This window comes from Lucilia sericata, unplaced genomic scaffold (assembly GCF_015586225.1).
Source record: "Lucilia sericata isolate MDLA Ls3-8-SP2 unplaced genomic scaffold, ASM1558622v1 Contig000384F_arrow, whole genome shotgun sequence".
Classification (NCBI taxonomy): domain Eukaryota; kingdom Metazoa; phylum Arthropoda; class Insecta; order Diptera; family Calliphoridae; genus Lucilia; species Lucilia sericata.
In genome coordinates this window covers 15,885-87,973 of record NW_023994403.1, presented here as the reverse complement: position 1 = coordinate 87,973, position 72,089 = coordinate 15,885, and the positions used below count along the sequence as shown (strand labels likewise).

Below are 72,089 nucleotides of genomic sequence, written 5' to 3'. Positions count from 1 at the left end.
GGTCAAACCAACAGACAGACAGATGGACGGACGGACAGACACTTAGAAATACAAAAAAAAAATAAATAAAATGACATCAATCTATTTAATTTTTTTAAGTGTTTATATGGCAAAACTAAAACACGTTATTATAAGCATGATGATGATTATTTTTTTAATTTTTTATGGAAATTTATTATCTCATTTGAGAATTAAATTTATATAAAAAATCTTAGAAAAAAATTGTTTTAGAAAATTTTAAAGCAGAAGAATTAAATTTTTGAGATGCTTGATATAGTAGAAGGTTATATCGACCAAATTATATTCCGGCTACAAGAATTTTTCAAAAATATTTAAAAATATAAATTATAGTTTGTGCAAAATTATAAATAATTTTCTTTTTACATCCCTTAATTTCGACATGGTTGACAAAACATATTTATGTAATTTGTATATCCTTTTTTCATATTTAATATAATAATTCCTTTTGATTAATATTCTTCGTAATTTATTATCATTATAATCAAGAGATACACACATGATATACTTTTAAATTTCAAGGTTTTTTCATCAAAACACAATTTAAGCAAAATAAGCTTTTTTCATTCATAAAACTCTGCTCAAATTAGGATGTGTGTGTGCAAGCAGGAGTAAATAAATAATAGTGTGTCATGAAAGCCAAAAAAGCTTTTTTGTTCATCGTCCTGCAAACTAACACATGTGCAGAAAGTTTTCAGAACGAATACTTAAATTAAGTACCAGAGAAAAAAGTTATAAAATATGTAAAATAGACTAGACTATAGACTAGACTATAGACTAGACTATAGACTAGACTATAGACTAGACTATAGACTAGACTATAGACTAGACTATAGGCTAGACTAGTTAGACTAGACTATAGGCTAGACTATCGACTGGACTATAGTCTTATTATAGACTAGACTATAGGCTAGATTATAGACTAGACTATAGACTAGACTATAGACTAGACTATAGACTAGACTATAGACTAGACTATAGACTAGACTATAGACTAGACTATAGACAGACTATAGACTAGACTATAGACTAGACTATAGACTAGACTATAGACTAGACTATAGACTAGACTATAGACTAGACTATAGACTAGACTATAGACAGACTATAGACTAGGACTATAGACTAGACTATAGACTAGACTATAGACTAGACTATAGACTAGACTATAGACTAGATATAGGACTAGACTATAGACTAGACTATAGACTAGACTATAGACTAGAACTATAGACTAGACTATAGACTAGACTAAGACTAGACTATAGACTAGACTATAGACTAGACTATAGACTAGACTATAGACTAGACTATAGACTAGCACTATAGACTAGACTATAGACTAGACTATAGACTAGACTATAGACTAGACTATAGACTAGACCTATAGACTAGACTATAGACTAGACTATAGACTAGACTATAGACTAGACTATAGACTAGACTATACGAGAACTAGATCTATAGACTAGACTATAGACTAGACTATAGACTAGATCTATAGACTAGACTAAGACTAGACTATAGGACTAGACTATAGACTAGACATAGACTAGACTATAGGACTAGACTATAGACTAGACTATAGACTAGACTATAGACTAGACTATAGACTAGACTATAGACTAGACTATAGACTAGACTATAGACTAGACTATAGACTAGACTATAGACTAGACTATAGACTAGACTATAGACTAGACTATAACTAGACTATAGACTAGACTATAGACTAGACTAGACTATGATACTAGACTATGATACTAGACTATAGACTAGACTAGACTATAATACTAGACTAGACTATAAAACATTTTTGTTAAGTTTTCTTTCTATAGAAAATTTTTGATACCATTTTTAATTTTCTTTGCATAGAAAACTTTCGACAAAATTTTCTTTCCATAGAAATATTATTCATAAAACTTTTACAGTATTTTTGAGTTTCACCGAACTTTTTGCATAAAAATCAATATAATAACACCCGAGTTTTCATAAAATTTTTGTTAGCACCCACAAAAAAATCTACGAATTTGCATTTTCTTTGAATCTGAAGTAATTGAACTTTGTTAAGGACACTTCGATTGGCGTTAAACATAAACAAACCAATTTATTCAGTGTAAAATTTAACAGACACATGTTTTATATCAACATTTCTAAATGACTAATATAATGCAAATAAATAATTCAAATAGTAATTGTTTATTTATCCAATTGATTGTTAAATTTATAGATTTTTAAGAGGAAAAAACTATTACGATTTTTTTTTTTTTTTTTTGGTAGTTTTATATATGATTTGAGAAGTAGTCCAAACTATATACATACATAAAACTAAATAATCTGTAGAAATAAATTTTAAGCATTTTCAAATAATTTAAACTGAATATGTGTGTGTGAGTTTAAGAGATATTTTATTTATTTACTCACGTGTTGAAATTAATTTAAATGGATTTTATTTACCCATTCAAACAAACATACTTTGAATATAAATGAAAATGAACAAGCAAGAGTGTTATATTCGGCTATGCCGAATCTTATATACCCACCATCAAACCTCGTTTGACTCGAATGATACTTACTTATGTCGAATTTCATCTATATACTCGTATATTTAGGCCAGTTATAAGCGATAAAGTAATTTTCTGAAGGGGACCTTATATAGGGGGTAGAGTCAATTATGGGTCGATCCTCATAAAATTTGGTAGACAGAATTTGGTTCGTATTAAATTTATTTGTGTCGAATTTCATCGCTACACTCGTATTTTTAAACCATTAATGAGCGTTGCAGTCATTTTCTGAAGGGGACCTTATATGGGGGGTAGGGTCAATCATGGACCGATCCTCATAAAATTTTTTAGATAGATTTTGACTCGTATGAAACTTACTTATGTAGAATTTCATCTATATACCAGTATTTTTAAGCCAGTAATGAGCGTTAAAATCAATAAAGGGTCAATTATAGACCGATCCTCATAAAATTTTGCATAGTGATTTTGGATCATAAGAAACCTACTTATGTCGAATTTTATCAATATATTCTTTTTTTTAAACAAGTTATGGCTGTTAAAGCTGCTTTTCGAGGGGCCACTTGTATGGGGGCTATCCGAAAACGTGGACCGATATTGCCCATTTTCAATACCAAACAAACCTTACCTATAAGAAATATTTATGTGAAATTTCAACCATCTAGCTCTTTCCATTCGGACTCTATCGTGCTTTCAACAGACAGACAGACAGACAGACGGACGGACGGACATGGCTAGATCGTCTTAGAATTTAATGAGGACCCAGAGTATATATACTTTTGTGGGTCTATGACCAATATTTCGATGTGTTACAAACGGAATGACAAAATCAATATACCCCCCATCTTTTTTGATGGTGGGTATAAAAAAAAACTTTTGCGAAAATGTTTGACTTTATTTATAGACACTTTATTTTATTTATTCGCTTGCATTGTTCATTGTGCTCTGTTCGACATTGCTAAATTGTCATAGGTTTGTTTTAGCCAAATGTTATAATTGTTTAAAACATTTTCGGTAAATTTGTTGTTTTTGTTGCTACTGCTGACGCTGATTTTGATGATGTTGCTGAGTTTGTTGTTATTTATAGTCTAGTTTATTATTATTTTATTTGTTTATCTTGAAGATAGCATATGAATTAGTACGAGACCACATTGATCATGATGTCGCTCATTCCGGTTGTTTATGTTGTCGTCACAAATTTGGCTTTTATTCAAATATTTCCATATATTTATGTAGGTATATTTTGTGTTTATTATTTTTTTATATTTCATTATTGTTCTAACAGTTTGTTTTTTATAATGACTAATAAAAGTTTTTGTCTTTTTAATTTGTGATCAAGAAATTGTTATGAAATGAATTTTTTTGCATATTATTTAAAAATATTAGTTTTTAAAGATAAACTTATAAATATATTTAATTGGTGTTAAAACTAATAAAATTTCAATATAAAAGGAAATAAATTTGGAACAAATATGTTGCCTCTTTTCATTACTATTATGAAATGTGATCTAAGTTTATTTATACTGATTTGGTTATTTTAAATAAGATTTCTCTCTTTAAATTAAGAAATCTAAATATATTTTATTTTAAGCATCAAATGGTATAGATTGCATTTTCAATAAATAAAACTATAATTACAAATTGGCACACAATTTCTGTTGATTTTTAAGGCCATTTATATGTATATCGCAAATATAGACGAAAAAGTAAAAAGTATAAACCTCCATGCTTGACAACTAGTTACTTGCATCAGCTTTGAATTTATTTCTAAGATTTTAGAATGGTGCACAGTGGCTAAGAAGCTTTATTTTGTTTAATCCTATGATGGTCATAGACGTCAGATTAAATTTTTTTAGGTGGACATTAAGCTTTCATATAATATGACTAAAAACTAGTTTTTTATCAAATTTTATTACACGATATCTGAGGCCAGATTGTTTTTATAACCTACATCACTGGGGTGGGCGAAATAATGGACTGTGCCAAATTTCATCAAACTATCTTCAAAACTGCGACCTGTAGCGTGCGCACAGGCTTTAAATGAACACACACAGACAGACGGACAGACGTATATAGCGAAATCGACTCTGAAATTTACTCTGAGTCAAAACAAGAGTATGTGCCAAATTTCATCAAATTATCTTAATTACGACCAGCAGCGCCTACACAAGCTTTACATGGACACACAGACAGACGGACAGACAGACAGACAAACAGACGGACGGGCAGTCAGATGGACAGACGGATAAAGCTAAATCGACTCAGAAAGTGATTCTGAGTCAAAACAATAGTATGTGCCAAATTTCATCAAATTATCTTAATTGCGACCTGCACCGTGCACACAAGTTTTACATGGATACACAGACGGACAGACAGACAGACAGACAGACAGACAGACAGACAGACAGACAGACAGACAGACAGGCAGACAGACAGACCGACAGACGGACCGGCAGTTAGATGGACAGACAGATATAGCTAAATCAACTCAGATTCTGATCCGATTGGTATACTTTAAGGTAGGGCCTCATCATCGCTATCAACGCTTGAAAATCCTAATCTCAGTACAATATATGTACACAGAGGGAAAAAGAAATATACGCCACATTGATACCAAACTATTTATAATATTTCAATACCATCCGTTGTCAAAGTATATACATACGTACGACAACACTATGTAATGTTGACAACATTGCAACAATTCGTTATCGAAATCTAAATTTTATACACATCCATTGTCTTAATGTTAACAAACGTGTAAGTTCACTATTGACAAACAATCTGTTGCGTATAGTGAGCTTACCACATATATTTTGACAACGGATGTTATTGAAAAATTATAAACTCTTTGGTGTCAATTTGGTACCAGGCGTGTATATTTCTTTTTCCCTCTGTGCATTTACAAAACTTTCAATCGCCGGTAGGAAACTAAAGGCCGCTTTCCAGCAAAAAATGTTTGCTACTTTCGTGCGCATGGAAAATTATCTTTTGTAATTAGAATCATGTTTCATATGATCTAGAATCAATTGCGCTCTGCAGCGATCGAAGCAAATAGTTGTTGTACGGGACCAGATTTGGACTATAAGTCAGCAAAGGCAAAAATTCTCAATCATCAAATCATAAAGAGTTTTCAACTGTATTATAGAGGTAATGAGAATTTTTGCACAACGACATTCAATAATTATTTCAATAGCTTTGCGCCAATAATTCAACATGATTGAAGCATAAAAGTGGGCAGTTGTGTAAGCCATTTGTAGAGAATCCCCCATTATTAATTTAGTTGTTTTAAAAATTAGGATATTACGTCATTTCTTTATAATTGTTATAGCTTTCGGCAAATTTCAACTGATTAATATGTTAAATTTTAATATTATTGCCATTAATCCATTCTGTTCTTAGGAATGTCTGATATAATAAACCAGTTTATTAAAAGTTACTAAAATAATTTGTTTTCTTTTTTTTATTTATATGCTTATGACGTATTTGTTTGATACCTTAATCACGACTCTTTTTATCAGACACACTTCAAGTTTATGAAGTTAAAGATTTAACTATTTTCTATATACATACATATGTATATCTATATACATACATATGTACATATAAAAGCTTTTTTATGAAACGAAATCTCATTATAAATACAAATCAAAATGTAATCTTTTAGCCACCCTTCCTTGATCTTGCAAATATAACAGCTGAACGATTAAGAAGATGCGATAACTTATCTGACTTAACTTTATAGGTTAAAAAACTATGCTTAAGATACAAAATAATATGAAATGAAAAACAAAAATCTATGGAAAAATAGTTTAATTTCATTACACATACATATGTACATACATATATATGGAGAAGTCACTTTTTTTATAAGATTAGAAATCCAGACGTTATAAGACACACTCTATTTCATACCAGACGGCATTACTTTAAATTGTTTCTATTTATGTGTAATAGACCAGACGGCATTACTTTTGCACTATCTGTGTAATTGAAGTTGTTGTCCATCAAATACTATTTGAATAATATTCTTGTGATAAGAAAACGCACTGTTTATAAGTACACAGTACCTCATAATAACTTAACCTTGAACCGATACTTAAACATTAATATATTTGAAAAAAAAAAGAAAAAATTTTAAATCAACAAATAATCTAGCAACATGTCATTTTAAAAATTAAAATTCTTTGGAAACGTGAGATGTTTTCTTAAAAGCCAGAAATAATAAGTTGATAATTTTATAGAAAAAAAAAACTGTCATGTTTATAATTTAATAGATTTTTAAATTAAAACATATTATATAATTTAAATATGCTTTAGTTTTCATTTCCAACTAATAGCTTCAATTTATATTATTTATACATTATTTATTTAATGCTTGACTACAACTGTCATTAAAATAGTCAGTATCAGGTAGAATGATACTTTTATGTACTTTACTGGTACTTATTGTACTTTTTTTAAATATAAATATATTAATACATATTTTATAATATTATCATATTAACGTGATTTTATTAAAATTATTGTTTGTATTATCATTAGCATGTGTCAAAACAATTAAAAAATTTTATAATAATTTCATTTTTATTCAGTGCTTTATACAATTTTGAAATGAGAACAAATATTTTTTAGTTTGTAGTATCTTGATGAATCGTTAATTTTATTTAATTGACAGTTCAGTTTCAGTTTTTTTTTGATAATTTATATATTATAATTTATATATTTTTTTAATTAATAACAATTAATATAATCAATAAATTTATGGCGTAAATAACTATGAGGACGAGGGTGGTTGAGGTTGTTATACGCTTTTCAACAACCCAAAAATAATCCCATACGCACCAATAAACTAGGACTAAACTAGAACCGAACTAGAACTAGAACTGAACTAGAACTGAACTAGAACTAGAACTGAACTAGAACTAGAACTAGAACTGAACTAGAACTGAACTAGAACTGAACTAGAACTGAACTAGAACTGAACTAGAACTGAACTAGAACTGAACTAGAACTGAACTAGAACTGATCTAGAACTGAACTAGAACTGAACTAGAACTGAACTAGAACTGAACTAGAACTGAACTAGAACTGAACTAGAACTGAACTAGAACTGAACTAGAACTGAACTAGAACTGAACTAGAACTGAACTAGAACTGAACTAGAACTGAACTAGAACTGAACTAGAACTGAACTAGAACTGAACCAGAACTAGAACTGAACTAGAACTGAACCAGAACTAGAACTGAACCAGAACTAGAACTGAACCAGAACTAGAACTGAACTAGAACTGAACTAGAACTGAACTAGAACTGAACTAGAACTGACTAGAACTGAACTAGAACTGAACTAGAACTGAACTAGAACTGAACTAGAACTGAACTAGAACTGAACTAGAACTGAACTAGAACTGAACTAGAACTGAACTAGAACTGAACTAGAACTGAACTAGAACTGAACTAGAACTGAACTAGAACTGAACTAGAACTGAACTAGAACTGAACTAGAACTGAACTAGAACTGAACTAGAACTGAACTAGAACTGAACTAGAACTGAACTAGAACTGAACTAGAACTGAACTAGAACTACTAGAACTGAACTAGAACTGAACTAGAACTGAACTAGAACTGAACTAGAACTGAACTAGAACTGAACTAGAACTGAACTAGAACTGAACTAGAACTGAACTAGAACTGAACTAGAACTGAACTAGAACTGAACTAGAACTGAACTAGAACTGAACTAGAACTGAACTAGAACTGAACTAGAACTGAACTAGAACTGAACTAGAACTGAACTAGAACTGAACTAGAAGAACTAGAACTGAACTAGAACTGAACTAGAACTGAACTAGAACTGAACTAGAACTGAACTAGAACTGAACTAGAACTGAACTAGAACTGAACTGAACTAGAACTGAACTAGAACTGAACTAGAACTGAACTAGAACTGAACTAGAACTGAACTAGAACTGAACTAGAACTGAACTAGAACTGAACTAGAACTGAACTAGAACTGAACTAGAACTGAACTAGAACTGAACTAGAACTGAACTAGAACTGAACTAGAACTGAACTAGAACTGAACTAGAACTGAACTAGAACTGAACTAGAACTGAACTAGAACTGAACTAGAACTGAACTAGAACTGAACTAGAACTGAACTAGAACTGAACTAGAACTGAACTAGAACTGAACTAGAACTGAACTAGAACTGAACTAGAACTGAACTAGAACTGAACTAGAACTGAACTAGAACTAGAACTGAACTAGAACTGAACTAGAACTGAACTAGAACTGAACTAGAACTGAACTAGAACTGAACTGACTGACTGAACTAGAACTGAACTAGAACTGAACTAGAACGAACTAGAACTGAACTCGAACTGAACTAGAACTGAACTAGAACTGAACTAGAACTGAACTAGAAACTGAACTAGAACTGAACTAGAACTGAACTAGAACTGAACTAGAACTGAACTAGAACTGAACTAGAACCTGAACTAGAACTGAACTAACTAGAACTGAACTAGAACTGAACTAGAACCTGAACTAGAACTGAACTAGAACTGAACTAGAAACTGAACTAGAACTGAACTAGAACTGAACTAGAACTGAACTAGAACTGAACTAGAACTGAACTAGAACTGAACTAGAACTGAACTAGAACTGAACTAGAACTGAACTAGAACTGAACTAGAACGGAACTAGAACTAACCGTCTACTGAAACTAGAACTGAACTATAACTGAACTAGAACTGAACTAGAACTGAACTAGAACTGAACTAGAACTGAACTAGAACTGAACTAGAACTGAACTAGAAATGAACTAGAACTGAACTAGAACTGAACTAGAACTGAACTAGAACTGAACTAGAAACTGAACTAGAACTGAACTAGAACTGAACTAGAACTGAACTAGAACTGAACTAGAACTGAACTAGAACTGAACTAGAAACTGAACTAGAACTGAACTAGAACTGAACTAGAACTGAACTAGAACTGAACTAGAACTGAACTAGAACTGAACTAGAACTGAACTATGAACCGAACTAGAACCGAACTAGAACCTGAACTAGAACTGAACTAGAACTGAACTAGACTGAACTAGAACTGAACTAGAACTGAACTAGAACTGAACTAGAACTGAACTAGAACTGAACTAGAACTGAACTAGAACTGAACTAGAACTGAACTAGAACTGAACTAGAAACTGAACTAGAACATGAACTAGAACTGAACTAGAACTGAACTAGAACTGAACTAGAACTGAACTAGAACTGAACTAGAACTGAACTAGAACTGAACTAGAACTGAACTAGAACTGAACTAGAACTGAACTAGAACTGAACTAGAACTGAACTAGAACTGAACTAAAAATCCAAATTCAAATTATCGAAGTTCAAAAATTTTAAAAAAATTTATATTCACGTTACTTTTCCTTTACAATTTGCAAATAATTTTCCCATATATCTTAATCTGTATCACTTTATCTAATTAAAATTGTTTATTCCTTATCATCTACTTTTAGAATGGTCGACTTTAAAGTCCAACAACGACGTTATCGCAGTAAAGAGAAAACCATTGTATCGACAATTTATGGACCCGTTAAGGGTGTTAAACGTAAATCTATATACGGTGATGTTTTCTTCTCATTTGAGAAAATTCCCTTTGCTAAACCACCCATTGGTGAATTAAGATACAAAGCACCACAACCCCCAGAGCCATGGACAGAAGTAAGAAGTTGTACTTCGGCTGGACCGAAACCATTGCAAAAGCATTTCGTTTTTCAAATGACCGATGGCTCAGAGGACTGTTTGTATTTGAATGTTTATACAAAAAATGTAAGTTAGAAGCTGTTTTATTTTTGCTCGATTATATCCAATTGAAATATTGCATTTCCTTATTTAGTTGGATCCCATTAAACCTTTACCTGTTATGGTCTGGATTTATGGAGGCGGTTTTCAGTTTGGTGAAGCTTCACGTGACCTTTATAGCCCCGACTATTTATTAAGAGAAGATGTAGTGGTCATTTCTATTACCTATAGAGTGGGTCCCTTCGGTTTCTTGTGTTTACAAGATCCCAGTTTTGATGTACCCGGCAATGCTGGTCTTAAGGATCAAGTTATGGCTTTACGTTGGATAAAAGCGAACTGTGCTAGATTTGGTGGTGATCCTAATAATATTACATTATTCGGAGACAGTGCTGGTGGCGCTTCTGTCCACTATATGATGCTGACCGAACAATGTAGAGATCTTTTCCACAAGGCCATCTGTATGTCGGGATGTGCTTTATCACCCTGGGCTGTAACTCCACAACGCAATTGGCCTTATCGTTTGGCTGTAGCTGCCGGTTATACAGGGGATAATAATGAAAAGGAAATATTTGAATTTCTTAAGAGTGCCAAAGGAGCTGATATAATTAAGGCCAATGAGGATTTATGTACAGATGCTGAGAAGAGGGAACGTATTGGATTTTCATTTGGCCCTGTTATAGAACCCTATGTAACCGAACATTGTGTAGTACCAACTAAGCCCATAGAAATGATGCGTACAGCTTGGAGTAATAATATACCCATGATTGTGGGTGGAGTTTCGAATGAGGGTTTATTATTATATACTGGTAAGTTGAGATAGACGTTTCAGAGTTAAAACGTTCGATCTTTTATTATGGATTTTTTTATTTTAGAAACTAAAAATAATCCCAAATTATTAAATGAATTGGGTGACTGTCGCTATGTGGTGCCCTTGGAATTGAATATGGATCGTAATAGTGAATTGTGTAAGGAATATGGTAATCAATTGAAGACCACATACTATGGTGATAAAGAACCCAGTCTAGAGACTTTACATGAATATTTGTTGGTAAGTAGAAAGTAAATAAAAAGCTTGAAAAAGCACTTATTGTGGATCTTTCTTTAAGGTATAAAAAGCTTAAGTGTTTAACGTTTAACTTTTCTTTTAAAAGTTTAAAGCTAAAATGTTTACGTTTTAACTTTCGTTTTCTTTGGAAAGCTTAAAAAATAAAAGCTTTTTTTCAAAAGCTAAGGAAATAAAATATTTAATTGTTAAAGCTTAAAAGGAATGTAGAGCAGAAAGTTTGTTAAATAGAACTGTTTAAACAGCTTTGATTTCAAGCTTCTGGAGCTTTTCTTTCAAATTTACAAACTTACTTAACAAAATCTTCATTTCTTTTATTTCCAGATGGTCTCCCATGAATATTTCTGGTTTCCCATCTATCGTACAGTATTGTCCCGCATGGAGCATGCCTCCGCAGCACCCACCTACTTATACCGTTTCGATTTCGACTCAAAGCATTTCAATCACTTGCGCATTTTAAGTTGTGGCAAAAAAGTACGTGGCACCTGTCACGGAGATGACCTTTCCTATTTATTCTACAATTCAGTGGCTCGTAAACTAAAGAAACATACCAAAGAATACAAATGCATTGAACGTCTAGTGGGCATGTGGACACATTTTGCGACCTGCGGTCAACCCAATTATGATCCGGAACATAGTGATTTGTGGCAACCGGTCTCGGCTGCTGCTTTGGAGAAAAGACAAATAAAGTGCCTTAATATTACGGATGAATTGAAAGTTATTGATGTGCCCGAAATGAAAAAGCTATTGGTATGGGAAAGCTTTTTTACACGCAACGAATTGCTATGATTTAGTTAAAATTTCAATACTATAAGATAAATGATTAATTGTTAAAACATACATATATATTTTTGTACTTTCTTTTTTAAGAAAAAAGAAAGCTACTTTTTTGGTACACAAAAGCGCAGCCTATAAGAAAATGGTAGCTTTTAAACTTAAGCTAAATAACGAAACTTAAGTATAATATCTTGCCATAGTGATTGTTTGTCTTGGAAAAAAAGTTTTGATTACAAAAAGCTTTAATGAGTATTTTACTTGATGGGCCTAGAATTTTGCATATGTATAGTTTGGAAAAAAGTTTTGTTATGTATAGTTTGCATTGCAGAAAGCTATGAGAAGTGTTTAGAAAAGCTTATTTTAAGTTATTTAGGAATTTTAATATCTAATGTATAAATTCAACTAAGACTTTGGAAATTTTTGTAAACATTTTTATTGAAAACTAAGAGCTTTTTAATAATTGAAACCAAATAGACTTCTAGGAAGCTTTTTTTATATATTTTTAAGAAAAATAGTAATTTTAAATCAAATTTATAATAACATAAAAAAATTTTAATTAGCACAAAAAGCTCAGTTAAAAATTTTAAAACACTGGAAAGTTTTTATAATTTAATATGAAATAAATATTTGCATTAATTTAAATTAAGTTTATAAACTTTACCAAAAAGCTTTAGAACTTAAAACAATTCTTTAGGCAGCTTTTTGTTAGCTTAAAAATATATAAAGCTTTTTTTAAAATAGACAAACAAATTTTAATTATACTTAAGAACGATACTAGTTGGTTTGGCCAAGTTTTGTTTGGAATGTGTGAAGACGAATTATTGTGATTTAGTAATGAGTTATAAAGGACAGATATAGAAAGCTTTTTAGATATTAGAGTATTTCAATAAAACTTAAATACTAAGCTTAATAAAATTTAAATGAAATTCAAATTAAACATTGAAGACGCAACTTGAGTACCTTGGAAAATTAAAAATTTTTAAATAAAAACTTAATGGTTTTTATTAAAACAACTATGAAAAAAGCCCATAATAAAAACAAAACTACTAGTAAACATAAGATTTGCTGCTTTTTTTTAACATACATCTTCCTAAACTTAAACTACTACTCCATTTCTCTACTAAACCTATATCTCCTTCCTACTGCTAGGTAAAACAAAATAAACTTTATTAATTTAGGTTAAAAAATACAGCCCAAGACTTTATCAAAAACTACATATAGTTATATTTGTTTGAGTAAATTATTATGTTTAAGCGTAAACATCTAAAAAAAATTTATTCTATTAACATACTTATACATATTTGTTAAACTATTTCCATTGTTAATTTATTTATTAAGTAGCCTTAACAAAAATTGAGTTAAACTAAACAAATTACAAAAAAGTAAATAAAAAGCTAAAAACAAAACCCTCCGTAAATTTAAAGTATTAAATAAAAAATTATAGACAAGCAAACTATTGAAACCATGAACTCCGTTTAAATCAACTATTTTGCATAAATATTGTTAAATTTTCAATTGTCACAAAACTGCAGCACACATTAGTAAAACTTAAAACTGCACTAGAAAAAAAGTAACAATTAAATTATAGATGTATTTTTATAAAAAAAAACAAAAAGTTCAAATAATTGAATTAGTTATAAAATAAATATTAATAACTGTTCTAAATCTTATCAGGTATAACAAAATAAGATGAATTATTGTCAAACTGAAATAACAAACGAAAAATAAAATAAATTTTCATTAATAAAATATAATTCAAAATAATATTTTGAAATAAAATTAATCTAAATGAATTGTAATGAGTTTTATTAAAATATACATTATTATTCAAACTATTTGAATCTATATTGAAAAAGTGAGTAGTATTATACGACTATGCCTAAACTCAATAAAGTGTATTCAGAAGGAAGGTTAAACTGAAGACTAGACTATAGACTAGACTATAGACTAGACTATAGACTAGGCTATAGACTAGACTATAGACTAGACTATAGACTAGGCTATAGACTAGACTATAGACTAGACTATAGACTAGACTATAGACTAGACTATAGACTAGACTATAGACTAGACTATAGACTAGACTATAGACTAGACTATAGACTAGACTAATTGAATTAGTTATAAAATAAATATTAATAACTGTTCTAAATCTTATCAGGTATAACAAAATAAGATGAATTATTGTCAAACTGAAATAACAAACGAAAAATAAAATAAATTTTCATTAATAAAATATAATTCAAAATAATATTTTGAAATAAAATTAATCTAAATGAATTGTAATGAGTTTTATTAAAATATACATTATTATTCAAACTATTTGAATCTATATTGAAAAAGTGAGTAGTATTATACGACTATGCCTAAACTCAATAAAGTGTATTCAGAAGGCAGGCTTAAACTGAAGACTAGACTATAGACTAGACTATAGACTAGACTATAGACTAGACTATAGACTAGACTATAGACTAGGCTATAGACTAGACTATAGACTAGACTATAGACTAGACTATAGACTAGACTATAGACTAGACTATAGACTAGACTATAGACTAGACTATAGACTAGACTATAGACTAGACTATAGACTAGACTATAGACTAGACTATAGACTAGACTAGACTATACTATAGACTAGACTATAGACTAGACTATAGACTAGACTATAGACTAGACTATAGACTAGACTATAGACTAGACTATAGACTTGACTATAGACTAGACTATAGACTTGACTATAGACTAGACTATAGACTAGACTATAGACTAGACTATAGACTAGACTATAGACTAGACTATAGACTAGACTATAGACTAGACTATAGACTAGACAATAGACTAGACTATAGACTAGACTATAGACTAGACTATAGACTAGACTATAGACTAGACTATAGACTAGACCATAGACTAGACTATAGACTAGACTATAGACTAGACTATAGACTAGACTATAGACTAGACTATAGACTAGACTATAGACTAGACTATAGACTAGACTATAGACTAGACTATAGACTAGACTATAGACTAGACTATAGACTTGACTATAGACTAGACTAGACTATAGACTAGACTATAGACTAGACTATAGACTATAGACTAGACTAGACTAGACGACTATAGACTAGACTAGACTAGACTATAGACTAGACTATAGACTAGACTATAGACTAGACTATAGACTAGACTATAGACTAGACTATAGACTAGACTAGAAGACTATAGACTAGACTATAGACTAGACTATAGACTAGACTATAGACTAGACTATAGACTAGACTATAGACTAGACTATAGACTAGACTATAGACTAGACTATAGACTAGACTATAGACTAGACTATAGACTAGACTATAGACTAGACTATAGACTAGACTATAGACTAGACTATAGACTAGACTATAGACTAGACTATAGACTAGACTATAGACTAGACTATAGACTAGACTATAGACTAGACTATAGACTAGACTATAGACTAGACTATAGACTAGACTATAGACTAGACTATAGACTAGACTATAGACTAGACTATAGACTAGACTAGACTAGACTATAGACTAGACTATAGACTAGACTATAGACTAGACTATAGACTAGACTATAGACTAGACTATAGACTAGACTATAGACTAGACTATAGACTAGACTATAGACTAGACTATAGGCTAGACTATAGACTAGACATACTATAGACTAGATACTTATTTGTGTCAAATTTCGGTATACTCGTATTTTTACGCCAATAATAAGCGATAAAGTCATTTTCTGAAGGGAGACCTTATATGGGCGCGTAGGGTTAATTATGGCGAACAACATAAAATTTGGTAGAGAGATTTTGGCTCGTATAAAACTTACTTCTGTGAAATTTCATCGCTATACTCTTCTTTTTAAGCCAGTAATGAGCCTTAAAGTCATTTTATGGAGGGGACCTTATATAGGGAGTAGGGTCAATTATGGACCGATCCACATAAAATTTGTTGGGGAGATTTTCACTCGTATGAAACTTACTTGTGTCAAATTTCATCGTTATTTTTACGCCAATAATGAGCGTTAAAGTCATTTTCTGAAGGGGACCTTATATGGTGGGCAGGGTCAATTATGGACCGATCCACATATATTTCGGTGGAGAGATATTGGCTTGCATGAAACCTATGTGTGTCAAATTTCATCGCTATATTCGTATGTTTAAGCCAGTAATCAGAATTATAGTAATTTTCAAAAGGGGATCTTATATGGGGGGTAGGGACAATTGTGGTCCTATGTCCGACATAATTCAGAATTTTATTTCGGAGGTCAAAAAACTGACTTATTTTGCTTCATAAACAACGAATTTGTGAATGTTTGAAGCTTTTTACACAATTTTCCGGGGGGTACATTTGCATGGGGGCTATGTGAAATCGTTACCGATTTTGTCTATTTTCAATACCAAACATTTCTGATCAATAAAAAATATTTTGGGAAAATTTCATCTCAATATCTCTTTTTTTGTGGACGCTATCGTGCCAACAACAGACAGACGGACGGACATAGCTATATCGTCTTAGAATCTTACGAGATCCCAGAGTATATATACTTTATGGGGTCTGTGACAATATTTCGATGTGTTACACACGGAATGACAAAATCAATATACCCTCCATCCATTTGATGGTGGGTATAAAAATAATCCTCATTTTAAGATACTCTCTGGTGTAGGGCATCACATGGTCGACCGTGTCCGACTAAACATTCTTACTTGTTTGATAGTGGGTATGTTTAGAAAACTATTTAGTAAAAATTTTTAATCAATCATTACGATAACAGATACATTATTTATTTCTATATTTCAAGGTAATTTTATAATGATTTTGCAAAAGTAATAATTCCAAAAAATATTTAGTAAACAAACAAAGGTCTAACCGACTATAATATACTTTACAACACTTTTAGCTTAAATTTAATTTCTGCTATTCAATTAGTATATATCTGAAAGATTCTACTATTTTATAATAAAGTTCTGGTACTTATGTATATATCATGATCGAAACAAAACACATTGCAATTGCCTATAATTTTAAACATTTATGTCTGGTGTAGGGTATAATTAGCTATAAAACAATTAAATAAATAGTAAAATATCTTACTAACCGTATAAATACATCATTCATATTTGTGTTTTCCACATAATTAGGAAAAATAGATATATAGTTATCATGAATGAATTTGGAGATAACAAATTCACACACGCTTATTTTTAATAAATATTGTTTTCAATCAAATTCAAGTGATAAAATATTTTTTTCTAAAGTTTTATTAAAAAATATTTCAATGTGCTTATAATTCATAAACAACACTATTTTTTTATGATCAAATTTAATAATTTAAAATAATAAATATCACATTTGTTCATTTTCCAGAAATAAAACTAGATTTTTTTTTTTAAATCAATATTATTAGTGTGATAATAGCTAAAATCTATAAATTAATAGTAGCATTTGTAAGCGTTATAAAAACTGGTATTTCTTTATATAACTTTTAATCTGAAATAACTTCGATAACCAATTATTACATATTAAACCAGAAAAGTAAATAAATAACATACATAGTAGTTAATGACATCAGTCATATTCATGTTCAAGGTAACATACAATGTAATTTTAATTTATGTGTAGAAAATTCTAGTTTTATTAATTAGTAAATTTTTGATTATGTTATCGTAAATGTAAACAATATGTTGAAAGCTCTAGATAGGTTCTAGTATTTTATTTGAAGAACACCTATACCTCGATTTGCTTGATATTGTTTTTAAAAGATTTTTTCTCATGTTAAACGAGAGATGGAAATTATTTTGTTTAAGACGATTGTTTTTATTACTTGGAGACTATCTGTTGGGATGTACACTTAGAAATGAAGATATAATCTTCTTAGCTTTGTGACAAATGAAGTAATTACATATAAATTTTATGTTAAAAACCACTTTGGACGAGTTTGGTGCTATGCCCACCTTAAAGTACACAAATCAATTTCTGAGTCGTTTACTCTATGTTCATCTGTCCGTCCGTCCGCCTGTCTGTCTGTCCGTCCGCCTGTCTGTCTGTCCGTCTGCGTGTCCATGTTAGCATTATGTTTTACATAAGCAAGTTTTCTAAGTACCGAAATCTTTCTACTAATTTTTACGAAGATCCATATTGACCCTATATAATTGACCCTATAATTGACCCCCATAAAAAAATGACTTATAACATCTTTACTTGAAATTCGACATACATATGTAAACTACATCTGTAGGAACAAAAATCTGTCTAAAAAATTTTATGAAGATCGCTCCCATATATTAATATTGGTATAAAAACTTATTTTTTGTGTCAAAATGTAATTTTTGTGTAAAAATAAAATTTTTGTCTAAAAAAATAAATTTGAATGTAAAAATATAATTCTGTTTAAAAATGCAATTTTTGTGTAAATATTTAATTTTTGTGTAAAAATTTAATTTTTGTGTAAATATTTAATTTTTGTATAAAAAAATTAATTTGTATGTAAAAATATAATTCTGTTTTAAAATGCAACTTTTGTGTAAATATTTAAGTTTGTGTAAAAATGTAAATATTTAATTTTTGTATAAAAATGTATTTTTTTGTGTAAAAAATTAATTTTTGTGTAAAAATTTAATTTTTGTGTAAATATTTAATTTTTGTGTAAAAATGTATTTTTTGTGTAAAAATGTAATTTTTGTGTAAATATTTAATTTTTGTGTAAAAATGTGTAACATTTTCGATTATTTCGAATTATAATATTTTTTAAATAAAGACACTGTAGAAGCGGCACTTAATGTTAAAGTTAAACAAAATTTTTAAAATAACATACATCTGTTAACAAAAGCTATTAAAAGAGCTTTTAGTTTAAATTCGATCGTTGTATGCAAAAGCTTATAATCGATACGTAAAATGTGTTGCCATGGGGTCAAAAATAATGTTAATTTTAGTGTTTTGGGGGAAAAATGTTATCCCCATAGTACCACTTATTTTCCGATGCTATAAAGTATATACTCTAAATTCTTATAGATAACTGAGTCGATTTAGTCTGTCAGTCTGTCTATCTGTCTGTCTGTCGGTCTGTCTGCCTGTCTGTGTATCTACCTATCTGTCTGTCTGTTTTTCTGTCTGTCTATTTGTCTGTTGAAATCTATTTTCAGAAGACCCCGGTTCCAAGTCTTCAATAATTCTGACAGACATGCTTTCGAGAAGTTTCTTATTAAATTTACGGGCTAATATAAACTTCTTACTTGTATTTATATGTATGTACTTTGAACAGACAGACATTTTTATTTGATTCCACTGGATCAACTAAAAAACAAGTGATAGTGTAATATTCGGCTGTGCCGAATATAACACGGCATACGCACACCCATCAAACCGTATGCCGTAAAAGGAATGCTCCCCTGTTAGGGTTAATTATGGGCCGATGCACATAAAATTTGGTGGACTAATCAGACTATCTTATGTGAAATTTCAACGCTATACTCGTATTTTTAAACCAGCAATGAGCAATAACATAATTTTCTCAAGGGTACCTTATATGGGGGGTAGGATTAATTATGGACCGATCCATATAAAATTTGGTAGAGAGAAACTTATGTGTATCGAATTTCATCGCTCTGTTCACCAGAAATGGTCATTACAGTAATTTTCTGAAGAGGACCTTATATGGGCGGTAGGGTCAATTATGGACCGATCCATATCAAATTTAGTAGAGAGATTTTGTCTAGCATGAAACATATGTGTGTCGAATTTCATCGCTCTATTCATATTATTATGCCACAAATGGGCATTACTGTCATTTTCTGAAGGGGACCTTATATGGGGAGTAGGATTATGGACCGATCTACAAAAAATTTGTTAGAGAGGTTTTGGCTCGTAAGAAACTTAATTATATCAAATTTCTTTCTAATTTTTACGCCAGTAATGAGCGTTAAAGTCATTTTCTGATGGGGACCTTATATGAGGGGTAGGGTCATTTATGGACCGATCTTCAAAAAATTGTATAGGAAGATTTTTGCTCATATGAAGCTTATTCATGTCGAATTTCATCGCTATACTCGAACTTTTAAAACTTTTAAAATATGCCCGTTAAAATTGTTTTTAAAGGGTCCACTTGTATGGGGGCTATGCGAAAACATGGACCGATATGGCCCTAGCTAATCCCGTTCGGACTCTATCGTGTTTTCAACAGACAGACAGACGGACGGACATGGCTAGATCGTCTTAGAATTTAAGAAGGACCCAGAAAATATATACTTTTGTGGGTCTATAACCAATTTGTCGATGTGTTACAAACGGAATGATGGTGATTATACTCACCATACTCATAAATACTCATAAATAACTTTAAAATAGCAGTGATATGTCTGTCCGTCTGTGTTAAAATAAATTGTCTGCAGTCCCATATATATTCGGGATATAAATCTACTAGAATTCTATCAGACATGCTTGCGGGAAGATTCCTGTTTAAAGTCAGTAATATCGGCCCATAAATAACGGAGATATGAGCCAAAAGGAAAAATATAAAATTCTTAAAAATTAAAAAAATTAAAAAACCAATTATAATTTTGTTATGTTTAAAAATAAACTTCTCAAGGCCATATTTGGATATCCACTTTTATGGGGACCGATTCTAATAAGCTTTCGTCAAAATATCTTGAAAATTGGTGCAAAATTACCATGAACACACAGACAGACGATTGGTATACTTTGTTGGATATTGAAATATTATACACGTTACAAACATTGTCTTTGACCCTCTCCACATTACAATTTTATTTCAAACCAAATGTGAACCCAAAAATAATATAAATTTTCATAAGCAATATTTAATCTGGCAACTTTATGCAAAGAGTAAATGTTAAAAATTCCCTCAAGAACTGTTAACTATAGTTTGTTATTATGTTATCTTGAAAACAAACATGCCTCTCTTCAATTTAACATTAACAGCTGTTCGATATACTGTTAACCGGAAATGTCATGTTAAACTAACACACGATCATTAGCCAAACGAAACCGGCTCACCCAATTAAATAATGTAATCATATAAAATTGAAAAGTCAGATAGATATTCTCTTTGTTTAAAAAAAATAAAACAACTTTCTCTTCAATTAAACAGTTACAAACAGACATTCAAAATAACAAGACGTGTTGACGGATAGTAAGCGTTCAATTCGATTTGATATTTATGTGAATTACAAAGTAAAAATATAAAAAAATAATTAAATTATCTATCTAGTTAAAAAAATTTTAAATCTGTTTGATATTTAGTGTTTATTTTCAGGTCAAAATTAAATTATCTACCTGCCCAAAACAAAAGCAAATTAAACAAGATCTATTAGTTATTTGTAAAACAAACAAATAAATGAATGCGTTTTAGAAAAAAATACAATTTGTTTTCATAATATTTAAGTTTTGTTGTAGAGTTTTTTCTTCTCTGGTCTGCCTTTTTTGTTGTGTTTTGTGAGTGTAATTAAACTACCTGTTGTAATCATTTTGGTGTATCTATGAGTTATGAGTCGTGTGTGTTGTTGTTTTTGGAATGAGTGAGCGCTCACTATAAACATTTATTTTATGGTTTTATACTTTTTTGTATATTCATAAGTGTGTATATCTTATACGTAAAATTGTTTAAGTGTTGCAATCTCCCTAACCATATTATTGTATATTTCAAAAATTTAGTTTTTTGGGTTATGCAGATTGTATTATTTTAACTAATAATTTGTGATAAATAATAAATAGAAAATTCCATAAAATAAATAGAAAATTTGAAAAGGTATTCTGTAAAAAGAATTTGAAACGTGTTTGCAACGAAATCATAAAGAATCTTTGAACTAAAAGAAACAACTTCAACAAAAAAAAAAAAAAAAAGAGAAAGGAGAAGCATTATCAAGCCAAAAACTTTCAACATGAGTAACATACGTTTTTGGGATATGTTAAAAATGAGCGTCAAGTAAGTATACAACAAAAATATAATGTGGCATTTTTCAAAAAATTTAAAGATTTCTATAAAATTTTACAAAATTTAATATATTTTCTAATTTTATTACATAAAATTGATTTTATTTACTGAATTGTTAAAATATGTATAATAATTTTATTACAATAAAACTTTATATTATGTTGACCCACTTTCCAAAGTTTCTCCGCTGATGTTTTTCAATAATCTTTAAATGCCTCCATATTTTTAAAAGATGGGCTGAGTTAGTTTGTTGATATTTTTATATTGTAATTTATTATTATTTTTTAATAGACCTATGTAAAAGGAAATATTTTAGTGCATTTTGCTTTTTGTTGCACTTTATTTAAAAAAGAAAAATCTATGATTGTTTGTGATTACAACAACAAGGGCTTCAATGTCTGTTGAAGCTTTATTTACAATTGAGATTCCAGATGCTTACACATCACTGACCGTATTATAGAAAACATAAAAAAATGTTATCTCGGATATACATACATCTCTTAGACCAGACTTAACACTATACTATGGATTAGAAATCATACTATAGACTAGACCAGCGGTTCCCACCGGTTTTTACTTCGCGGACCCCTTGAGGAACTTATTTAATTTCGCGGACCTCCGTACATATTTTGATATCTTATTGTTCTAAATAATTGTTCGTCCGAAAATTGACCTAGTCCATAAATCCCTAGGTCAAATAAATGTAGATATGTCATATCTAAAATAGTTCCGATAGGTTTTTAATTGCATGGTTTTGAAGAAGACTTCTTTGTTGAAATGTTAACATGATGTTTAATTTTATGATCGTGAGATCTTTCATGTTCATTTTTCTTCAAGGTAGCAAAAAGGTTTCTTTATCAAATATTGTCGACATGTGCTTAAGGAGTCACGTTTCAAAAATTTATTGCGATTGCGGAGGGGTAAAGTGAGCTAAGTTTTCGGGAAAATAATATAAGAAAGTTGGACTTCTTCCATGTTGTTGCGGAATGCATTATCCGCATAATATATGACATGAACACTTTTACTGCATGGTTTTGCCTACATATTTACGCGAAACGCTATGGATTTTCTGATTTTAATTTAATAATATTGGTCGATAAAATCAAGTTAAAATCTTTGTATCACGTCGGAAGGGAATATTTATATTTAAAATTAACTAAATTAACGTATTGAAGGTGCATAAAGAATCACCTCAGTTTTTGAAATATATAATTTTAGTCCTTACAAACAAGAACAATTTTGCTTACAATGTGACAAACTTAAATCTGGTATAAGCTTGTCTTTGAATTATGAAATGTGACCTAACTTCATAGTCCGGAATACCAGTATCCCTTATTTAATTGTAAGACAGATCATTATCCGTCTGAAATAAAAAAACATTGTTTCACTACATATACAGGAAATAAAAATTACATATCAGGCAATATCTTACTCTATATACAATATAGAGTAAGATATTGCGTGATACAATAAATTTGTAGGGCCTAGCTTCTTCCTGATAAACAACCGAAAAAATAAAATTCAAAAAGTTACCAAAAAATCTGGGATTATTGCATAAAAGCAGAATATTGTTTAGTCATGGCTTTTTTCGTTTGTCTTCGCGGACCCCCTAGGATTTTACTACGGACCACTAGGGGTCCACGGACCCCCATTTGGGAACCGTTGGACTAGACTATAGACTAGACTATAGACTAGACTATAGACTAGACTATAGACTAGACTATAGACTAGACTATAGACTAGACTATAGACTAGACTATAGACTAGACTATAGACTAGACTATAGACTAGACTATAGACTAGACTAGACTAGACTAGACTAGACTATAGACTAGACCATAGACTAGACTATAGACTAGACTATAGACTAGACTATAGACTAGACTATAGACTAGACTATAGACTAGACTATAGACTAGACTATAGACTAGACTATAGACTAGACTATAGACTAGACTATAGACTAGACTATAGACTAGACTATAGACTAGACTATAGACTAGACTATAGACTAGACTATAGACTAGACTATAGACTAGACTATAGACTAGACTATAGACTAGACTATAGACTAGACTATAGACTAGACTATAGACTAGACTATAGACTAGACTATAGACTAGACTATAGACTAGACTATAGACTAGACTATAGACTAGACTATAGACTAGACTATAGACAAGACTATAGACTAGACTATAGACTAGACTATAGACTAGACTATAGACTAGACTATAGACTAGACTATAGACTAGACTAGACTAGACTATAGACTAGACTATAGACTAGACTATAGACTAGACTATAGACTAGACTATAGACTAGACTATAGACTAGACTATAGACTAGACTATAGACTAGACTATAGACTAGACTATAGACTAGACTATAGACTAGACTATAGACTAGACTATAGACTAGACTATAGACTAGACTATAGACTAGACTATAGACTAGACTATAGACTAGACTATAGACTAGACTATAGACTAGACTATAGACAAGACTATAGACTAGACTATAGACTAGACTATAGACTAGACTATAGACTAGACTATAGACTAGACTATAGACTAGACTATAGACTAGACTATAGACTAGACTATAGACTAGACTATAGACTAGACTATAGACTAGACTATAGACTAGACTATAGACTAGACTATAGACTAGACTATAGACTAGACTATAGACTAGACTATAGACTAGACTATAGACTAGACTAGACTAGACTAGACTATAGACTAGACTATAGACTAGACTATAGACTAGACTATAGACTAGACTATAGACTAGACTATAGACTAGACTATAGACTAGACTATAGACTAGACTATAGACTAGACTATAGACTAGACTATAGACTAGACTATAGACTAGACTATAGACTAGACTATAGACTAGACTATAGACTAGACTATAGACTAGACTATAGACTAGACTATAGACTAGACTATAGACTAGACTATAGACTAGACTATAGACTAGACTATAGACTAGACTATAGACTAGACTATAGACTAGACTATAGACTAGACTATAGACTAGACTATAGACTAGACTATAGACTAGACTATAGACTAGACTATAGACTAGACTATAGACTAGACTATAGACTAGACTATAGACTAGACTATAGACTAGACTATAGACTAGACTATAGACTAGACTATAGACTAGACTATAGACTAGACTATAGACTAGACTATAGACTAGACTATAGACTAGACTATAGACTAGACTATAGACTAGACTATAGACTAGACTATAGACTAGACTATAGACTAGACTATAGACTAGACTATAGACTAGACTATAGACTAGACTATAGACTAGACTATAGACTAGACTATAGACTAGACTAGACTATAGACTAGACTATAGACTAGACTATAGACTAGACTATAGACTAGACTATAGACTAGACTATAGACTAGACTATAGACTAGACTATAGACTAGACTATAGACTAGACTATAGACTGAAGACTAGACACAGGCCTGAAGATAATTGTTTCTTATTTAACTATTTCAACTTGATTCTGAACAAGTGTGTTTCACTTTATAGTGGTGTAGGGTGAACCTGGTTTCTTATCTTTACTTCTAAAGTTTAAGAAAGCAATAAGTAAAATTTACCAGGAATTTGAACACAAATAATTTTTCCACGTAGTTACTAATACTAATATGTGAATTGAAAAACAATAAATATTAGCTTCAAATCTTCTGCGTAATAATTAAGCCTAAAGTTCATATCAACCAACCAATTATCATATAATTGTATAGGTGTTATACAGTAATAAACAAATTGATTTGCACACTTTACATATGACTATACTTTTCCAATATTAATATATAGAATAAATCATTTAACATTTCCGGTTTACATACAGTTTAAAAATCAATTACCACCACGAGTAGCTGTTTAGATTCTTAACATTTTCTTTACACTGAAAGAAATTCCTTAACCAAACCCCAAGTATGTGTATGTTGGTAACCAAACTTTTACCAAATTCAAACATGATTCATCTATAAAAATTTCGTATCTTCACCAAAACAAAGACTTAAATCTTTAACAAAAATTTGCATAAATTTTGTTTATAGAGTTAGTTGTCTGTATTATGATATAGTAGGGGGAATGACTATTCAATTTATTAAGTTGTTTTGGTGGCTTAAATTTTTGTATGTGTGTGTTTTTTTTGCACAGCTTTATAGTCAAACAAAAACGCAAGTGTTTTGTTGTGTTTCATAGTATATTTTTTTCATTTTTTGAACGAAGTGGCATAAAAACGTGGTTTTGCAAGAAATTTATATTAAGAAAACAAATAAAGCAACATTGCTAGAGTTTTGGCTAAATTGGGATTTAAAACAAAAATGATGTTGCAAAAAATTGTGACTTGATTTTGAGACATTTTTTTTTGTATTTTAAACTAAAAAAGCTATAAAACTTGTTAGTCTCCCAATTAGACTTTTGTTATTACGAAATTTTTGAAGCTGGTTTTTTATAACCTATATTTTGAAAAATTTCCACAGTTATTTAAATGGAGAGGCTATTAAAAGTTGCAGACAGTATGGAAACAATTTAAAAGATTTCATTTTGAGTTAAAAAATAAAGCTAAATGTTGTATTAGATGTATATGGAATTTTTTTTAAGCTTAGATAGAACTTATGCAACTATTAACTGTTAAACGAAATATCATAATGTGTTTACTTTTTCTCTTAAATATATGATTAGTATACTTTAGAAAATTATCATTAAAAGATTGACGTTGAAACAACGCCACCAAATTACACAAATTTTGTTAATAAACAAAATTGGCGCATATGGTGTAAGCCCCAATCACAACAGACTTCATTATATTCAGAAAAATTGTGAGAATGAACGATTTCTCGAATATCGAAAATAGTAAGAAAACTTGTTTTACAAGAGAAAACAACAAGGAAAGATTTTCAACATTTTCAATAGACTTCGTCCCATAGGCTTAACATATGTGCTAAATTTTATCAAATTATCTTAAAAATTTCCACATCTGTTTTGCAAGAGAGGACATAGCTTAATCGATACAGAAAGTGATTCTAAGCGGATTGGTATACTTTAAGGTTAGTGTAGGACCAATATTTTTTGGGTATTACAAACAAGAGCACAAACGCATAATGATCCAAAACTGGTCTGGTCCCCGTTAAAGGCACTACACCTAAAAATCTATATACCTTATGCTATCGAAATCATTTTTTCATGAAATAGATAATTTAATATGTATTCCTCGATATGAATTTTATATTAATCCTCAATTAAACGATGAATTAATAAATTTAACATATTTGAACAATTTAAATTATCAGTAATAATTCTATTAATACAATTTAATTGCCATTAAAAGTATTTGTTCTATAAATGTGATTTCGTAGAAACCAGTTCACAGTTGTAAATTTTTTTTTAAAGCGCAATTTGTTTAATAAATTACATACTTCACGCTTAATGATTTCATTAGCAATTTATTGTATATTAAGAAAAAAATCAAGTTAAATGATATTGTTAAAAATTTCAAATTGATATAAGTGAGGACGAGTGAACATTTTTTAAACGTTTGCAAATCTTGTGTCGTAAAATGGTTAGCTATTTTATAATTTTATAGAAGCTTATACAGATCATCAGAAAAATCTGTAAATCATAACGTTATTAGGGGCAAATTCAGTGTTGCCAACATTGGTCAAGCAAAACGCGCGCAAAAAATATTAAAAAGGGGTAAAAAAGCGTAATTTTCTAACTGAAAATGGGTAAAAAAGCACTAACGTTTTTTTTAGTCAAATATTGTTTATTTTAATAAAAATTGCACATTATTTCGCTCATTTCCTACAAGACTCCAAAATTCGTTTTTTAGAACATTGGGCAAAACATGTGTCATACTAAAGTCTTTCATCTGTGTGAGTTAGATTTTTAGTAACGTAAGAACTAAAACTAATGTTTGACGAATATTAGATAAATAAGATGAGAATTTTAAAAGTTATTTTAAAAATAGTAAAATGTCATTAAACATTCAAACTGACAGGCACACTACCAACTGGCCAACCGATGTACCCACACCCAAATTGTAAAATTGTACAAAACTTATGAAATATATTTTTTTTGCAAAATCTATATATATTATTTTTAAGTTTTTTGAGTTCTGGAAAAATTGTTAATTTCACTGATAGTGAATAACATAACTTATTGTAAAGTATTTTGAATATATTGTTTTTTTGTTTTTGAAGAATATTTGCTTTTAAAACTTAACACAAATAAAAACAAGTAAGAAAGTATAGTCGGGCGTGGCCGACCATATGATACCCTACACCAGTTATGAATATTAAATGTGATTTATTTTTCATAATAAAGCATTTATCTTCAATATTCCCTTGTTCCGATACATTTAAGCAATTTATGGATGAACATCTAATTTTCTGAAAGAGGCTTTATATGGGGGCTAGGGGCAAATATGGACCAAGCCCGATAAAATTTTGTGAATATATTTATATTTACATAATATTTTATTGTGCTAAATTTCATCGCGATATTTGTGTTTATAAGTTAATTTGGGACATTCAAGTAATTTTCTGAAGGGGACTTTGTATGGGAGCTAGGGTCAAATGGGGCCCGATCTTTATGAAATTTGGCAGGGTCATCCAGACTTCTATAAAACTTAGTTGTGCCGCATTTTATCGATATATCTGTAAATTTAACAAAATTATGAGCTCAAAAGCCCTTTTCGGGGGGTTCTGTTCTATGGGGGCTAGGTGAAATAATGGACCGATTTCAACCATTTTCAATAGGCTTCGTCCTTGGGTCAAATAAAACGTGCGTGCCAAATTTCATCCAATTATCTTGAAAATTGCGATCTGTACCTTGCGCACAAGGTTTACATGGACAGCCAGCCAGCCTGCCAGACGGACGGACGGACATAGCTTAATCGACTCAGAAACGATTCTAAGCCGATTGGTATACTTTAAGGTGGGTCTAGGACGAATATTTTTGTATGTTACAAACATCAGCACAAATCCAATATACCCTCCCCACTAAAGTGGTGTAGGGTATAAAAACTTTGGAGCACCCGTGTAAAAAAATTTAAAACAGTTTTTAAGAAAAATTTAGTCCTTAGTGTAAACTGATCGTATTCTAATAAACAACAAAAAGTGGTACAAATAGAAAGATCAAAGAATGATCCCTCAGTTTTCTTAACATTATAGAGAAAATGTTTAATATTAATTAAATAAATTACCTCCTGAAATTCACAAATATTTTAAAATATTTTAACAAGAGTGTTATATTCGGCTGTGCCGAATCTTATATACCCACCATCAAATCTTATGCCGTAAAAGGAATGCTCCTCTGTAAACATCAGGGAGATAAGGCTTAATTCAATTATGTACGTGATCTTCAAATTAACAAAATATTAATTTTTAAAAACAAAATATTTTTGTCCAATTTTTTAACCATGAACATATATCAGAGGTAGTGTCAATTATGAACTGTTTGTCGTAAAATTTGGTAGAAATATTTCGTATAACACTTATTCGTTTCGAATTTCATTGCTGTTCTCGAATTTTTAATTCAGTCATAAGCGTAAAAGTTATTATCTAAAGGGGAACTTATATGGGGTTGGGACAATTATATATCGATACCCATAAAATTTTGTACATAGATTTTGTTTTGTTGGTCAGTTATAGACCAATCGTCATAAAATTCGGCATAAAGAATTATAATAAAAATCTTTTTATTGCGAGTACAACGATGAAGTAATCATGGAGGCTTTATATATGAGGGATAGGTTCAATTGTGTAAAAAAATTATATAAAACTTATTTTTTGTCAATTTTCATCGCTGTACTCATATTTTTAAGGGGACCTTAATAGGGGGTAGGGTACGCTACCGACAAATCCGAATTAAATTCGAATTTCTCCGCTATACTCGTATTTTTAAGTCAGTAATGAGCGTTAAAATCAATTTTTGAAGGTGACCATATGTGGGGGTAGGGTCAATTATGGACCGATTGCCGTAAAATTTGCTAGAGAGATTTTGGCTTATATAAAACATATTTATGTCGAATATTTTTAAGTCGATAATGAGTATTAATGTCATTTGGTAGAGAAATTTTGATGCATATAAAAGTGACTTATGTTGAATTTCAACGCTGCACTCATAGGGGGACCTTATTTGGGGGTAGGGTCAGTTATGGACCGATTCCCATAAAATTTGGTAGAGACATTTTGACTTATATAAAACTTATTTATGCCGAATTTCATCGCTATAACGTATTTTTAAGTCAGTAATGACCGTTTAAATCATTTTCTGAAGGAGACCTTATATGGGGGGTAGGGTCAATTATAGACCAATTTCTATAAAATTTAGTAGAGATTTTGGCATATATAAAACTTACTTATGTTGAATTTCATCGCTATACTCGTATGGGGGGTAGGGTCAATTTTGGACCGAATCCCATAAAATTTGGTACAGAGATTTTGGCGCATATTAAACTTATTTATGCCAAATTTTATCGCTATACTCGTATGTTTAAAACAGTTGTGACTGTTAAAGCTGTTTTTCGGGGGGGCCACTTGTATGGGGGATATGCGAAATTGTGGACCCATATTGTCCATTTGCAATACCAAACAAACCTTACCTATAAGAAATATTTGTGGAAAAATTTAACTCCCTTGCTCTTTCCGTTCTAACCCTATCGTGCTTTCAACAGACGGACGGACAGATGAACAGACGGATGGACATGGTTAGATCGCCTTAGAATTTAATACTTTTGTGGGTCTACGACCAATGTGTTACAAACGGAGTGACAAAATCAATATACCCCACTCATCTTTTTTGATGGTGGGTATAAAAAGCACTAAATGCACTGTCATAAAATTAGAAAGCACCACTGTAGTGCCTTTTTGAAAAAAGGCACCATGAGCAAAATTTTCCGCGTTTGGCACACCAAAAAGCACCGCAAATAGTGCTAAAAGCACTAAGTTGGCAACACTGGGCAAATTTAATACAGCGTAATATTCTATGTTAGGTCCTTCTTAAATATGAGTCTGCATGGACAGAAGGACGGACTAATAGACAGAGAGTGAACGGACAGACACTGACAGACAGAAAGACAGACAGATATATGTATATGTGGGCAGACTGAGAGACAGGCAATATATCAGACAGACAAATAATCTGAAAATGTGACGAATAGGTAAAAATATGACTAAACAGTCGGACGGACATCTACTTGTATTGTAATTCTGAATTCATATTTGTACTTGGAAAACAGAGATTTTTTTTAAATTCTACTGTGATCTTTTCACAGCATTCAGGCAATATATGGACTCAGCAAATATCGTTTGAGTCGAAGAACGAATCAAGACAAATTCAGATACACCTTTCTGAAGCGAAGCGTATCAAAGATAGAACGTTCTGGAGTGCTTAAGACAAATAACAGTCGGGTTAGGTCGGGCTAGTTGGCACAGAGATTCAAGCCGACTCGTCTTAAATCGACGGCGGCTGATCAACAGCCCAATTTTGGCAAGTTGCGCCGCCGCCGACTCAAAAACTTAAGTTTTTCCTACGAAATTTGAACAAAGTTGCCACTTATTACAGACAAATTGAAACTAGTTGCCTCATCATATTGTATTTATGTATTAAAATTGTGAAAAACTGTTGGGGACAAATATTCATAGAAATAACTGTAATAATGACCATTATCTCTAGAAAATACTTATATAGAGATAACATTCTATCTAACAAACCAATATAAAAAAATTTGTCTATTTTACAAACTCATATAGCAGAAATTTCTGAAAATTTCAGCCTAAATTTAGCCGACTTTTATGCCGCAGCCGGTATATTTACAATAACAATCCGCCGACCAAAAATGGTCAAATCACCGAATCTTTCATTCGGCTGGTTGGCCAGTCATAAGGTCCATTTTCTTAAGTATGTTACACGCACACTTCTTTAAATTGGTATTTGAATAGAATAATATTCATGGAGCCTCAGATATTTGGTTTTTAGCCGTTTTTGGTTGGTCTGGGCGATTATTATCTACTTAAGATAGAACCGCATACCAAAAATACATACATCTTCTCTATATGAAAAACAGTATTTCTGAAATGTTGAGGCACGCGACAATTCCTCTGAAACAGAAGACGACGATGACTGTCTCAACTTAGACATTAATCCCCTCTCACTAGCTTGTGGCTATATAAGATGTCTTAGACACAATATATATATGTACATACATATGTATGTGAATGGCGGAATAGCAAATCTTATTTCTTCTAACTTTGGATATAGAAATAGTTAGGTTAGGTTGATTGGAGGATGTATTTACATCAAATCCGAATAAATACACCTAGGCCACTATCGGGCCTATTGTGCGCCCCTTTTCATAGAAAATGTTTGTTGGTAAAAACAAAAGCCTTATATGGTATTCACTATTATCGTCCGATGTTCAGAAACTCTGTTTCCTGGACGTAATTCCTAAGAATTTTCCAATCAGTGTTCGTGAGGGATATATCACTTCCAAGATATTTGGATCTAATTTCGGCGAAAGCCTGACAATGGCTCTCTCTACATGCTCTACATTCATCTAAATCCGCACGTCAATACTGTGTGTCCACTCAGAATACGTACCATCATACCAACCTCAGACTTATTCATTTTAAGGAGGCTTTTCGTCCTGCTCTCGTTAGAGTCACCCCATAGGATCTTTGTGGTTCTACCCAGGGTTGAATTATTCCAAGAGGCCTTATGTGTGTGTTACTATCGAAAAATTCTTAAAATAAATAACTTTATTTTTGTTATCATACGTCTGATTGCGATTTGCAATTACAGGCACAATTAGTATGATAACAGAACAGCTGAATAACTACACAGAAAAAATTATCAGTAGTTTATTTTCAATTAACATGTTTTTCTCTTTCTTTAATTTTAATTTAAGCAATTTTTTATTTGTCTTAATTATCTCGTTGTTTAAAACCTAAGTTTACAAATTTGATTAAATTTTTAATTGATTCAATTAGTTTTTTAATTGATTGAAAAAAATTTTCTGGCCAAATTTTCTATTTTAGTTTTTTTTTAAATATTTTATTTTGATTTCTTATGCTAACAATGTTTATAATTCTTAAATAGTCAATACGATATTAGGCATATAATATTCAAGTTTCCTGACAATTTATAAAACACTTTATATGTTCAAATTTGATAATAAAGTAATATTTTTTGTAAATGCTCAACGCATTGTTAAAGGTCAAGCATTCCTTTAACGTTGTGAGTAATCAATTAATAATTTGATTGTTTTAATCATCAACTTAATTGGTTTTTAATACATTTTCTACCAAACAAACTAATTCATTTGATTAATAAATTAATAAAAATTAGATTTTATTTTTATTAAATGTTTAATTTATACAATTAATGAATTAATCAATTTTAAATTTTGTCTCAATAATTGATATTAATTGTTCTCATTAATTCGTTATTTGGAAAAAAAGTATTTTTTTTAATTTTTTTACAAATTTGATAATTGATATCATCATTTTGATGATAGGTGCAAAACTTGCTTGATACAATTATTTTGATAATTGAAACATATTTTTAGTTTTTTCTGTGTAGTGATCATTCTGAAATAACTGCTCTTAAAATGCAATGTCACATATATTCACTTTATGTACTTTAATGTTGGACATAAAATTTTAATATTGAAAAATTATGGTGACAAGAATTATCAGGTTTTGCTAAATAACTAATGATAATTTTAAAATAACTGATTTAAAAATGTAAAGTCATATTTGTTTAATATATGAATTTCTAGCTAGAAATTACATTTATATTTCGCAGTGACTCCTACAATTACTTATTAATCATACGATAACTAATTCTTTGCATAAAGTTTAATATCCACTTAATATTTTTAAATTAATATTTATATTTATAGTACAAGTGTTATTGTATTTTGCAGTTTAGTACAATTGAAAAAAAAAAACTTAAACCATTACACAGCATTCTACTTATCAATATCCACAGTTTACGTATATTTATGCTTGTATGTACATTTATATAAGGAAATTACTATAATATTTTTTTCGATAGCACACATTAATCAAATATCCCTGTAGCTATAGATAATTGTTTTTAACTTTAGTTTCTATTGTAAACTCTCAGTAGTCAGCATGACTTGCTTAAATAAGTTTTATAACAGTTGAAGTGCAAATATATTAATAAAAGTTAAGTAAAAACTAAATTCTATTATTAAAACGCTTTGCTAGCACCTGATTAATACAAAATTCTAAATTTTGCAACAATCAACTTGACCTATTGAACCAGTGTGTCTTAAAGTTTATTTTACATATCTGCATACAAAGTCTAAATATTTGTCTGGAATAGAAATTGTTAAATTAAAACAAAAAAAAAACAAAAACACAATACAAATAAATTTATGACAATATGTTTTTGATAGATAACGAACGTTTAAATAAATTGCGAAAACATTTTGATGACGATGTAGGTGTTTTAAATGTTAGGCTTGAAAACGTGACTTTTAATAAAATAAATAAGAATTTTTCTATTCGGCATTATTGACTCAAAAATACTCTACAACAACACCCCAAATTCTGAAAGTAAATATTTAGTATGAAAGTAACTATGGTAACTATGCATAGACATTTTTGCACATATCTCAGAAACTAGTGGAAATTCTAATCACAAATTTTAAGGAAGGAAAGCTTTCTTCTTTTATATGATTGTGAATTTAGTTTAAAAAAAACATCTAAGAAGAGTTCTAAATAAATTTATTGTAATATTTTATCCAAAATTAAAATTTAAATTATCTTTAATACGTTAAATGTTATAGCACTTTTTAAGAAATTTGTAAGCATTTTTAAAGTTGTTGCAATTTTTTTTAAATTTTGATAAAAAAAAGACCGTTCACACTCTCGTGAACATTCTTTACGTGTTTACAGAATCCAAATCGGTGACTATAAGCAACATTTTTTATACCATCAAAAAATATGTGGGTAACTATGTATATTGTTGTTGCCATTCCGTTTGTAATACCTCAAAATATTGGTCATAGACCCACAAAAGTATATATGTATGTTCCTTATTAAATTCTAAGACGATCAAGACATGTCCGTCTGTCTGTCTATCTGTTGAATGCACGATAGAGTCCGAACGGAAAGAGCTAAAGAGTTTAAATTTTTCACAATTATTTCCTATAGCTTAGGTTTGTTCAGTATTGAAAATGGGCAATATCGGTTAACGTTTTCGCAAAGCTCCCATACAACTGGCCGCCGAAAAACTGCTTTAACAGTCATAACTGTTATAAAAATTTGAGTATAGCGATAAAATTCGACATAAATAGTTTCATATCATCCAAATTCTCTCTACCAAATTGTAGGAGGATCGGTCCATAATTGACCCTACCCCTCATATAAGGTCACCTCAAAAAATGACTTTAACGCCCACATTTTAACGCTCATTACTAGCTTAAAAATACGGTTATAGGTATGCAAGCTCTCTACCCAATTTAATAAAGATCGGTCTATAATTGACCTTACCCTCATATAAGGTCCACTTTATCGCTTATTAACGTCATAAAATGGGAGTAATACGATGAAATTCGATATAAACACTCTCGATTGAACTAAAAATCGGTCAATAATTGACCTACCGCTCACATGTATATGTTCATGGTTTAAAAGTTGCATGAAAATATTTTGTTTTTTTAATAATTTCAAATATCAACCTAATGTTTGTAGGGGAGCATTCCATTATATTAGTTAGTTAGTTAGTTAGTTGTTAGTTTGTTAGTTAGTTAGTTAGTAGTTAGTTAGTTTAGTTAGTTAGTTAGTTAGTTAGTTAGTTAGTTAGTTAGTTAGTTAGTTAGTTAGTTAGTTAGTTAGTTAGTTAGTTAGTTAGTTAGTTAGTTAGTTAGTTAGTTAGTTAGTTAGTTAGTTAGTTAGTTAGTTAGTTAGTTAGTTAGTTAGTTAGTTAGTTAGTTAGTTAGTTAGTTAGTTAGTTAGTTAGTTAGTTAGTTAGTTAGTTAGTTAGTAGTTAGTTAGTTAGTTAGTTAGTTAGTTAGTTAGTTAGTTAGTTAGTTAGTTAGTTAGTTAGTTAGTTAGTTAGTTAGTTAGTTAGTTAGTTAGTTAGTTAGTTAGTTAGTTAGTTAGTAGTTAGTTAGTTAGTTAGTTAGTTAGTTAGTTAGTTAGTATAGTTAGTTAGTTAGTTAGTTAGTTAGTTAGTTAGTTAGTTAGTTAGTTAGTTAGTTAGTTAGTTAGTTAGTTAGTTAGTTAGTTAGTTAGTTAGTTAGTTAGTTAGTTAGTTAGTTAGTAGTTAGTTAGTTAGTTAGTTAGTAGTTAGTTAGTTAGTTAGTTAGTTAGTTAGTTAGTTAGTTAGTTAGTTAGTTAGTTAGTTAGTTAGTTAGTTAGTTAGTTAGTTAGTTAGTTAGTTAGTTAGTTAGTTAGTTAGTTAGTTAGTTAGTTAGTTAGTTAGTTAGTTAGTAGTTAGTTAGTTAGTTAGTTAGTTAGTTAGTTAGTTAGTTAGTTAGTTAGTAGTTAGTTAGTTAGTTAGTTAGTTAGTTAGTTAGTTAGTTAGTTAGTTAGTTAGTTAGTTAGTAGTTAGTTAGTTAGTTAGTTAGTTAGTTAGTTAGTTAGTTAGTTAGTTAGTTAGTTAGTAGTTAGTTAGTTAGTTAGTTAGTTAGTTAGTTAGTTAGTTAGTTAGTTAGTTAGTTAGTTAGTTAGTAGTTAGTTAGTTAGTTAGTTAGTTAGTAGTTAGTTAGTTAGTTAGTTAGTTAGTTAGTTAAATCTACTAAGTGTTTTTAAGTCTTTGTCTATTCAATTAAATTTTATTCATTGTAAAGAGCCAACTAATAAAATAAAATAAATTTAAACAAACAACACGCTATGCATACAAATAACACCTACTTACAAATAAATAAACGAATCAACAAACAAAAATTCAATGTTTATATATTTTTATTTGAAAATGTCGCATAATTTTAAATATCATGCAAAATATCAAATCAAAACAAAAAACTAAAATATATCAAGAAAAAAATTAAACAATTAATTACTCATACAATAAGTAGGTTGAAATATTGATACACAACCAACGGCCAACTACCGGCTAAATAAAAACCGGCAATTGAGGGAAAACATTACACAATACTTTTTTAAGCCATAAAAAACACAAAACAAAATGAATAAAAACAAGTTAGAGTGCTATATTCGGCTGAGCCGAATCTTAAATACCCTCCACCAACAACTTTTGTATTAATACATTTCTAATTAATAAAATATTTGTAGAAATAAGTTTTCTCATGTCTTAAATAGAAAAATCCCAAGATTTAAACAGCCTAAATCTACTACAATTCCAAGATTTATTGAACATTAGAAACGCCACTTTCATTTAAATTTTAAATAGCGCCCTAAGATGTGCTTTAGCGATATCTCGTATTTGCATGTATGCATGTGTGTGAAAGATTTATGGATTTTAAAAATACATACATATATATAATTTTGTTCTACACAAATTGATAATGCAAATAGTTAAATACGGTTAAAGCGCTTTTAGGGGCAGGACCTAGTATTAGAGATATGACCAAACATAGACCGATCGTGAAAATTTTTTGAAATAGCATTAAGTGCTTTTTGCATTACAAAATAGTATTTATGAACAAAAATAGTATTTATTTATATCATTATTTGGTAATGAGTTATGTGCCTTTAAGTGTTTTTCTGAAAGGGACCTTGTATGGGAGCTATGATCAATTATGGATCGATAGGAAAACAATTTCACAGTAATATTTCTCTGTATATGAGCAATATTTTTGCCAAACTTTATATGGATATCTTAATTTAGTAATGAGTTATGTGCGTTTAAGTGATTTTCGGGAGGGGACCTTGTATGGGAGCTATGACGAGTTATGGACCGATCGGAAAAAAATTATCTGTAATATTTCTGTGCATATGAGTAATATTTGTACCATATGGGTATCTTAAATTCGTAATGAGTTATGCGCGTTTAAGTGATTTTCGGGAGGGGACCTTTTATGGGAGCTATGACCAATTATGGACCGATCGAAAAAAATTTTCACAGTAATATTTCTGTGCATATGAGTAATACTTGTGCCAAATTTTATATTAATATGGATATCTGAATTTAGTAATGAGTTATGCGCGTTTAAGTGATTTTCGGGAGGGGACCGATCGGAAAAAAATTTCACAACAAAATTTCTGTGCATATGAGTAATATTTGTACCAAATTTTATATGGATATCTTAATTTAGTTATGAGTTAAGCGCGTTTAAGTGATTTTCGGGAGGGGACATTGTATGGGAGCTATGACCAATTATGGACCGATCGGAAAAAAATTTCACAGTAATATTTCTATGTATATGGGCAATACTTACACCAAATTTTATTTAGATATCTTAATTTAGTAATGAGTTATGCGCGTTTAAGTGATTTTCGGGAGGGGACCTTGTATGGGAGCTTTGATCAATTATGGACCGATCGGAAAAAAATTTCACAACAATATTTCCGTGCATATGGGTAATATTTGTACCAAATTTTATATGGACATCTTAATTTAGTTATGAGTTAAGCGCGTTTAAGTGATTTTCGGGAGGGGACCTTGTATGGGAGCTATGACCAATTATGGACCGATCGGAAAAAAAATTTCACAGTAATATTTCTATGCATATGGGCAATACTTGTACCAAATTTTATTTGGATATCTTAATTTAGTAATGAGTTATGCGCGTTTAAGTGATTTTCGGGAGGGGACCTTGTATGGGAGCTATGATCAATTATGGACCGATCGGAAAAAAATTTCACAACAATATTTCTGTGCATATGAGTAATATTTGTACCAAATTTTATATGGATATCTTAATTTAGTTATGAGTTAAGCGCGTTTAAGTGATTTTCGGGAGGGGACCTTGTATGGGAGCTATGACCAATTATGGACCGATCGGAAAAAAAATTCACAGTAATATTTCTATGCATATGGGCAATATCTATACCAAATTTTATTTGGATATCTTAATTTAGTAATGAGTTATGCGCGTTTAAGTGATTTTCGGGAGGGGACCTTGTATGGGAGCTATGTCCAATTATGGACCGATCCAAAAAATTTTTCCTCTGAAAGAATTCTATTGACATAAGATTTTAATTTGTAAAATTTTGTGAAGATATCGACATTGTGGCGGAAGTTATTAACAAAAAACCCATTTTCCGGGAATATGTACTTTTGTATGGGAGGTATATGAAATTGTGGACCGATTCTGGCAATTTTCAGCAGGGATCAAGATCTTGTGCAGAAACGAATGTATGGTGATTTTCATGGAATTATCTTGCATAGTTTTCGAGAAAACTACATCAGAATGTGTAAAAAATGCTTATTTTTTTCCGAGGTTGTTTTAAATTTTGATTCATAACTTTTCCCGGTGTGAACCGATTTTGCCCATTTGCAATACCAAACAACTTAGGAAAATGAAGAACATTTTGGGTGAATTTGGTTAAGCTCTATTGCTTCGTTTTATCGTGAGCGTGTTTTACACAGACAGACGGACAGACGGACAGACGGACAGACGGACAGACGGACAGACGGACATAGCTAAATCGACTCAGAATTTGATAAGGACCCAGAATATATATACTTTGTTGGGTCTCAGATGAATATTTCTTGGTGTTACACACGGAATGACAAAGTTATATATACCCTCTATCACCACTGATGGTGGTGGAGGGTATAACAAGTAAGAGTGTTATATTCGGCTGTGCCGAATCTTGTATACCCACCATCAAATCATTGCCAAAAAGGAATGCTTCCTTATAAATAAACTTTGATATTTAAGAATCGATGCTATTGTTATTATCAAAACAATTTTCTCATTTATTACATCTATGTATAGGGAAATTTTTGTCGAATTTTGTCGCTGTCCTTGTATTTTTAAGGTAGCAAAAAGCGTTAAAGTTATTTTCTGAGGGGACGTTTGGTCAATTATGGACCGATCCTCGTCAAATTTTCTATAACGATTTTAGTTTAGGCTAGTAATGAGCGTCAAAAGCCATTTTCCGAAGGGAACCGTATATGGGGGTTGGATAAATTATGGACCGATCGTTATAAAATTTTACAAAGGTAGGGTCAATTATGGACCGATCCTTATAAAATTTTACAATGATATTAAAGATTCTATAAAATATGTTCGTGTCGAATTTCTATAGATGCTTATTTTAGACCATTCTGAGCGTCAAAGTATTTTTCTGAAGGGGACCTTATATGGGGAGTAGGGTCAATTATGAACCGATCCATATACAATTTTACAAAGCGATTTAGGTTCCTATAAAATATGTTCATCTCGAATTTCATCGCTATAGATGCTTCTTTTGGACAGTTATGAGCGTTAAAGTCATTTTCTGAAGGGAACCTTATATTGGGGGTAGGGTCAATTATGGACCGATCCTTATAAAATTTTACAATGATATAAAGGTTCCTAAAAAATATGTTTAAGTCGAATTTCATCGCTATAGCTGCTTTTTTTAGTCATTTATGAGCGTTGGGGGATAGGGTCAATTATGGACCGATTCTTATAAAATTTTACAATAATATTAAGGTTCCAAAAAGATATGTTTAAGTCGAATTTCATCGCTATAGCTGCTTTTTTTAGTCAGTTATGAGCGTTAATGTCGTTTTCTGAGGGGGACCTTATAGGGGGGATAGGGTCAATTATGGACCGATTCTTATAAAATTTTACAATGATATTAAGCTTCCAAAAAAATATGTTTAAGTCGAATTTCATCGCTATAGCTGCTTTTTTTAGTTAGTTATGAGCGTTAATGTCATTTTCTGAGGGGGACCTTATATGGGAGATAGGGTCAATTATGGACCGATCCTTATAAAATATTACAATGATATTAAGATTCCTATAGAATATGTTTATGTCGAATTTTATCGCTATAGCTGCTTTTTTTAATCAGTTATGAGCGTTAATGTCATTTTCTGAGGAGGACCTTATATGGGGGATAGGGTCAATTCTAGACCGAACCTTATAAAATTTTAGAATGATATTAAGGTTCCTAAACAATATGTATATGTCGAATTTCATCGCTATGGCTGCTCTTTTTAATCAGTTATGAGCGTTAAAGTCATTTTCTGAGGGGACCTTATAGGGGGGATAGGGTCAATTATGGACCGATTCTTATAAAATTTTACAATGATATTAAGGTTCCAAAAAAATATGTTTAAGTCGAATTTCATCGCTATAGCTGCTTTTTTTAGTCAGTTATGAGCGTTAATGTCATTTTCTGAGGTGGACCTTATATGGGGGATAGGGTCAATTATGGACCGATCCTTATAAAATATTACAATGATATTTAGATTCCTATAAAATATGTTTATGTCGAATTTCATCGCTATAGCTGCTTTTTTTAATCAGTTATGAGCGTTAATGTCATTTTCTGAGGAGGACCTTATATGGGGGATAGGGTTAATTATAGACCGATCCTTATAAAATTTTAGAATGATATTAAGGTTCCTAAACAATATGTATATGTCGAATTTCATCGCTATGGCTGCTCTTTTTAATCAGTTATGAGCGTTAAAGTCATTTTCTGAGGGGGGCCTTATATGGGGGATAGGGTCAATTATGGACCGATCCTTATAAAATTTTACAATGATACTAAGATTCCTAAAAAATATGTTTATGTCGAATTTCATCGCTATAGCTGCTTCTTTTAGTCAGTTAAGAGCGTTAATGTCATTTTCTGAGGGGGACCTTATATGGGGGCTAGGCGAAATCGTGGACCGATATTGCCCATTTTCAATACCAAACAAACTGCATCAATATAAAATATTTGTGCAAAATTTCAGCTCGCTAGCTGCTTCCGTTTGGACTCTATCGTGTTTTCAACAGACGGACAGACAGACGGACAGACGGACGGACATGGCTAGATCGTCTTAGAATTTAATGAGGATCCAGAATATATATACTTTTATGGGTCTTAGATGAATATTTCGATGTGTTACAAACGGAATGACAAAAACAATATACCCCCCATCTTTTTTGATGGTGGGTATAAAAAAAAAACAATAAAATACATAACTCTACATGATTGTCACGTTCTGTAATAATGATTTAAAACTGTTTTAAATTTTATTTATTTACTCACTTTTGCTTTTTCTCTGTCATTTCAGGGCTATAGATTACAAATTCGAACAATATCGTTTAAACACTGGCGCTACAGTTGTTGTCAACACCTCAAAGGGTCAAGTTAAGGGTGCCAAACGTATGTCAGTATGGGGTAATTCATATTACACATTCGAGGGTATACCTTTTGCTAAGCCGCCACTAGGTGAGCTACGCTTTAAAGCTCCCGTACCAGCTGAACCATGGCAAGGGGTTATAGATTGTACGGGGCCAGCAGAAATACCCTTTCAGTCAAATTATATTTTTAAGAAATACAAAGGTTCAGAGGATTGTTTGTATTTGAATGTGTTTACAAATGAGGTTAGTATTACTGTTGAAACTGGGATTATTTTAATTTAATTTGTTTATTAATTTATTTGTTTGATTATTTTGAATTAAGAAAATAACACCTTACTTTTTATTTGTATTATTCATATCGAAACGCTAATTGGATGCAATTTTTTTTTTAAATCAGTATAAATACTAACTGTTAAAATTAGTAAATATGGAAAGATTTAAAAAAAATGTTAGCATGGGAGTGTAGTGTACTTTTCAGCAGATGTACAGTGGGGCAGGTTTGATTCTCTTTAAATAAATTACAGATTTTTAAACAGCTTAGTAAAAAAGTGAAACTTCAAAGATTAAATTTGATCATGTAACGTCCGGGTAACAAATTGGAGCGGAGACCCTAGCAAGATGATTTTACCCTAACAAAATAGAAATCTGATCTATTATGTTAAACCCCCTATTAAACGGCTCGACAAGAGATCAAGAGATCGCTCGTCTACATGTAACAACAATTTTTGAAAGAAATTATTAGAAAGTTTATCCTCCCCCACATTATAGTCCAGTATTTGTCCCGTCCGAATACAATTTGTTTCAATCGATTGAGAACACTCTCTCTGGGAGAACACTTCAGAACAGGGTATCCGAAATTGACTTGAATCATTGCTGGTCTCAAAACATATACAATGTTTCAAATCAAAAGCTGAACATTTGAAAAATTTTCGTATTTTTAAGTACATCTATTAGAAGTTGTCCCATTGTGCTGTGGTGCAATGAGTTAAATAGGAACGCAATAACGCATTTAAAATCTATATTTTTTATTGCAATTTCATTGTTTTATTCATAAAAATTTATAATCCAAAAAAATGGACAAAGAAAATACAATTTATATATAATAGTCGCTAATCAGTCAAGTTTAGGGGGCTTGGTTAAAGTCTAGTCTCTTGACAGATAAGCGCTTAAGTGAAAGCTTTTAAAATTTATGATTTTATTATTGCGATATTTTTGTAAAATTTAAAAAAAATTTTGCGACTTTTTAAAATAGCTCCGATTAATTTTATTGTCTTAGATATTGATCTCGAGATAGAATATCTTGTTAAATATTATTATTATTAAAAGTTGAACAGTGTTACTAAATTTGATGTACTCTTTCAGATTACCTCCCCAACACCGCGACCCGTTATGGTTTGGATCTATGGTGGTGGTTTTCAAATCGGTGAAGCTACTCGTGATATGTATAGTCCCGATTACTTTATGTCCAAAGATGTTGTACTGGTGACTATAGCCTATCGTTTGGGACCTTTCGGTTTCTTGAGTTTTGATGATCCCAGCATAGATGTACCCGGTAATGCAGGCATTAAAGATCAAATTATGGCTTTACGTTGGGTTAAGGAAAATATTTCCGCATTTGGTGGTGATCCCAATAATGTAACAGTATTTGGTGAAAGTGCTGGTGGTGCCTCCACTCACCTGTGTATGTTGAGTGAAAGCTCTAAAGGTTTGATAAACAAAGGTATTGTTATGTCGGGTAGTGTGTTATGTCCCTGGGTATTGCCACCACCTAATCAGTGGGCTTTTAGATTGGCCAAAGCTTTAGGCTATAAGGGTGAAGAGAACTCTAGGGATATATACAAATTTCTACATGCATCTTCGGGAGCTGATATACAGAAAGTGGTATCAACAATACTAACCAAAGAAGAGAAACACAATCGTATTTTATTTGCTTTTGGACCAGTAATAGAACCTTATAAATCCAAGGATAGTATATTAACAGAAGATCCTTTGGAAGTGTTAAAAACCACCTGGAGTAATGATATACCCATGATGATAGGTGGTACCAGTTTTGAGGGTTTATTATTCTATCCCGAAGTGACTAGACGCAAGGCTACCTTAAATGAAGTGGGAGATTGTGAGAATTTGTTGCCATTGGATGTTAAAGTAGAACGTCATAGTATTGAAGCCAAAGAAATGGGTTTGAGAATCAAAAAAGCCTATTTGGGTAATGAGGAATGTAAACCGGAAACCATGATGAAATTTTTAGAGGTGAGTTTTAAAAACCTTTTTACTTTTTAAATTATTTAATAACATTTCTTATATTTCTGTCTAGATCGAAAGCTATAGAGAATTTTGGCATCCTATTTATCGCACAGCTATGTACCGCATTAACTATGCTAAGGCTCCCACTTATGTCTATCGTTTCGACTTTGACTCTGCCGAAGCCAATGCCATACGCAATCTTTTGTGTAATCGTGAAGTGAGAGGCGTCTGCCATGGTGATGATTTGTGTTACATTTTCCGTTTTATCTTCTCACATCGTTTAACCGTTGATTCTGACGAATATCGCACCACCAAGGCCATGGTAGATATTTGGACCAGCTTTGCCACAAACAGTGATCCCAACTGTGCATCCTTACAAGATGTCAAATACGAACCCTTGTCTAAAAATAAACCAGTAAAATGTTTAAATATTTCCAATAAATTGGAATATATCGAATTACCTGAATTGCAAAAAATACAAAATGTTTGGAATACTTTTTATCCCCAAGGCAAATTATAAATATATTACACATCACTATCGAGCATTTTAAATGTTTGTGAGTGTATTGTAGATAGAGTAGAAAAAGGAGTCGGCTACCTCATGTACATACAAAAGTGGAAAAAAATAAAATGTCATTCATAATTTGATTGTGCAATGCACTGTTAATTATTTGTCCATTTTAATATAATTAAATATTTATAACGGTATAATGGAGTGTATGGTTATATTAAATTTTATATTTTTTATATAGATATTTATAAAGTGATCAATTGTAAATTACGATTAATTGTGATTTTTTAAAATTTTTTAAAAGGAATTTTAATGCTAAATTGTAGTAAGAGATTTGATGACGATTTAAATGTGAAACTATAAACAAAATTAAATTATTGAAAATGTAAAAACTTATTAAAAGATTTAAAAAATGTACGAAATTAATAACGTAATAAATTATTTAATAAAATATATATTTTAATTGTTATTTTTGAAGTATATAATATAATAATATTTAATATTATACAAAATTGTAATATACAGTGATAAATTCGAGTCTTCATCCAACATAGTATAATATTTTATTGCAAAAAAAGAAATCATTTAAGTGCATTTCAAAAGGTGGGACTAGATATGCACTCAGATCTTTATAAACTCATTATTATACCCGCTATAGTATTTTTATACCCACCATCAAAAAAGATATATTGTTTTTGTCATTCCGTTTATAACACATCGAAATATTCATCTAAGACCCATAAAAGTATATATATTCAGGATCCTTATTAAATTCTAAGACGATCTAGCCATGTCCGTCCGTCTGTCTGTCTGTTGAAAACACGATAGAGTCCAAACGGAAATAACTAGCTGGCTAAAATTTTACATAGACATTTAATATTGATGCAGTTTGTTTGGTATTGAAAATGGGCAATAGTGCTCTACGCTTTCGCCTAGCCCCCATGTAAGGACCCCCTCAGAAAATGACTTTAACGCTCATAACTGACTAAAGGAAGCAGCTATAGCGATGAAATTCGAAATAAACATATTTTATAGGAACATTAATATCATTGTAAAATTTTATGAGGATCGGTCCATAGTTGACCCTACCCCCCTTCAGAAAATGACTTATACGCTCATAACTGTCTAAAAGAAGCAACTATACCAATGAAATTCGACACGAACATATTCTATGGAAACCTTAATCGCTTTGTAAAATTTTATCGGTCCATATCGGTCCCCCCATATATAGTCCCCTTCAGAAAATGACTTTAACACTCATAACTGCATTAAAGAAGCATCTATAGCGATGAAATTCGACATGAACATATTTTATAGGAACCTTAATATAATTGTTAAATTTTATAAGGATCGGTCCATAATTGACTCCATGACTTTAACGCTCGTAACTGTCTAAAAGAAGCGTCTATAGCGATGAAATTCGCCATGAACATGTTTTATAGGAACCTTAATATCCTTGTAAAAAAGGATCGGTCCATAATTGACCCTATCCCCCATACAAGGTCTCCTGCAGAAAATGACTTTTACGCTCATAATTGTCTAAAAGAAGCATCTATAGCGATTATAGGAACTATAAGATCACTGTAAAATTTTATAAGGATCGGTCCATAATTGATCCTATCCCTCATATAAGGTCCCCTGCAGAAAATGACTTTAACGCTCATGACTGTCCAAAAGAGGCATCTATAGCGATGAAATTCGACATGAACATATTTTATAGAAACCTAAATCGCTTTGTAAAATTTTAGAAGTATCGGTCCGTAATTGACCCTATCCCCCATATAAGGTCCCTTTCAGAAAATGACTTTAACGCTCATAATTGTCTAAAAGAAGCATCTATAGCGATGAAATTCGACATGAGCATATTTTATTGGAACCTAAATCGCTTTGTTAAATTTTTTAAGGATCGGTTCATAATTGACCCTACCCCCATATAAGGTTCCCTACAGAAAATAGCTTTAACGCTCATTACTAGCCTAAACTAAAATCGTTCTAGAAAATTTGACTAGGATCGGTCAATAATTAACATATGTATGTCCGTCCATCTGTCTGTCTGTTGAAAGTGGAAATTTTCTATAGGTTAGATTTGTTTGGTATTAAAAATGGACAATATCGGTCCTTCGGTTTACGCTTAGCCCCAAATACAAGTGGGCCCCCGAAAAACAGCTTTAACAGTCATAACTGTTTTAAAAATGAGAGTATAGCAATGAAATTCCACACAAATAAGTTTCACATGAGCCAAATTCTCTATACCAAATTTTATGATGATCAGTTCATAATTGGCCCTACCCCTCATATAAGTTACCTTCCAAAAAATGACTTTAACGCCCATTACTGGCTTAAAAATACGAGTCTAGCACTTAAATTCGACATAAGTAAGTTCCTTACGAACAAAAATGTCTCTACCGGATTTTTGTGAGTTTCGGTCCATAATTTACCCTACCTCTATATAATATCCCTATCAGAAAATGACTTTAACGTCCATTACTGTCTTAAAAATTACAGTATTACAAAGAAATTCGACATGAGCAAGTTTCTTTGGTTCCACACAATTATTTTTAAGCCAGTAATGAACGTTAAAGTCATTTCTGCTAGGGACTTATATGGGGGGGTAGGGTCATTTGTAGACCGATCATAAAATTTTGCAGAGGTATTTAAGTTTCCTTCATCGTCATAAAGTTATTTTTAATCTAGTAATGAGCTTTGAAGTATTTTCATCAGGGATCTTATATGGGGCGTAGGTTCAATTACGGACTGATCCTCTTAAAATTTGGTACAAAGATTTCGGTTCCTACAAAACTTGTCCATGCCGAATGTCTTTTTTTGTGGACGGTAACGTGCCAAAAACATACAGATGGGCTGACATAGCTAGATCGTCTTAGAATCTTAGGAAGGCCCAGAATATACAAATGTAAAATATATATACATATATGTATAATATACTTTTGAGCTTACCACGTTTGTTAACTTTTAGACATAAAGTTTATATTGCGACAACGAATTGTTGCAATGTTGACAAAGTTGCGTGGTCAACATTACATGTTGTTGTTGTATGTATGCATATACTTGACAACGGATGTTTTTGAAAAATTTGGTGTCAATTTGGTACCAGGCGTGTATAGTTTTATCCTCTGTGTATGAGTTTTATTGCAAACACCACAATAAAGTCAAATATTTAACAAAAATTTAAATATCACTACAAACCTCAGTTAACATTCCATATATAGTTAAGTACAGGTTAAGGACTGGTTTTTTGTTATATGCTAAATAATAATTTAGGACAATTTAATTTAAATATAGAAAAAGTCTTCAATCAAATATCACAAGTTTTCACCTCTATCCAAGAGACCTCTGTGTATATTACAAAAAAAGGAAAAACAAAAAAATTAAATCATCAACCGAACCATTACAAATTGTATATATTCCATGTGGACCAATGCAAAATTTACAGCAGCACAAAATCCATTTTATCCCATAACAAGCGGCAAGTGGTGTAAAGATTTTTTAATTCCTTTTTTTAACAAAATTGTTATATTTTTTAGTTAGTTGCCAAAAATCCATCATTGCAAAGAAACAAATTAAAAGAATAAAACGAACTAACAAAATGTTAATGGATTTTTTTGTTAGAGGACTAAAAAAGGATATACAAAAATATAAAAACAACAACAAAAACCAAAAAAACTAAAAATATAAGGGATTACATATACACATCCTCTTATAAGTTGCATCCATAGTGACATTAAAAACGAACATGAACACGAAAAGAGATTTACTGTTTTTACCTTGTTTATGTTCATCAAGTTTGTTTTTGTTTTGTGTATTTTAAGGGATAAACTGTTGAAATAACAGTAAAAACCGAGATAGGACAAACATCTCTTGTTTTTAACCATTATATATAAAATAAATATCTTGTTTTTATAGATATTGGATTATGAACTTAATGAAAAGGTAATTTCAATAAAAAAAGTGAAATTAAATTGGTAAAAAATACCAGATATGATGACATGAAAAGTTTTTAAGTGAGAATTTTTAAAGCATTTTAAACAGATAGAAAAATATCATATGTAAAGTGATATTTTTACCTTCCGTAAAATTTTATCAGGATCGCTCGTTGCAGAGCCTCAATAAACCTATAACGATAGCAAGAGCATGATAACCAATTCTCAAGAAGACAGTTTATTGGAGAGTCATGACTGAGAACATCCCATTAAACCTCCAACAAAGAGAGGCAGCAAACAATGCTCTGACATATGACTTTATTCTAGAAACTTCGAAATCATATCAAATTCCAACAAGTAAGAGTGTTATATTCGGCTGTGCCGAATCTTGTATACCCACCATCAAATCATTGCCGAAAAGGAATGCTTTCATATAAATATACTGTGATATTTAAGAATCGATGCTTTTGTCATTATCAAAACAATTTTCTCATTTATTACATCTATGTATAATTTTACCATCATCGATAGGATCAATTATGGACTGATCCTCCTAAAATTTGGTAGAGACATTTTTGTCCTCGTAAAATTTTCTAGAACAATTTTAGTTTAGGCTAGTAATGAGCGTTCAAGCCATTTTCTGAAGGGGACCTTATATGGGAGGTAGGGTCAATTATGAACCGATCCTTATAAAATTTTACAATGATATTAAGGTTTCTATAAAATATGTTCATGTCGAATTTCATCGCTATAGATGCTTCTTTTAGACAGTTATGAGCGTTCAAGCCATTTTCTGAAGGGGACCTTATATGGGAGGTAGGGTCAATTATGAACCGATCCTTATAAAATTTTACAATGATATTAAGGTTTCTATAAAATATGTTCATGTCGAATTTCATCGCTATAGATGCTTTTTTTGTACAGTTATGAGCTTTAAAGTCATTTTCGGAAGGGTACCTTATATGGGGATAGGGTCAATTATGGACCGATCCTTATGAAATTTTACAATGATATTAAGGTTTCTATAAAATTAGTTCATGTCGACTTTCATTGCTATGTATGCTTCTTTTAGACAAGGGGACCTTATATGGGCGGTAGGGTTAATTATGGTCCGATCCTTATAAAATTTTACAAAGCGATTTAGGATCCTATAAAATATGTTCATGTCGAATTTAATCGCTATAGCTGCTTCTTTTTGTCAGTTATGAGCGTTAAAGTAATTTTTTGAAGGGGACCTTATATGGGGGATAGGGTCAATTATGGACCGATCCTTATAAAATTTTACAAAGCGTTTTAGGTTTCTATAAAATATGTTCATGTCGAATTTAATCGCTATAGCTGCTTCTTTTAGTCAGTTGTGAGCGTTAAAGTAATTTTCTGAAGGGGACCTTATATGGGGGCTAGGCGAAATCGTGGACCGATATTTTCAATACCAAAAAAAACTGCATCGATATAAAATGTCTGTGCAAAATTTTAAGCTTGCTAGCTACTTTCATTTGGACTCTATCGTGATTTCAACAGACAGACAGGCGGACGGACATGGCTAGATTGTCTTAAAATTTAATAAGGATCCAGAATATGTATACTTATGGGTCTTAGATGAATATTTCGATGTGTTCAAACGGAATGACAAAAACAATATACCACCCATCTTTTTTGATGGTGGGTATAACAATTATTGTTAGTTTTTATTTCGAAATTTGAAGTAAGCGATATGCCACGCCCACATAAATATTTAAAGTAACATATCTCAATTTTGACATCCATATGAATATTTTGAGACAAAATGGGAGGACTGACTATAGTGGGTGTGGCACCTTCCATATATAGAAAATATTAAATCAGTATATCTGAGAAGATATAACAGTTAGAGTTCTAATTATGGACTGATCCACATAAAATTTGGTAGAGAGATTTTAGCTCATATAAAACTTACTTCTGTGAAATTTCATCGCTATACTCGTATTTTTAAGCCAGTAATGAGCGTTAAAGTAATTTTATGGAGGGGACCTTATATGGGGGGTAGGGTCAATTATGGACCGATCCACACATACATTTCTGATCAATAAGAAATATTTTGAGAAAATTTCATCTCAATATCTCTTTTTTTGTGGATGCTATCGTGCCAACAACAGACAGACGGACAGACGGACGGACATAGCTAGATCGTCTTAGAATCTTACGAGGTCCCAGAATATATATACTTTATGGGGTCTGTGAACAATATTTCGATGTGTTACACACGGAATGACAAAATCAATATACGCCCCATCTTTTTTGATGTTGGGTATAAAAAATCATATATCTGCAAAACCATTAGAGATACAATCCTCAAATTTTGCTGGACAAACTTGACAGAACTAGCAATTAAAGTAAAGCACACTGAGTATAGCCTATAGTTTATAAAGATTGTCACTACTGAACTCAAACTCCAACTTGATTTACTTCATTAAGTTTATAATTAAATTATCATCCTTACTGGACCTTTATGTACTAACATAAATACTTTGGTACATTAATCTATAAGAAAAATCCAACCCCACTTCCATTACTAAAACCAGCGAGCTTTTTCAAGTAAAATCAAAAAATAAAGTAATAAAATAACAACAATTAACCTTTTGTGAACCAGTAGCTGAAATAGTAAACGTTCTTGTTGAACAAACTAAGCTTATGTATATTGATAATATATTTTTTTACCCCCTTATTCACAAACAACATTTTTATTTTATTAAAGGTTTATAAAACAAAATTTCCATACAAAATCTAATTTATAAATCGTTTATAAAACAAAAATTTTGTTTGTGAATAAGGGGGTTAATATTTAAAATTTCTTTACAATAACTAAACATTGTGTGTGTCATTCCCATCATCCCCTCATAATGCCTTTAATAGGTTAAGTTTTAAATTTTGTATTTTTATTATGGTTTATTACATTAGACATTTTGCTAAAAGCTTAAAATATCATAATGAATTATGGACTTTTAAACAAAAATAAATTATATTTTTACATTGGTGTATAGAGTAATTATATTGTAATTACAAAATGTTTTAAGGGACACGACACAATATTTTACAACACCAAGCAAATATATAGAAATTAGAAAGGTGTTTGGACAAAATTTGCGCTTAATAGTAATTCGAAAGGAATCATCATAGTCAAAGCATAATTAATATGTAAATTTTTAAAGGTTTCTAAAAGGTTTATTACAAAAAACGTTTTAAAATACAAATTAAGTAAATATATTAAAAGGAGTTTCAATAAAAAGCAATTAATTGTGTCTGAAAAAAGGAATTAATAATGGTCTATTGGAATGAGAAGTTGGTTGTAAGAGATTTTTGGATAAAAAACATGGAAAGCAGAGTATGAATATTTCAATATATTACAAACACAAAGTCAACAAGTTAGAGTTTTATATACGGCAGTATCGAATCTTAAATGCTCTTCAAATATAAACTGATTTCATGTTAAAGTTCATCTTATTGGAAATACGTTAATACAGCTAAAAGAGATGATTGATAAAAAAACCCAAAATGGACAATAATTCTGACGACTATCATCACAGAAAAAATCAAACCAAATCACATCCATCCATTATGTACAACGGCTGGTCTCGATGCTCAAGTGCAATAATTTGAAATGTAATGACCACCTACACTTTCCCCCATCGGAGGCATGTAACCTTGACGAAATCTCCATCTTGGTGTTACTAAAATCTCAGGGATAAGAGGTGTTACCAATACTTCTGGTGATGATAAAATGTATCATCGGTCTTTCTTTGGAATGGTTTGACCGAACCAGAGCTCCAGACAATCTAGTACCATGGGTGCCCAATTGCCCGCTGAACTTTGTCCTGGCTGGTCAGTTGGTTAGAGTTCCTTCGGAATCCACATAGTGGCTGTGCTTTAAAACCATATTCGAGAAATGCCACATATGTCTGGATTCTCTCTCCGGTGCTATTTTCATCTCAACAGATGTCACTGGTAGGTGTGACAGAGGAACTTATGCTGGATTCCTGAACCCACCCGTTGAATATAGTTTACTCTTCGCGTAGTAAGGCGCTTGGTTAGGTTGGGGATTTGTCAGGTGGACATTCGGTGATTGCCTGCCATTATGATCTGAGAATGAAACTGATGTAAATTGGTGAAATTTCGGGAAAGTCTCCTTGCTTTACGAGATACTACTGATTAAGTATGTCTGATTAAGTATGTCTTTTCAGGAAAGTTCTTGGTGCTGTTGCCATCTCAACGGTTGAGGGCATTCACTCATCCTGTAGGGGAATTTATTGGGTTCGCTTGACTTTCGAAAATCCTACTTTCTTTGTTACATTATCTTGACATACCGAGAGATCCTGATCTATTGGCTGGGTATTTCGGACTACCCAATATGTCCCTAGGTTCTGTTGTCAAAGAAACAGATCCTTCTGATGAGGTTGTGCGTCTGAGGGACAAGAAATCAGCTTGATGATTGGATGATGCGAACGCTACGGCGTCGCTCACAAAAACGAATATACCTGTTGATCTATCTCGGTGTCATTCCCGAGATTATGGATTCATTAGATGCATTTGTTGGGGTTTTCGGAAATCTTTCTCTTTTGATTCGTCGGGTTGTTCTTCGCCTGTCGGGAAAGCTAATGCTTGTGATCACTTGGCAAGAGATTAAATAGCTCGAGAGCCATATATAAACATTGCCACCTGAGTGTCCTTCATTAAAAAAAAACTCGGGGCGTGTGGTAGATCGTCCCAAGTATACCTAGTGGATGACAAATACCACCGTGAAACAGAGCCGCCAAGGCAGATGTTCACGTAAAGCACTTCGATGTTATTGACACTTACACATGTATTTCAGCATTTCGGATAAATTGGCTATTGACGATTGAGAGAATTGGGTGCTCTGAAATATGATCATATTGGTAAGTAGAGTAAGTAGTAAGGCAGCAGAACGATTATAAATTACCTGCAGTTAGTTTTTATAAAACCTTCCGAATCAACACATGAACAGCAGAAAACTGTTAGGAAAAGACTCCCCTAAAGGATGGAACAATCTGAATCTATTAATAATATTGCGGATGGACTTCATTAGATTGTTTAGAGCATGCAAGGCTGTTAAAACTTAAATTTACACCAATGACACATTCGCAAGAAATATCCGAGAACAAAATCTCAAGACGTCAACTACTAACATCTACCAAGACTGTCTTTTATCTCTCAAAGCTCTCTCTATTAAGTCGAAATACATTTATTCTCTCTTCCAACTTAGACGACAATTGGTCTAATTGATTTCGATTCTAAGACATAAGGGCATTCGGTAAAATAAAATTGCAAAAACAAAAGGCAGTATGGGTCTTCATTCAGTTTTTGTAGTTGTTGTTTAGATGATCAGAAAGAAGTATCAGAACATATGTGACTTCACCGCACTATAAGAGAATATATTTCACAATTTTTCTCTGAGATCAAACGAATAAAACCAATCATTCAAATTAATGAAGAATAATCTTAATCGTACAAATGGCGAGTGTTATCGATGACTTTTCATTTAGTGATTCTCTTGGTGGAATCTGCTCGAGCAATTAACAAACATACTTCGCCATCCTTAATAATACTAAACTTAAATTTAATTTTATTTATTTACTCTTTAAAAATTGTATCTGATAATCCTTAAAACCACCATATTTCAGTTATTTGAAACAAAGCCAAAAAAAAGGCTAACCAACAAGGCTTTAAGTTTAAATTCAAAGATTATTGACTGGGGTGTTGTTATATGGTTTCTGGTCGGTTGGTTTTCATTTAAATACATACATATACACTACATATTTTTTCATTCAAAACTTTTTTTATTGCACATAAGTGCATATGTTGTTATAAGTTGACCAAAATCTGTTTTACATCTCTACCACAACATAAAGCATTAAATGGTTTATTATATTTATATGTATGTATACGTACATACGTTTTATTTAAAATACACTTTTCAACCCAGAGTACTTTATATTTATTATATAAAAAAATATTACAACAAAATAAAGTTATTCCTCTAGGCAAATATATAAATGTGTACATGACCTACCACACCGTGGAGTATTGTAGCTCAACCTCTTCTCCATTAGTATAGAGAGGTATGGGGGGGATGGTAGTTTCAGTTTTTGTATGACAATGTTGCTGTTGTTATTTGTTAAAATTTGTAGCCCGCAAACTGCTTAACTACAAGCATAAAGTAACTGGCTGTAGTTGTTTTTTATATATATATTTTTTCTGTATATACTTTTTTTAATGGTTAGTAGAAAGTTAATGTTTCTGACAGATTAAATGCCTTATGGGTTGTTGGACTTGTGGAAAAAGTAGTCATATTTAATGGAAGATTGTTTTATTGTTTTAAAATAAATACAAAAATTAAATTTAGTCTTTTGACAATCAACATCTTTATGAAATGCTGTGGAGGGCATTTTATGTTTGTGGCAAATTATTCCTACCAGCTGTCATACAAAACATGTTAAATGTTTAGTGACAGTTCGGGAAACTACTTTCATTTCGAAGACCTTTGAAAACTTTGTGCTGGTTATTTTATTTATTTTTTTTTTATCTTTTAATGAATTGAGGCAATTCATTGTAAATACATAGAGTCCTTTGAGGTTGAAAAGTAACAAAATTTGAATTAGTTGAGAATGGGGCGGAAAGGGTTGTGATTAATGTTAAATAAGGAAATTATGTACTATGTAAGGAATAATTTAATATTAATGCAACTAAAGTAAAATTAAAAATTTAAGGTTTATTTTAATCACTCTTCTAAGATAACCAATCAAACGACTAGTTAGTTAGTTAGTTGGTTAGTTAGTTAGTTAGTTAGTTAGTTAGTTAGTTAGTTAGTTAGTTAGTTAGTTAGTTAGTTAGTTAGTTAGTTAGTTAGTTAGTTAGTTAGTTAGTTAGTTAGTTAGTTAGTTAGTTAGTTAGTTAGTTAGTTAGTTAGTTAGTTAGTTAGTTTGTTAGTTAGTTTGTTAGTTAGTTAGTTAGTTAGTTAGTTAGTTAGTTAGTTAGTTAGTTAGTTAGTTAGTAGTTAGTTAGTTAGTTAGTTAGTTAGTTAGTTAGTTAGTTAGTTAGTAGTTAGTTAGTTAGTTAGTTAGTTAGTTAGTTAGTTAGTTAGTTAGTTAGTTAGTTAGTTAGTTAGTTAGTTAGTTAGTTAGTTAGTTAGTTAGTTAGTTAGTTAGTTAGTTAGTTAGTTAGTTAGTGTTAGTTAGTTAGTTAGTTAGTTAGTTAGTTAGTTAGTTAGTTAGTTAGTTAGTTAGTTAGTTAGTTAGTTAGTTAGTTAGTTAGTTAGTTAGTTAGTTAGTTAGTTAGTTAGTTAGTTAGTTAGTTAGTTAGTTAGTTAGTTAGTTAGTTAGTTAGTTAGTTAGTTAGTAGTTAGTTAGTTAGTTAGTTAGTTAGTTAGTTAGTTAGTTAGTTAGTTAGTTAGTTAGTTAGTTAGTTAGTTAGTTAGTTAGTTAGTTAGTTAGTTAGTTAGTTAGTTAGTTAGTTAGTTAGTTAGTAGTTAGTTAGTTAGTTAGTTAGTTAGTTAGTTAGTTAGTTAGTTAGTTAGTTAGTTAGTTAGTTAGTTAGTTAGTTAGTTAGTTAGTTAGTTAGTTAGTTAGTTAGTTAGTTAGTTAGTTAGTTAGTTAGTTAGTTAGTTAGTTAGTTAGTTAGTTAGTTAGTTAGTTAGTTAGTTAGTTAGTTAGTTAGTTAGTTAGTTAGTTAGTTAGTAGTTAGTTAGTTAGTTAGTTAGTTAGTTAGTTAGTTAGTTAGTTAGTTAGTTAGTTAGTTAGTTAGTTAGTTAGTTAGTTAGTAGTTAGTTAGTTAGTTAGTTAGTTAGTTAGTTAGTTAGTTAGTTAGTTAGTTAGTTAGTTAGTTAGTTAGTAGTTAGTTAGTTAGTTAGTTAGTTAGTTAGTTAGTTAGTTAGTTAGTAGTTAGTTAGTTAGTTAGTTAGTAGTTAGTTAGTTAGTTAGTTAGTTAGTTAGTTAGTTAGTTAGTTAGTTAGTTAGTAGTTAGTTAGTTAGTTAGTTAGTTAGTTAGTTAGTTAGTTAGTTAGTTAGTTAGTTAGTTAGTTAGTTAGTTAGTTAGTAGTTAGTTAGTTAGTTAGTTAGTTAGTTAGTTAGTTAGTTAGTTAGTTAGTTAGTTAGTTAGTTAGTTAGTAGTTAGTTAGTTAGTTAGTAGTTAGTTAGTTAGTTAGTTAGTTAGTTAGTTAGTTAGTTTGAAAGGAGGATGTATATACATCAAATCCGAAGAAATACACCTAGGCCTCTATCGGACCTGTTGTGCGCTCCTTAACCAGTGCCTCAGGTGGAAATCGAACCCACCACCTCCGGTCTACCAGACTAGAACACTAACCTATCGGAGGCAACAATCAAACGACTAAAATTATACAACGTTCCAGAGCCATGGTTGACGTAGTACTCATGAATCCCAGCCGCATGTACGCTGAACTCACTATATAAGTTTGATATGTATTACACTTTTTGTTAAAAGAACAGCACCACTTAACATTGAGGCACCACTTAACATTTAGATCCTTTGCTCTTAGGAATATAATGTTTTTAAACATATAAGTTAGAATAATTTTACCAAGTGGTTAGATATTAGAGATATCACTTACTTTCTGGGACATATTAACTCCTTCAAAAGGCTTAAGTTTGTTTTTTAACTGTCCACTCTCGGGCTTACAAAGGGGTCACTAAAGTGACGATTATAATCACCCTCATTTACATAGAGTACATCCGAGACGAAAGGCGAATAAGAGCCAACCAGGTGGTTAGACATTAGTGGAAATCCCTGAATCTTTTTCGGATGGATTGACTCTCTGTCGAATTACTGGACATTTTGTGTCACTTCTACATGATTGTAGAAAGATTTCACATATTTTTCAAAATTGTAACAGTTAAAAAGTAAAATTCACTTTATGTCACTTACTGGTTACTGTTGGAAGATTTAAATCGTTTATAAAATTGTGAGATGTCTGTGAGAAGTCACTTCTACGAGTCTCATATATGATGTTTTTACGGAACAATATGAAGATACTATCGAGTGAAATCTGCGATAAAAATTTGTTTTTATAAAGTTTTTGTTGCATTTCTATGAAAAGCTGAATAATGTTGGTGACACAAAGCCTACACAGAGAGAAAAAGAAATATACACGCCTGGTAACAAATTTACACCAAACTGTTTATAATTTTTCAATAACGTCCGTTGTCAAAGTATATACATACGTACGACAACACTATGTAATGTTGACAACGCAACGTTATAACAATTCGTTGTCGAAATCTAAATTTTATACACATCCGTTGTTTAAATGTTAACAAACGTGTTAAGCTCACTATTGGCAACGGATTGTTTGTCAATAGTGAGCTTACCACGTTTGTTAACATTTAGACAACGGATGTATATAAAATTTAGATTTCGACAACGAATTGTTGCAATGTTGTCAACATGACATAGTGTTGTGTACGTATGTATATACTTTGACAACGAATGTTATTGAAAAATTATAAACAGTTTGGTGTCAATTTGTTACCAGGCGTGTATATTTCTTTTTCCCTCTTTGTATTTATATGACAAGTCGGTTAAAGTGTTAGTTCAAAACTGTGCTAAATATTAACATATAATAAAATATTTATAAAAACTTTAATAAATTCTACTCTTAATTTACATTGTACATATATCAATTTCCAAATAAATTATTATTTATTTGTTGAGTAAATCTAACATGTTGTTTTGTGGTTTTTATATGGCTTGTAATTTTTCGTTGCTACATTTTTAATTAATTAATTATTAAAAGTGTAGAAAAATTTATTAATTATTTTTATTTATTTAGTTTATAATGTGTTTTTTCGTGTTTGCTTTTCTAAAGTAATTACGTAGAACATATAAACAGTTTATGTTGGTTTAAAAATGATTATAAAAATTATGTTTTAGTTAATTACTTAATAAAGATTTTTAAGTTTGTACAAAAAGAGAAATTTAAAATGTATTATTATTTTCAAACTATAAACTTATTTAAACAGTTTTTAATAACAAAATTATTAAAAATATTTCGTATGAAAATATCACTAAATTACTTAATTTATTTAAAGTAATAATTTCCATAAATTATGTTCTTTTCTACCACCAATTTCATTAAACTCTACTTACCCTCCAACATATTTAATTATATCTCCATATTTTAAAAGCAGAAAACAAAAAAAGGAAATATTTTTTTGTTAACACCTACACTTAACATACATATGAACATTCTGACATACATAGTATTATATATGTATGTATGTATGTATATGCCTAAAATCATGCTGTGAAAAGTATCACGTCCTTTTAATATTTTTTTCCTTTCTACCATTTTGTTTTTTTTTCGTATTCTTTTTTCCATTTTTTTGTATCTGGCTCTTAACATATTTCATGCCAACTAATGATTTGTAGCCATACTTATTGCCGCGGTCAGGAATTCTTTTTTTATTGGCATTTCTTGCCTCCATTTTAACTGCAGTTCGTTTTCCCCTTATTCCATTTTTTTCCTTTTAACATTTTTATATTTATAATTTGTAAAGGACTAGAGGTAAAGTAACACCCCATGCCAGATATTTAAAATAGAATACACATACGCTTACGAGAATTTAGAGAAACCCTGCAATTTAGAACTGATAACTAGAAAATCACTAAAACATGGGGAAATTATAATGACATCTAAAGAGTCAGTAAAGAGTTAAATACAGCCAAAAATACTCCATTTTTACTTGACGGTTGGCTTTCAATCAATATTACTTGAAGATATTTCATCACTAATTTACTTGCCTTTCTATTACAAATACCGTAAAATCTTGTCAACAAAGAAGTAATACTTGAGAAAAACCAAATTTTTAAGGAATACATGGACCACTTTGGAAACTTCTGGTAAGATTTAGTGTAAAGTAAGTAAATTTGAAAGTAATGTAAGGAAATGTGAATATAATTTGTTGGCATATTAAAATATACGTACTAAGAAGTAAGTTGAAGCACTTAAGGTACAAAGCTAAAAAAGTGTCCTATTACTTAATAAATAAAATGTAAAAGGTTCCTATATTACGATTATATTATGCTTTACACAGTACACTTGGAGTTTTTATTTCCTATTACTATAATCTGCAGTCTAGACTATAGTCTAGTCTATAGTCTAGTCTATAGTCTAGTCTATAGTCTAGTCTATAGTCTAGTCTATAGTCTAGTCTATAGTCTAGTCTATAGTCTAGTCTATAGTCTAGTCTATAGTCTAGTCTATAGTCTAGTCTATAGTCTAGTCTATAGTCTAGTCTATAGTCTAGTCTATAGTCTAGTCTATAGTCTAGTCTATAGTCTAGTCTATAGTCTAGTCTATAGTCTAGTCTATAGTCTAGTCTATAGTCTAGTCTATAGTCTAGTCTATAGTCTAGTCTATAGTCTAGTCTATAGTCTAGTCTATAGTCTAGTCTATAGTCTAGTCTATAGTCTAGTCTATAGTCTAGTCTATAGTCTAGTCTATAGTCTAGTCTATAGTCTAGTCTATAGTCTAGTCTATAGTCTAGTCTATAGTCTAGTCTATAGTCTAGTCTATAGTCTAGTCTATAGTCTAGTCTATAGTCTAGTCTATAGTCTAGTCTATAGTCTAGTCTATAGTCTAGTCTATAGTCTATAGTCTAGTCTATAGTCTAGTCTATAGTCTAGTCTATAGTCTAGTCTATAGTCTAGTCTATAGTCTAGTCTATAGTCTAGTCTATAGTCTAGTCTATAGTCTAGTCTATAGTCTAGTCTATAGTCTAGTCTATAGTCTAGTCTATAGTCTAGTCTATAGTCTAGTCTATAGTTAGTCTATAGTCTAGTATATAGTCTAGTCTATAGTCTAGTCTATAGTCTAGTCTATAGTCTAGTCTATAGTCTAGTCTATAGTCTAGTCTATAGTCTAGTCTATAGTCTAGTCTATAGTATGGTCGTTGATCTATTGGTCTATGATATAAGCGGACTACTTGGCTTAGTATGATAGTATCAGTGTTCTAAGATGACCGACTATAGCCTTTGCTAGGTTTTGTTCCCTTTTTATAGTTTTATGAAATTATTGTTGTTTTTGTTCATTAGCTGTATATACGAGGTTAGATTGAAATTATTATATATATATATATATATATATATATATATATATATATTTTTTTTTTTTTTTTTTTTTTTTTTTGGGTACACTAGATAAAACTTTAAATTAAACTAAAACAAAAGGAAGTGTTTTTGATAAAATGGAAAATTCGTATGGCTTAAAACTCATTAGCTTGCAATTGAAACACAAAAAATAAATTAATATTTTGGTGGATACAAATATTTTCTTGTTTGTACACAAAATAAAATTTGTATAACACTATATATTAACAATAGTTTTTTTCTTAAAGAGTTTGTTTCTGAGTTTGATGTTTAAATAAGAAAAGAGAAATATTTACATATAACCTAATTTTCAGCTTATCCTCCTATCATTGATTTCCGGTGGATTTTCTATTTCCTCCCATTCTTGCTTTGCACAAAAAGAAAAAACAACGCTATAATTTATCTGAAATTGACACTTAATGAAGTATAAATATGACCTCATATAAAAATGGTTTTATATAGCTGTTAAGAACAAAACAGAAAAAAAATTAACCATTTAGGGGACTGTAAAGAAATTCTATATGAATTTATGTGATTCTTAAAAGAAAAAACAAAAGAAAAGTAACAGCAAGAAAAAATATGAAAATAGAATAGAAGAATATTTTATTGCTCTAATAACTTGACCCTTTTTAGGTTTATTTTTTTTTTTACTTGAAGCAAAGATAAAAAATGTTATTTGATATTTTAAATATTTGTGGGTTTTGCTGTGGAATTCACGTGTCTTTAAAAAAAAAACACGCTTAATTAAATTAGCAAAAAATGGTTATAAATATGTAAAAAAATACCTTTACCATACGTATGTTAACTTTGTGTCCTTTAGTTTTATTTAACAAAATATTTCTGGGCTAATAAATGCACAAAGTGGACTTATTTCTGAGTATTTTTAATGTTTTTCTTTATCTTAAAAAATAAATAAATTTTAATACATACATCTGTATAAATGTGTGTATATATAATGAATAATATATTTCATAGCTAGTTGACTTTTCCTTTTTTGAATTTTTAAGAACTTATTATTAATTATAATATTTATTTGACTTTACATAATAAAAAGTTTTTCATCCCTGTACTAACTAACTAAAACTAACTAACGACTAACTAACGAGAATAACTAAACTAACGAACTAACGAACACTAACTAAACTAACTAACACCGAAAAACGAACTAACGAACTAACTAACTAAAACGAACGAAAACGAACGAACGAACGACTGAACGAAACGAACTAAAACTAACGAACGAACGAACGAAAGAAAAACGAACGAAAAACGAACTAACAACGAACTAACTAACGAAGAACGAACGAAAGAACGAACGAACGAACGAACGAACGAACGAACGAACGAACGAACGAAACGAACGAACGAACGAACGAACGAACGAACGAACGAACGAACGAACGAACGAACGAACGAACGAACGAACGAACGAACGAACGAACGAACGAACGAACGAAACGAACGAACGAACGAACGAACGAAACGAAACGAACGAACGAACGAACGAAACGAACGAACGAAGAACGAAGAACGAAACGAACGAAGAGAACAACGAACGAACGAACGAACGAACGAACGAACAACGAAAGAACGAACGAACGAACGAACGAACGAACGAACGAACGAACGAACGAACGAACGAACGAACGAACGAACGAACGAACTAACGAACGAACGAACGAACGAACGAACGAACGAACGAACGAACGAACGAACGAACGAACAACGAACGAAACGAACGAACGAACGAACGAACGAACGAACTAAACGAACTAACGAACGAACGAACGAACGAAGAACGAACGAAGAACGAACGAACGAACGAACGAACGAACGAACAACGAACGAACGAACGAACGAACGAAACGAACGAAACGAAACGAACGAACGAACGAACGAACGAACGAAACGAACGAACGAAACTAACGAACGAACGAACGAACGAAGAACGAACGAACGAACGAACGAACGAACGAACGAACGAAACGAACGAACGAACGAACGAAACGAACGAACGAACGAACGAACGAACGAAGAACGAAAACGAACGAACGAACGAACGAACGAAACGAACGAACGAACGAACGAACGAACGAAGAACGAACGAACGAACGAACGAACGAAAACGAACAAACGAACGAACGAACGAACGAACGAACGAACGAACAAACGAACGAAACGAACGAACGAACTAACGAACGAAGAACGAACGAAACGAACGAACGAACGAACGAACGAACGAACGAACAACAACGAAACGAAAACGAACGAACGAACGAACGAACGAAACGAACGAACGAACGAAAAGAACGAACGAACGAACGAACGAACGAACGAACGAAGAACGAACGAAACGAACGAACGAACGAACGAACGAACTAACGAACGAACGAACGAACGAACGAACGAAACGAACGAACGAAACGAACGAACGAACGAACGAACGAACGAACGAAAGAACGAACGAAGAACGAACGAACGAACGAACGAACGAACGAACTAACGAACGAACGAACGAAACGAACGAAAAACGAACGAACGAACGAACGAACAACGAACTAACGAACGAACGAACGAACGAACGTAAACGAACGAACGACAACGAACGAACTAACGAACTAACGAAACGAACGAACGAACGACGACGAACGAACTAACTAACTACTACTAACTAACTACTAACTAACTAACTAACTAACATAACTAACTACTAACTAACTAAAACCTGAACTAACTAACTAAATACTAACTACTAACTTAACTAACTAACTAACTAACTAACTAACTAACTACTAACTAACTACTAACTAACTAAACTACTAACTAACTAAAACCTAAACTAACTAACTAACTACTAACTAACTAACTAACTAACTAAACTAACTAACTAACTACTAACTGACTAACTAACTAACTGACTGGACTGACTAACTAACTAACTAACTAACGAAGCTGTATGTTGTTGTTACTTTCATTGTTTTGACATTCAATAACAAAACTCTATTTTTAGTCATATTTGCATGTATTCAAAAAATACAAATTACCAACGGTTTACCATACCCTTCTGAAGAAGATGAAGGCAATAAAATTATTAAAATATTCCACTCTAAATATTTATAATGAAACTATCCATTCTTAACTGTTATTATCCACAACAAAAAATAAACTCAAAAGGAAGATATTTTTAACAGTATTCAGTTCACTAAACTGTTAAAGATTGTTTTTTCTTAATTTCATAATTTGCTATTAATCATTTAAATAAAACTTTTATAGTTTATTTATATTTAGCGTTTGGTACATCTAAGTTGTTTCCTTTTAATTTTTGTTAATAAAACTGAGTCTCAAGATGTCTGTCTATAAAATACAATTTAAGTTTTCTTTTATGTGCGTCTGCTTTTTACTTAAGAAAATTTTATGCAAGAGTTAAGAGAGTTAAGCAATCATTCTGCCTGAATGAATTTTCTACTTTTAAATAGTTTTTATTATTTCCCCTTCTTTTTTTTTTTCATCCTTCTAACCTATTTTATTTAAAAACCTCCGCTGCAGCTATATATGACAGCTACTATAAAAAAAAAGAACTATATGAAAATAAAAGGAATTTATAAATATTTCTTTTAGTTTCTTATAAATTTTCCATACTTTTGTGGTTAGTTATGGTTTGTTAAAAAATAAAATGATAAGAAATTGTGATGCTGATGATGAAACCAACTTATGACTCCCCAGAGAGCAAACGAGATAGTTGAACGATTTCAAGAACACTTAAGCAAAGAGCTGGAAACATAACTGCCACTAAAAATATAACTCTCTATAAACGAAAATCTTAATAAATGAATATGGAAAAAATATATATAAAAACAAGTAAGAAAGTATAGTCGGGCGTGGCCGACCATATGATACCCTACACCAGTTATGAATATTTTATGTGATTTATTTTTCATACTAAAGCATTTATCTTCAATATTCCCTTTTCCGATACATTTAAGCAATTTACGGATGACAAACTAATTTTCTGAAAGAGGCTTTATATGGGGGCTAGGGGCAAATATGGACCAAGCCCGATAAAATTTTTTGAATATATTTATATTTACATAATATTTTATTGTGCTGAATTTCATCGCGATATTTGTGTTTATAAGTTAATTTGGGACATTCAAGTAATTGTATGGGAGCTAGGGTCAAATGTGGCCCGATTTTTATGAAATTTGGCAGGGTTATCAAGACTTCTATAAAACTTAGTTGTGCCGTATTTTATCGGTATATATGTATATTTAACATAATTATGAGCTCAGAAGCCCTTTTCTGGGGGTCCTGTTCTATGGGGGCTAGGTGAAATAATGGACCGATTTTAACCATTTTCAATAGGCTTCGTTTATCCAATTATCTTGAAAATTGCGACCTGTACCTTGCGCACAAGGTTTACATGGACAGCCAGCCAGACGGACGGACGGACATAGCTTAATCGACTCAGAAAACGATTCTAAGCCGATTGGTATACTTTAAGGTGGGTCTAGGACGAATATTTTTGTATGTTACAAACATCAGCACAAATCCAATATACCCTCCCCACTAAAGTGGTGTAGGGTTTAAATATTATAAATAAAACTACAAAAAATATATATGTACAAAAATCAACAATATTATAAGGGAAGAAGAAGAATTTTTACACCGGATTCTTAAAAGCTGGAGCAGAAGAGGAAATAAAGTAAAAAAAATGTCCAACAAATTTGTTTGGCCAAGTGGAAAATTAGAAAAAACCCCCTTTTTATAAAAACAAAGCGTAGGAAGTAACAAAAATTTAAAAGTTTTTCTTTATAGTTTCTAGTTATAGTAAATAAACAAAATATTGTTTTTAAATTAAAGTTTTTTATATTAAACTAAAAATACCATAAATATTACATCCATACGTATGATTATTAAATATTACGCATACGTCTCAGTGTACTATTTCGTTGCATATGGTATATTGATATTAAATTTCACACAAGACTATTTGCTTCCGGCAATAATTATATTGACCTTATTTCATTATGTCTTTTAGTCTTGTAGATAAAAGCAAATTTCCTTTATGAAGTATTTCATGTTTTTATTATTATTATTTTTTTTATATAACAAACTTTTGCTGTAAGCTTGCAAACGGCTGTTATGTAATACTTAATATCGTAAATGCTTGCATATTATCATTTTAAAAGTTTTTGTCATTTTTAGGTTGAAGTCATTTTAGAACTTCCTGTTTGCTTTACATTTCAAATATCAGCTGAAAGTATTTTATAATATTAAACAATAAAAGTGGTAACCATAAAGCAATCTATAGTCTAGACTAAAGACTAATTCATAGTAATCTATAGTCGATGCTATAGTCTAACTTTTAATAGAGTTGTGCCTATAGAAAATCATAATGTATCTATTGCTATCACTAAAGTCGAGATTATAGACTAATCTAAAACAGACCTAACTGTAGTCTATTACACTAATCTATAGTCAGCCCTGTAGACTGTTCTTTAGCACTGTGGACTAATTGAATGTTTAGAATAGTCAGTACTAAAGGCTAATCAATAGTTCGTAATACTGACTCTTTAATCAAGACTATTGCCTAATCTGTAGTCGAGACTGTGGACGGTACTAAGGAATACTTAATACTAGAGACTAATATATATAGCACAAACTATTGACAATTTCATACCCGAGATATGGACTAAGCTATATTCGATAATTCTGACTAATCTATAGCTGATATTCTTTACCATAGATTAGGTAAAGAACTTATATATAGACGAGAATATAGATCAATTTATAGTCGAGACTATAGACAAATCAGCAGTTGACTCTATAGAAAAATTTATAGTAGAGATTATAGACCAATCTACAGTCACGAATATCGACTAATCCATAGAAGAGACTATATATGATACTATGGAACATTCGAGATTAGATATTAAGATATGTATGTTTGGGAATATTGACGATTACATATTCGAGACTATATACTAATATATAGTGAAGACTATTAAATATTCTATAATTAAGAGTACAAACTAGTCAATATTCAAAACTATTGATTATTCTTTAGTTGAGAATATAGACTAATCTATAGCAGAAATTATAGACTCAGAAATAGTCGAGACTTTAGACTAATACATACTCAACTGCAGATCAGTCTGTAGTCAAGACTGATCTGAAGTTGAGACTACATACTGATTACAGTCGACACTATATACTGATTACAGTCGGCACTATATACTGATATACAGTCTAGACTATACATTCATCTTTAGTAGATTGTATGTTTAGATTAATCTCTATTTAATACTATATACTAACCTACAGTTGATAATATAGACTTATCTATATTCGAGACTATAGGCTGATCAATAGCCGAAACTATATACTAATCAATAAACGAGACTCGGCTATTCTGAAGACCTGTCTACCTGACTAGTCTTCAGAGATATAAACTAATTTATAGTAAAGACCCTAGAAAAATCTATAGTAGAGTATGAAGGTTAAACTGTAGTCGGGACTGTAGTCGATCTTAATTCGAAACTATAGACCAATATACAGTCGAGACCATAGACTAGTTTTGAAGCCAAAGACTAATCTATAATCGATATAGACTAATATAGTCAAGACTACAGAATAATCTATAGCCAAGAACATAAACTAACAAACAATCAAGAGTATGGACTATTCTATTGTGAATGTCATGAACAAATTATTATTGAAGGTAAGTCCAAGTACATTTTCTTTATAAATTCTAATAAACAATGTATATAAATATTTATTTACTTAATCCAAAAACTTTTGGTTGTATCACCTAAACATAAGCTACTTCCTGGTCTAAACATGCATTTAAGCAATTAGATTTACAAAGTAATACTAATTTCTTAAATGTAAACCAAATAGCATTTTTTTGACTGTCAAATGTAAAACACATACATATGTATAACAACAGGAACTCTTTGTATGAAATAATACACTCAAATATTTTTACAAAATTTAAAAACGTTGTTGAATGTTTATTCCTTAAAACAAAGTTGCTTTTTTAAAGCATAAACTAAACTAGTGATTTTTATGTAAAAACATTCATGTTAATATAAACAAAAAGAAACTAAAAGAAACACATAAAAAAACAACAAATTTCATTACATTTTAAGCAAATACAACCAATTACAAGAACAAAACATTACACTACATTACATTTAAAAGAAAACATTGTTTGACTTTTCTACAAAAATTCCTTTGGAATACTAGTAAGTACTTATCTTAAGAAAGTAGAGTGAAATAAAAAAAAAAACAGCAACTATAAAGTAAGACGGAAACTATAGTATAATTGTTGGCATACATGTTGAAAAATTAAAACAGAAATAATAACAAAAACAAACAAAATGTTTTAAGGCAAATAAAAATACACAGCAAATACAGACATGCAAACATACACACTTACATATATTTACACACAAATCTTTTTCTTTTCGCAAATTCCGTTTTTTGTATTTGTTAAAGCAAATTTTACAAATTTTCATTTTTTTCTCTTCCCCTCTTGCACTTTAACGCTTAATGTCTGTGTGTAGTTAGATATCACTTACAGTTAGTTTGATATTATTTCCGTTTTCCTTACTACTTTGTCTGTGTGCGAGTGTGCTTGTCCGTAGAAATATGTTGTGTGTAGTAAGCAGTTTTAGTGAGAGCTGTTATACTAGTGGCATTAGTATTTGTTAAATGCTACAAGATACACTGTCTATGTAGTTTCTTACTAAAAAGACAATTATCTTAACAGCTAAACAAACAAAAAATAAGAAAACACTCTGCTCTTCTTAAACTTCATTTCCTTTTGTGCCTTCATTGTTGAGTCGCTTTAGCTTCCGCATTTCACTTATTTCTTTTAATAATTTTGCACATTATATCAGGGATTTGCGGTTTTTCAGTTAAGAGCGGTGTTTATAATTTGTTAAACTTAGACGGACATTTATACATTCCGCAGGATTCAAGGACTCCTAGTGGTTTGACAAATAACCTTGATTATTTTATTATCTTGTAATCTTGACTATATATAAGTCCACAGTTTGGTCCATAGACCACTCCATAGCTTGAATATAAATTAGTCTGTATTCATGACCATAGATTTATTGACTATGGATTTATCTATAGTCTTGACTATATATTAGTTATAGCCTTGACTATAGATTAGTCTATAGTCTTGACTATAGATTAGTCTATAGTCTTGACTATATATTAGTCTATAGTCTTGACTATATATTAGTCTATAGTCTTGACTATATATTAGTTATAGCTTTGACTATAGATCAGTCTATAGTCTTGACTACAGATAAGTCTATAGACTTTACTATAGCCTAGTCTACAATCTTGACTGTAGATTTGAATAATCCATAGTCTATAAATCTATAGACTTGGCTATAGATTAGTCTGCAGTCCTGAATGTAGATTAAGTCTATAGACTTGATAATAGATTAGTCTATAATCTTGACTATAGATTATTCTATAGTCTTGACTACAGATTACTCTCTAGTCTTGACTATAGATTAGTCTATAATCTTGACTATAGATTAGTCTATAGTCTTGACTATAGATAAGTCTGTTGACTTTGCTATAGACTATAGATTAATCTACAGTCAAGACTGTAGACTAATCTATAGTCTTGACTATAGTTATGTCTATTGACTTGACTGTAGATTAGTCTATAGTCTTGACTATAGATTATTCTATAGTCTTGACTGTAGATAAGTCTATAAACTTGACTATAGATTGATCTACAGTCTTGACTGTAGATTGGTCTATAGTCTTGATAATAGCTATGTCTATAGTCTTGACTATAGCTTAGTCTAAAGACTTGAATGTAGATTGGTCTATAGTATTGACTATAAATTAGTCTATAGTCTTGAATAGAGATCAGTCTATAGCCTTGACTATGGATTATTCTATAGTCTTGACTGTAGATAAGTCTATAGACTTGACTATAGATTATTCTATAGACTTGACAATAGATTAGTCTATAGTCTTGACTATAGATATGTGTAGTAGATTGATTAATCCTATTAGTCTGTAGTAAATGTAAATATATAGTCTCTACTATAGTCTAGTCTATAGTTAAGGCAATTGTTTCAACTGTAGTGTCGACAAAATTAGTCCATAATCTCCACTTAAAAATTAGTATACATATAGTTTGGACTAAGTAAAAAGTAGTAAGTTGTCTTGACTAATAGTATTGATTAGTCAAGACTATAGTTTAGTCAATATTCATAAGACTATAGAGTGGATTAAACTAGTCTATAGATTCAAGTTTAAATTATTCAATATTTCTGGAATATAGAATGTCAAGTCAAGACCAAAGATCAAACTATAGATTTCACTATGTATTATCCTCTAACTAGTATTTTAGTAACTTCAAGATTACAAATATACTACCGATTAAAGTCGACTGTAGCATCCATTTTCTTATTCAATGCATTTACAAATTATACTAAATTTTACTTTCGCAATTTTCTTTCATTTTATTTCTGCGAATTTTATTTTCTTAGAATTTTTTTGCGTCTGTCTATATGCTACAATTTAAGTTTAATTAACCTAAAAGTGCCAGCAATGTTTTCTTATTTTTTTTTTTCTTTTACTTGAAATAATGTTAATTTTAAAGAATACTCTTACTATCATAGTTCGCTTACCAAAAGTTTCATTTCATTTTAGTTCAACAGCTTTGCTGACTAAGAAGAGAAAAAAAAAGACAATTTTCAGTTTATTTTTGTTTAACGCTTTGCTGCCTGTTAAGAGCTAGAACAAGGACTAAAAGACAAATAAGTGAAATTGCATAAACAAATTAAGGATGAAAGAAACATTTTGGAATAAAATTTAAGAACAATTGCTTAGCAAATTTATAAAAAAAAGTCAGAAATTGTTTCTTTTAGTTATTAACTTTTATTAAGTTTGTGCTTGCTGTTGAACTGGGCGTATGATTGTTATTAATATTTATTACATTACATAAATATGTTTGGTGTGGGACTGCTGATGTAAAGAGTTATATAAAACTCAAATTTATTAAATCAACCATTAACTGTTAACATTATAGTGTTAATATTTTCATATTACATAAACAGTTTTTTTTAAAATTTAATATTAATCATACGCAACACTATCAAAGTAATAAAAAAACATATAATGTTCATACGCTACATTGAACTGCGTACTGGCTGGTTGCTGTTTTCTACCTTATTTTATAACCAGCTCATTTATAATTAATATTTTTTTATTTTTTTTTATTTTAATATACATTTTTTTGTAGAACATTTATTTAAATATAAACAGTATTAATAACAATTAAATGCGTTGACATAATACCACAAAAACATACAAATATGCAGACTTAAACATACATTTACATTTAAATATAATTTTTTAATTTATTTATATATTTTTTTAAATACTTTTTGTAATGAAATAAGTGGCAATAAACCACAATTTCAATGCTACATAAACCATTAAAAACTAATCATTTTAGGCTTTTTGTTATTGTACAGCAACTAGAAATTAATTGTGCAATTGTTTAATAGTAATATTTTTTTATTTTCTATTTATATATTATTATAATTTGTAAAAAAGCCTAACTTTAATTGTAGTCTAAATATAAAGGTAAGTGTTTTATTTATATTTAACCATAATTGTGAGTATATTATTTAGTGTTTTTTTGTGTCTAAGCAATTTATTTTATTTATTAATAGTATAGATATACAAATTCAATGGTTTTGAGTTTATGTAATTGACAGGTTAA

General features: G+C 30.8%; 2 protein-coding genes across 5 annotated transcripts in view; both read left to right on the top strand.

Annotated features, from left to right (window-relative positions):
* Window positions 1-14,136, top strand: part of LOC119604350 (esterase B1) — a 20,712-nt gene extending 6,576 nt beyond the window's left edge. The window contains exons 2-5 of the mRNA XM_037956926.1: window positions 10,073-10,385; window positions 10,453-11,164; window positions 11,231-11,406; window positions 11,746-14,136. Coding sequence (XP_037812854.1) covers window positions 10,073-10,385; window positions 10,453-11,164; window positions 11,231-11,406; window positions 11,746-12,210 — 1,666 coding nt within the window. The 3' untranslated portion in view covers window positions 12,211-14,136. The remainder of the gene's footprint in view (window positions 1-10,072; window positions 10,386-10,452; window positions 11,165-11,230; window positions 11,407-11,745) is intronic.
* A 7,202-nt stretch (window positions 14,137-21,338) lies between these two features.
* Window positions 21,339-45,679, top strand: LOC119604348 (esterase B1). Of its 4 annotated transcripts, none has more exons than XM_037956922.1 (5): window positions 21,339-21,425; window positions 21,906-22,176; window positions 42,400-42,712; window positions 43,832-44,719; window positions 44,784-45,679. In XM_037956922.1, the coding sequence occupies exons 2-5, from the start codon at window positions 22,133-22,135 to the stop codon at window positions 45,231-45,233; spliced, it is 1,695 nt and encodes a 564-aa protein (XP_037812850.1). In that variant the 5' UTR covers window positions 21,339-21,425; window positions 21,906-22,132; the 3' UTR covers window positions 45,234-45,679. The 4 variants fall into 4 exon arrangements, with proteins under 4 accessions (XP_037812850.1, XP_037812852.1, XP_037812853.1 ...); XM_037956924.1 differs by having other exon boundaries at window positions 21,348-21,425; window positions 21,966-22,176; XM_037956925.1 differs by having other exon boundaries at window positions 21,350-21,425; window positions 22,000-22,176.
* Window positions 45,680-72,089: the final 26,410 nt, after the last annotated feature.

What these genes read in the sequence shown, in the direction of transcription:
- LOC119604348 (XM_037956922.1), top strand. Translation starts at nt 22,133, where the DNA reads ATGAGTAACATACGTTTTTGGGATATGTTAAAAATGAGCGTCAA. An exon ending in ATGTTAAAAATGAGCGTCAA is followed by an intron (nt 22,177 to 42,399) that starts GTAAGTATACAA and finishes CTGTCATTTCAG; the next exon opens with GGCTATAGATTACAAATTCG. An exon ending in CCATGATGAAATTTTTAGAG is followed by an intron (nt 44,720 to 44,783) that starts GTGAGTTTTAAA and finishes ATTTCTGTCTAG; the next exon opens with ATCGAAAGCTATAGAGAATT.